Here is a 72,089-nt window from a genome sequence, read left to right on the forward strand (position 1 = left end):
TGGTATCAGGCGCATTAATAGCGCACCCCTTCGTTTGCATATGCGTATCAAAACATTTGAGCTCGTGCTTCATAAATATCAACGCCCGACCTAAGCCCAGCCCAATATTTATATTGGATGTTAACACCTTTCGCGTCACATATGCCGTAACCAAACAGCAGGGTAGAAGAATGAAGGTCTTTATTGGTCCAAAGGTCCGCTTTAAAGTTCGCCTAAACCGCCGGAAGGGCTAAAAATAATGTATTTTAAATGCACCTTTTTCACAGGACAAAAGCACATTACCGTTTGGCACTATATAGAGATGACATAGTTAGGGAAATCACACAACATAGTTATAACCGTATTAGGACAGTGTTTGTCAATCTTTTGGCCTGATGTAACGAACTTGATTTTACGAAGTAAGACCATTAAAAACAAGAAATGTTTAACACTAGAACGGCTAGAAAAGAAGTTTATCTCCAACAGCCGGTGGTGTCGAAATCGACACCTTCCTCACATATCCACTTTTTCACTAAGTGTTTTCAAAAAAACTCAAAAAGAAATGTTTTCGGAGAGAATTCAGGATGTATTTTGCGTGTACAGCCGCCAACAAAGGTAGCAGGACTACAACAAGCTTACTTTATTTTTTTGGATTATTAGCGACAAGAATGAAAAATCAAGATCAATATGGTAGGTTTTCCACAAAATACGAAGAGAGATCATATACTTCCTATAAAAAATATTATATGTTTTAAACGTTTATAGGAGGACCCACGCTGATCATTTTATTGCAGTTTTGGCATTCTGTAAGCTTCCAATCGGCTTTACCACACACGCAACAAGTTCTCTTAATGCAGTGACTGCAAAGTATTACGGTATTGTTTTTGCAACCCTTTCCCGCCCTTTCCTTTGCTTTCCTGACGGCCCTCTTTGCACTGGGTCAACTTCTCTCTGGACTATAGGCCTACCTGTTTTCACTGCGTAATTATCTCTCAACACCTCGGTAAGCTGGTGTATGGAGCTTCGTCTGCTGATATTGCTACCGGAACATTTTCTGTACAGCATCTAGGAGTTTAGTGCTGCTATGTACAACAGGTTTTAGGTTTGTCCAAACAGCCAAAAGCCATCGTCTGCCGGCTGCTAGGTTCTATATGTTCTCGTTATTAGGTCGAAAACGTCCCTACGCCTACCTTGTTATGGTTGTAGAATTGCATAACAGTAGGTTTCTTTTTTTCTGTTTCACCTGTGCTTGGTCTGTTGTGCATTGTCGATAAAAGCCAGACATTTTTCTTTTGTTTGCACTAGTAATTCACAAGCATACAGTTATTCGCAGGGCGCCAAGGTGTGGCAAGATATTACAAACGTATTTGGAGCTCACCTCAGCTAGTAGGCTACCCAAAACTTCGTTGGCATAAAAACAATGTAAGGACACCTGTTTCTCATCGGAAACAACTGTTCATCCACTGTCACGCTTCAATCCGGCCTGTAGTTTCTTAGGTAATTAAGACCAATTCTTCCAAAAACTCACGAAGTGACTATATCACAAGCTTTGTCGCGAACACTAGGATTGACACCTGATCTAACCCGCACTAAGTTTGAATGATGGGAACGCACTGCTCTTGTACACAGTAAAGTGGTCCACTCCTCTCTATTTCTGGCTATGTATTGTATTGAATTAAAAATGTACTCTCACCATTGTGATCCTTGGAAGACCTGCCAGAATCATCATCATCAGTGGCAATATCATGCAAATCCTCATCACTTGAAGAGTCACTATTACGTGCTTGAAGCTCTTCTCCGGCATATGTTCTTGATCATTAGACAGACTCAATGTCGGAATCTTTTGGAGTGATTTTTATGGCTTCAGCCGCAGTCTATCTACAAATAAACCTGTGTGATGACATATTCCACTCTAACACCGAAATATAAATCTGCATACAAAATGGTACAATATTATCGTAAACTAGTTTTCTGCCTGCAGAATCCGCTGTGTTGACTACAGCCTTACATACGTTAATACCGTATGAAGCAACAAAAAGCTAATACTTGGTGTTGTTATTTTTTCAAATCGTTTACATGGCAAAGTATAAGATGTAACCTCCTCTTAGACTCTTAGTCTTATAACGTACAAACTACAAATTGTACACAAGCTGCTGTGAGAAGTTCAGAAGTTAGTCTCATCTGTCAACATAACTAATGTACAAAAAATACCTCTAATACGCCATCACTTAAAAGGATAAAGGCCTCAGGATAATCAATATGTAGGCTGATATTGCAAGCGTATGGTTATACTTCCAAAACCGTCTGGTGTCGATTTCGACACCTCGGCCGTTGGAGGTATAACAGGTTATAAAAAATCAATTAAAAAATATATTTGTTCAAATATAATTTATTCATACTCTTTAAAGAAAGTTAAGAAGCTATTGAAAATTTGATATCGTAGCAACCTCATTTAGTATAAAAAAATATACATAAAAATTGTTAAAAAAGCATGATGCCATTATTACTCTAAGCTTAAAATCAGCACTCGTACAAACTGATTACTGTGTAAATTGCCAAATGATTTATAACAGCTCTACCCAGTTATTCCATATATATTTTTTTTGTGGAACTGTCCAAACTACAATCAAACGCTTATGACGAACACCCAAATATTAATGGAAAAGAGTTCAAATAAACATAAAAAACGTTTGATAAATAACATATTATTACCTTAAATACGCTTTGGAACATAATGATTGGAGGTTGTAGTAAAACGTAACAAGAATATCAAAACCCACATAGAAGAAGGTGGCATTTTGAACGTTGCCAATAATTCTTTATTCATTTTTGACAGTGATATATGTATTATTTATTTTCTCCTTCTAAATGTAAACATCATTCAATTTGGTCTCAACACACGAATATGCTCCTGCTGCTAACATTAAAATCAGTACATTAGATCAGTGTTTCACAATCACAGAGCAAGAGGTTTCGTCCAATCACACATCGCTTCGGTCTTTAAAAGTTGCGGCGTTTTGGACCTTACTGTTTGCTTGACCTCACAGTCTGCTTGCAAAATGATGTTGCAGTCTTTTCAGCTTTGGAATTTGATTCGTTGCGAAAAACATTCTGAGAAAGATAATTTACTTGTTTTAACCTAAAAACGAAGAGAAAAACGTTGTAGCGAGAGGTTCGGTGCGACCTGAACAATATATAAATAGTGAATTATTAGCAGATCAACAGTTATGACCTAGCAAACTCAAGAAAAGAATACAATTTTAATGACAGTAACTATCCTAGTTAAGAGCCTTGTATTGAAGGGAATATCACCCATTTTCGTCACATTTTAGCTCAAAAATGAAAGTCGATAACACTTCAACTACAATCATATTTGGTCGTATATTGCCTTATCCAAAAACGCTACATTCGACAGCTTATTTAGGCTAAAGTTAAAATGTTCAACATTTGGCAGGTAAATCATGTTAGTTAGGGGGATTCAGTAATGTTACAAAGCGTCAAATATCTAATATTAACATAAATATATTTTCAGTTGCTACATATAGGTCATAATTTCAGCGCACTCAGCATGAACAACTTTTGGTTAATGGTGTGCTTCCTCTCTGTTCTAAACACATTTATAGCAGCTGACAAAGACGAAGGTAATTGTTTTATTTTATACAATAAAATGTCTGTGAGTCAACGCCAGATTTTTAATTACTGATTCAACAAATAAATAAATGTTTTAGTCTCTTTGAATGTAGTAGAACTTCAATTCAAGAAAAACTTTCAGGTAAGCACTTGCGTAATATTAAATGGAGAGGATGTATCTCTTCGAAACCAAAGTTATCTATAAACACATGTAGACGTGATCACCACCTGTGTGATATTCGTTCTGTTGAATGAATAAGACTAAGTATAGGTGGCTAGTAGGGTAGCCCGATAGTCGATACTTGTTATTTCATTCCAATACCTCTAAACGATAGTGGACAAAAAAGTTTGCGATCCTATTAGATACCAAATTAAAATTTATTATGCGCAAATAAGCACAATACCAGAAATTTATATGTTAACAGCTATTATTTACATGGTTAATAGGCCAACATTTGCTGTAGCAGTAAGGAACTAAATTTCGCCGTCAGTCAACTTAAATTATTTGATAAATTAAATTTATTGTGGTTGAAATGCCAATCATGTTTGAAATTTCTATATTAAACTACTATCGGATCGGCACCGATACCATTCTAGTATCAGACGGGTACCTAGACTACCACTTAACAATGGGCATCGGATCTTAAGCGATATTATAAAACATCCCCATAGTGGCTAATGCAGGGGAAAATATTTTGCCGTATATAAAATAGAAATTAAAACAGTGACATTCCCCATAACCTATATAAGTTCGTATTTAGTAAAATGTAGTTTGAATATGAAATAACTGTCTAAATATTTCATTTATCTGGCAGTGTATGATCATTAGCTATTACCTGCTAGAATGCACACAAGCAAAACGACTCTGAAGGTTGAAAATTTCCAAATATGTAGAAACCGAATTGATATATAATTATTATATGTGCTTTATGATAAATGTTTGATAAGACATTAGCTCAAAACACTTATCGTTTAGCGTGACATGATTCAACTTTTCGTAACCACTTTTTTATCAATTTTAATAGACTGGTTCGCCAGCAAACGTGTTGCTGCTTCCCGGTTTCTTACTCGCCAAAAGAGATTCATTAATGGCGTTGACCAGAGAAACGCTTTCGATTCAGAATGCGAGGAAGAGAATTGCTCGTTTGAGGAGGTTCGCGAAATCTATCCCCGTGATGGTTTTTTAGTGGTACGTTGGCTTGACTTTTGCAAACCTATTATCCATATAAAAACTCTTAGCGGAAAAAATGGAATAGTGTGGCACGTAAGTTGAAAAACGTCCTTTAACCCGTTTTACTGTTGAGTATGTCATATAACATTTATCACAAGTCGTAACAACATTACAATGTCATAAAATTTGAAATCATTTAGAAGACACTTGAAGTCACATTTTAAAGCATTATTTATTTAACAGGTCTCTGCGAAACAAACCATTGCAACGTGAATGGGACCGAAACCAACTGGAAAAATGAAATATTATGCCGCGAAGATCTTTGAAAAAATTTACTGTATGTAAATAGCTTAGTACGATTATATGTGCGTTAAAGATGTTAGTCAAATCCTTTTCACTAGATAACATTGGGTGAACCTATAGGCGAATTTTGATTTACACTTCGAAATCCATTTTGGCTTAATTATTGATTCGCTCATAGCAGGGTCTTAAACTTTTTGTACGTTTTACCCTTTTAACAAGGATGAATATCATATTTGCCCCAAAATATAAAGTGGTGCTCATTTATTGAAAAACGAAGGCAACAAATTACATCAGTTATATTCAATGCGAGGCCTGGCTTTTTGCGCAACAAGTTTCAAATGTCTGCTAAAGTAGTAGATCATGCACAACTAATATCAGATTCAACATGAAGTCGGTTTTGTGCTTCAAATTCGATATAAGCAATGCAGAGAAGCCGCTTCGCATAGGATATTCAGAGCTTAAATACCAATCCTTGGATCTACCTCCTAGAACGAGGAAATTTACCTCCTGGGATAAATTTACCAAAGGTTAAGAAAGGCTGCTCTATAGTAAATCATCTAAAAAGTTTTAGCGTGTACACTTATAGGATATTGGATAAAATCTGTGTTTTTCAGAGCTTCCAGGCACGGTATTTTGTTGCCCCTTGACGGGTTTACATCCATGCCCTTATGGCAGGGGTTCTTAAACTTTTTTTACCGCTGACCCCTAAATTTTTTTTTGCCTTGCGTGGACCACTGTCGGCAAAAAAAATTCCAAAATGACGTCACAAATTGACGTCACAACACAAATATACTTCATAAATCTGCTAATTTCAGTCTGAAAATGTGAAAGTGAAATGGAGTCTAAATAGGATTCAGTGCAAAGTTAATTAAAAATTAAACGATTTTCAAGATTACTTCTTAAATATACACTAATATTTCAGGTAGGCCACCACGGATCCCCTAAAACTAGTTCGCGGATCCCCAAGGGGTCCATGGACCCCAGTTTAAGAACCCCTGCCTTATGGCCAGAAAAATTGCCGGGACAAGGGCGGGATTGCTTGACATCTAGCGATGGAACATCAAGATGCGAGTGTAGAGAAGATTATTCCGGCGACTACTGCGAAAATTGTAAACTACTGCGAAAATTGTAAACAAAAAAAAATCGGCTACGCGTCGCTCGCCAGTTGCGCCCTTACTTGAAAACACGAACAAATACTGAACTATTAACTAAAAGGTTATCGCTTTTCCACAAAGTAGTTTTATCGCAGTGCAGATGGCGACGTGCGAAATCAAATTTTAAACCAAATAAATGCTTTTTTCGCGCTTTGCGCCAACACTTTACTGCCACCTTAATTGTAATTAAACGCGTTTTTAAGTGCCAAAAAAGATCCGAGGCCCGGCTGACTCACAGAACAGTTGTTAATACATTGTAATAACGCAATTCGTTTAAATTATCTTTGAGTTTGGTTTTTGACCGCGACTATAAAAAGGTTCTTGGGTTCTAATTTAAAGTATTGGCGCATAAAGTCGAATTTTTCCTGGTAATAACATAATCTTGTGAAACAATGTATGATATTACGAAATATTATTTTATGTTGGGCTAACGACAAAACTGGAGTGCTATGAAACTATATGTTGAATCGTGAGCGATTTTAACTGCAGTAACGCAAAGTAGTTTGAATCAGTGTGTTTAAATCTTAGCGCAATTACTCAATTTGTAATCATGTTACCTACATGCGTCAATTTTAAAAGTTATGGAACTACGTCATTAATTTAGTTCAATTTAGACACATGCTCATGTAAATTTCTTCTGAAAGTATGTTAGACAACCTAAAACATGACAGACAGCTCATTGAAATGAAAGTATAATAATGCTAGACAACGATTAACAGAAAATTTTACGGTAAAGCATGATAATGGGGGCGATATGAAATAATTTTGGAAAAAGGAAGGGGGCACTAGCGTAAAAACGATTGGGAAATACTGGGCTAAATAAACAAAACAGATAATCCTTAAAGCGTTCACGGACCAAGTTAGCCATTCCTACAAACTCTTATAATTTAAAAAGCGGTCAAACATAGTTAATGCTTATTATTTAATTTTTGATAGTTTGCAAACTCAAAACATAGCTGAAATAGAAATTTTTGAATGGGTTTGGTGTGCGCTATCGGTGGCCTATTATACTAGCGTAGATTAACTTTGTTTTTAAATATTAGGTGAAAGTAAACCCATTTTAGAATATTTAAAAATTTTCGAAGATTAACTTCTGTCAAATTGTTTTCAGGGGCTGGAGACTTATCACAAGAAGCAGAAGAAGAAATGGAAGAAAGTTATTCATATTTTAATTATTAAATTCAATCTTACCGACCTCTTTCACTGTATTGTGCTCATTAATATCTATAGACAGAATGTTGGAATTCATGACTTTATAAAATTACTAATGTCTGTGCTATTTATTGTAAATGATTGATTGGGTGTTTAATTGCTGTATGGTCGCTACGATGTGTGTGCTTTCCGTGAACATTTTCTGACGCCTGAAGTGAGGCCGAGATGCCATTTTAAGCAAGAAAACCACCTTGATTTACTGCGATATAGCCCAACCTTAAATTGCGTATAAAAAATGCTATTTGTATTAGTTCGAAAATCTTTCTTTAAATTGTCATGAGTATGTTTATTATCGTGTTAAAACAACTTCATATCATAACCTGTGATTTTACAAGCCTTTTGTTGGATTTAGTGCAACTCTATTACATTTGCTTGTTCGTAACATAAACTCACGTTTTGGAAAACTATAAGGAGAGTTTTAATCGGTAATTATACCTTCAGTTAAACCAACATTTCTGTTTACATAATCTCCACTGTCTGGATGGCCTTACAATTTTCTGACATGTGACCGCAAATTATTTCATACCTCATCGCCACCAAGCTACTAAATTACATGAAAACGTATAATTTTATTTAAAGAAATGTTCATGCGCTTTTAGCTTTTTGTTGGACATTTTAAACCACAACAAAACTCGCCTGGACCGTGTTTATTCGCGTATTTATCTTGTGTGCTTGCTTTGTGTTTTCGTTCCTGTAATGGACATTGCATCTCTATCGTTCATAGTTTGATCCCGCTTCGTGTAATCCCTCATTGCCTTTAATCTACATAATAAAAGAGACAGTTTGTGAAATATGTGGGTGTGTGTGTGTGGCAACTTGTTCACCCAGTCATTTTACAATATTTGTGTTACATCCAATGGAAATGTTACGTCACACTCAATGCGATTTACAACATGGCATAATGTTACCAAGATTGTGTTTAAGCATGTATCCCAAGCCCAAGCGTTAGTTAATTTAATATAGGTATATTTAGAAGTTTTTGTGGACCCCCGGTTGAGAACCACTGTTATAAACTATGCTAACAAACGTATGCAACGTTCCAAGTAAAGACTTAAGTTTAACAATGCCAAATTTAGGCAGAGTTCGCAAAATATCGCGTTTGTTGTCGCAGTAAGTAAAAGATAATCCAAGTTTAATTTACCTGCCGGGAAATAAAAAAATAACACTAAGTACATTTCCTTCATCAAGTCAAATTTTAATGTTTCCAACTAAGACTATTATGTTTAGGAACTTATTGACGCCTGTTTACGCATAAAATTTAGGTGGAGTTCGCAAATTTACGAAGAATTGAATTTTTATTTTTAAGCCGTTTGTTAGCAATAGTGATTGAGGCCAAAGCCTAATGACTTCTTACAATGTGTTTACCCACGCAATACTTAGCAGAGTTCGCGAAATATTGCGTTTATTGCAGTAGTTAACAGTATAAGCATTTGTTTTTTTCAATGGGGATTTTTATCACGTTTGACGCAGTTTAGCACCGGAATTACGTATTTGCTTAAAAATCAAGCAAGTCTAAGCAATTGCTGCTGCATCCTAAAGTAAGTTTTGTGCGCTATAGTTAACCGACTTCACATCACATGATTTGAAATTTCTATTTAGTGACACTTAGTTCAAACGTTTAGGCATAAGCAAATTTGTTATGACAATTAAAAAAATATGTTTGCATTATTTATGTCATTTACGAAGATCAATAAAACAAATCACGAATAATCGGTAAATATTCTATTTAACCTGGGCAACGCCGGGTATTTCGTCTAATCATCAATAATACAAAGGTGGTTTAACCTACTTACGACTTCTACTTTTCGTCATGTTAGATAGCAAGCAACATTGAAAAGGAATGTGGTATTAACCAGGTCCCCAACTTTAGTTTCAAGATTATTCACCATAATGAGTCAACCCTCCACCAATTTCCCGCTGAATCGGTATTGTCTTGTTGGCTAAACGTAAATTAAACACAGATCAAGGCCGAATTCTTTCTCAGCAAAATTCAGCTGAGTGCAACGTATAAGAAGAAAGTGCAGTTTAGATTTAGACAATGTAAAGTGTTGCCACGCGTCAACCAGTTTCCATCTTATTTAAAGAAACCAGTTTATTAATTTACTTGACTTTATATAACTAATAAAGCAAAATACCTCTTGACTGAATATTGACATTCCAGCCTCCTAACTAAAAATACAATGCCATCGAAATCGAAGTTTGTATAACTTAGGTGCATTTCACTATCACGAGAAATACTGCGCGGTGAAAATACCTAGAATTACCGCGAGAGGTCAAAATGAGCGTTTGTATATGATAACGTAAAAAGAGATTTATTTCATTCTATAAGTTTCCTTTACATTGAGCAACCAAAACCTTTGTAGGTGTGAGATTAATACGCTCTAGTCTCGATTATAATATCATGTTCTAAAATATAATTTGGAAGTCATATCTACGAATTGATGCATTGTTGACTTTCAACCTGCTTTTTAACTGCGTAAGGAGAATTGTTTTGTTTGTTTTCTTAAGAACTAACATGAACATTGAAATTGATTGAAAAACAATTAGTTTTTAAATCAGCAAAAATATTAAACAGGCATTTTTATTTAGCTGCTTGTCACAAGGACCACCTATAGCTATCCAAAGGCACACAAGAACCAAAAAATTAACAGCGCTCAGCGCAATCCATACATTCAAGTTTCACACAACTTGTACATTTTCCGCAACTTAATTTACAGCATCCACAACACATTTTTGCATTTTATTTTGTTGAAAATTCACATTAGTTTGGAATTACTTTCGCTTTCTGCTCTGTCAACCATCGAATTTGGATAAGCATTGTTGAGTGAAAATTATGAACTCGCATGTGACTATCTGTTACCAGCTACTGCAGCAATTGTCCCATGGTTGTTTCAAAATAATAGCACAACAAATAGCTATCGTTTAAGCAGTGGTTCTCAAACTTTTGCTAAAAAATTACGCAACGGTCCCCCAGCAATTTTTTAATTGCTCACGGTCCTTAAAAATATACACAAATAAACTCAAAATAACACGTTGTTTTTAATTGTATCAATGGGACGAGTGCACTTACTTCTTTGCTAGTTATGTTAACCTCTAATTAACGAATCACTTTATGTTAGTCTAGCAATCACGAACAGTTTTAAAACGTGCCCACAGTGGCAGCGCAGCAAGCTGTAAAAACGTAATTCTCACTAGCACAACGCAACACTATGACGTCACAATGGAAAATTAAACTTCAAGCGTGGAATTACGTTAATAACTAACTAATGAACTTGGTTTGAAAAAGTAAGTTGCCTGAAAATTTTATTGCGCAAAAAATTATCTTCTTTAGGAGCGTCGTGTTGATTTCTTGTTAGGTGCTTCGCGGTCCCAGAAAATTGTCTCGCGGACCCCAGTTTGAGAACCACTGGTTTAAGTCGATTGTATTTGTGGAGGAATAAGAATTTCCTTTTACAGTCAAAATGACCGTTGGCGGTAATTTAAGGTAAATCAATTTCTACCTCATGCTGTGGTTATTCTAATAGACTAAATATTTACATACCAAAAAGTGACCTAGACTTGGAAAAAAGTCGGGAAGTTTCAATATTTTAGCAGCTATACCTAAGCTGAGATATAAATGATTAAAAATGAAAAACAGTCAAAATGACAGCACTGGTAATTCTAGTGATATAACCTTTACCCTATAATGAGGAATTGTTGGTCCCTTCGTCTAGTTCAGGGGTCGGCAACCTTTTTCTAGTCGCGGGCCAAAACCAACCCCAGAAAGGTCTCTGCGGGCCGCACAAAATGTTAGCTAAGAATTGTGTTATTTCAATGTTGGAGAACAACTGTGAATCAGGCGGGCCTCGCATCTTTTTTTGCACGTTAAAACGTGTATAATTACATTCAGGAAGGCAGTAAACTATTAGCGCGAAAAAAAGCGTTTGTTTGATTTAAAGTCCGAGTCCACGCCGTACTATTAATTTATATTACTAATGGAAAGTGTAAAAAAACTACTTTGAGGGAAAGCGTTAAAGTAGTTCAGTGTTAGTTTGCGATTTTTTGTGGTATACCGGCATTTCTTTTAAATTTCTTGCATGTTTTTATTACATTGCCGAAAAGACAAAAAAGTATATATATATAAAAAATAATATTATGTCCAATATGTTTGAATATGTTTTCCGTTTGTCCGCGACGCACTTGGCTGCCTTCCACGGCGCAACGGTAAAGAAGCGCTGATCTAGTTCAAAAGACAGCATCAAAACGTAAACAAACCGGATGTAGAAGGTTTAATCGCGCCAACCGCGAAAGTTTTTCGCACTTACGCAGTTAAAATAGTCAAAAAGTATTTCAAATGGACTCATGCTTAGTTTGTCAAAGAGGCGGCGGGCCGGATGAATTACATTGGCGGGGTTGCCGACCCCTGGTCTAGTTGTTGATAAGCACTTGCATTATCGTTATTTGACTGTATGCACTTCGGAATGTTTAGCAAATATCGCGGGTGCTGACATTGTTTGCCAAGTCGCATGACACTACTTTGACAATAGGAAGGATTAAGACACTATCCAGTTGCTTGATTTCATCCATAATATATAGACATGTCCATAAAATGTTTCATTCCACGTTAACAAGTTTCTTTGGATGTAAACTTGTTTAATTTTAGAAACAAATTATGCGAAAATTTTTAAACATTAAGTTTGACGCCTTTCGATTGCCGTTTGACGGAACATTAGAAAATAGAAAGGACCGTTGGTTTGAATTTGTTATAAGACAAGGATTTTGCAGTATGTTTGCCCCCACGCAAAATACTTTGAAGGAGTCTAATTGTGATTCAAAAGCATATGTAGGGAATATTATTTTGCATTAATCCGGTAAGCAAATTATATAATTCATGGTCGATAGTCTTGGGTCTTTACCGAATATCTTGTATAGTTGCCACCGTACAAGCTTATCGTACACATGTGGTCAAAGTAGGGCGTCCAAACGTCGACACCAAAAGGGCCGATGCAATACGCATGGCCCCTGATCGCACCATACCCTTTAACCTCATTTTTAGGCGTTATTCTGGCCGTTTAGGCTTTATTCCGATAAACTTAGAACGTATTCCGGCAGATTTAAGTCTTATTCAGACGATTTCGATCTTATACTGTACTTTTTGATATTACTGCGTATTTACTATGGTTTTATAGACTTTTCTGCTTATAAGGAATGTTTCATTTTAGGTCTTATTGTGTGTTTCCGTCCTGTAGCGCTACATTTGCTATGCATATTCCAAAATCAAAAAAAAAGTAATTTTAGGTACAAGTGGGAGCTCTGGGTCTCACCCTCTTAAAATGACTTATCTAATGAAGGTAGTAGTATAACTTGGAGAAACATAGGCCTAGTCCAGTGGTTTCCAGCCTTTTTGTTGTCATGGACCCCTTTAGACAAATTATTAATTCTGTGGACCACTACCTAAATTTTGCCTGAAACTCAATTAACATAATGTTGACTGTAATCGACATGCATTGTGGTAAATGTAGTATTAACTCAATGTACACACTGTAGGCAGAAGCATAGATTTATTTGAATGCATACCGGTACAGTTTATTCTCGCAGGCCTGAGCTTGACACAAAGTAAAAAGATCGCTTTTCGTTTTTTTTCCTAAAATTCATCAAGGTAATCACGGACCCCAAATGCTTTCTTACGGGCCCCTTGGGGGTCCGTGAACCCCAGGTTGGGAACCACTGGTCTAGTCAAAGAAGAAGGTCTTTAAATGCTCTTGTCAGATTTCATTTTTATTTACAACACATAACACAAATTAGTTTATATACGCAACTTAAATGATTCGCTTAACATTTGTCTAACATGTTTTTGCCAGTCGAGGTCAACATGAAACAATCAATCAAATACCAACAATTCCGAACAAAATTTTGCATGATAAGCACAGCACTATATTTTTTAATATTTTGATGTATATTCCTAAAAATACAATACAGTTTGAATTAACCCACAAGTTGCGACGGAAATAAAATTTAAATCCTATTGAATGAAACATCAAGTAGTTTTATAACGTCATATTGTAAGACTATTTTGCGAGGTTAATCTGAAAATTTTAGAGACATCCAGACATCGAAACCAGTTGATAAGATTAATTCCAGGAATTGAAATCCTTAGGAAACTGAAAAACATTTTTACAGAAGATTAATTCTCTAGTTTAATTTGTTGTTTAGATTTCTCTGATATTTGAAAACTGTCATGGAGTTCGATTATTGTACTGATTTCCGACCCTATATAAAAAAAAGTTGTGAAAAAAAAAAACATCAATACCGATGCTCGTATTGTACAGTTCTAAATTATTTTTGCTAGTTGTAACCAATTAAACGACGTTTTTCCCGCCTTTTCCGTACATTTATACTAAGCTTTCAACGGTTCTCGTCAAATAGCATGTTGATTTGTGCTTTTCTTCCAAGTTTTGCTTTAGAAACCTTATATTATTATTATTCGATCTTGTGCGCAAATATGCAACTGAAAGATTTGGATAAATGCTATAAAGAGAGTGACTAAAACGAATTGGCACGATACGAATATTCGTTTATTGGATTTATACTGGCAAAAACAACATTAACAACAAAATATTCGCAAGTTGCATTGGTAATCTTTTAAAACGACATAAGTGCATTATACATTAAATTAAAAGTATTTCAATAAAACCTCGTTCATGACCTACAGTCCTACACTAATGAAAGGTTTGATATTCTTGGTATCGTGTAACAAAAAAGGAAACATTGTTTTTATATCTATATTGAAAGTTACCGTCGCTTAGAATTAATTTTGCCTTCCTGTCAGTATCTCGCAAACGTCCGGCGCGGATTCGCCGTTGCAGAGCTAAATTCTTACATTTTCGCAGTAGTCCCCCGAAAACTTTTCGTCACACTCGCATTGCGTTGTCATATCTGTTGATTGAACACAGGATCCGTGTGCGCAATGATCTCGGCCTTTAGGACATGGCTGTAGTGAATCAAAATCCGTCGACTTTTTACAGCAAAATACTGTACCTGGAAGCACTGTAAAACATAACGCCATGTCTAGTAAACGCCGTGTACATTCTGAAACCTTACATTATGTTATGACGTTAACTAACACTCTGGTATGGAGTGAATTTTCAATTTGAAATAGACTAAATATATTTTGTTATGGAGTAAATTTACTCATTATTCTTAAGTAAACTTGCATTTTATTATGGAGTGTATTTACACTCTCTTATGGAGTAAACTTACACTTTATTATGGAGTAAAGTTGCCCTTCGTTATGGAGTAAACGTACACTTTGTTATGGAGTCAACTATACTTCGTTATGAAGTGAACTTAACCTTTGTTATGAAGTGAATTTATACTTTGTTATGGAGTGAATTGCACTTCGTTATCGAGTAAATTTTACACTTTGTTATGGAGTAAACTTACAACAAAATTATTCCTAATTAAAATCTACATTGGTTAAAACACGGCATGTTCTCGTGAAATGAGTTTGACCAGCTTGTTGACAGAGCACAGCTTACCATTGTTACAGTCTTCACCGAAATATCCCAGTTTGCATTCGCAGTCGTAATTGTCCCAGGCGTCTTGTAGGCATATCATGTTTCCGTTATAGTCGGTTTTGGTTCCATTCGCGTTGCACTTCGGTCGCACGCACGGAACTATATGAAAATAAAGGGTATAAAGCAAACAAGTTTAGTTCAAACGGTGTCTGTCTTTGACATAAGCTTTTCTCCAGTGCTAAATGAATCCATGTTGTTCTGTAAAGCAGACTTTCATTCTGTATCTACGTATTACCTCTGAAATAATACCGACACTGTTGGCAATCAAGAATACGCATTTTCTATTACATTTGAACTGAAAGGTAAAAAGTCAAATTAATTTATTTTTTATTTTAAACAAATTTTAATAGTATCTAGGCATGGGGCTTTTACGCGCCTTAACTACAATATTTTAAATATTAATCGGAAACAGATTCTCTGGTGAGTGTAATTCTTAACCAACATTTCGGCAACCCATGCAAGTCGCCTTCGTAAGCAGGTTACCGTTGGTAAAGAATTACAATTACTGGAATGAATGTTTTTGATTAATATTACTATGCCTGGTAGTAACAGTTTACATACAATAGCAAATTTGTTTTTATTATTTCAAATTTCATAACGCAATCCTGTGTCGAATTGCCTCTAATGCTTGGCGACCCTCTAAAAAATCGAAATCACTAAATTTACAATTCAACTCACGTGCCACCTGTTCCCACATTGCATTCTGCAACACAAAACAAGAATTCGTTAAAGTCCATTTTCGGTAGCCGCTCAAACTAAAATTATACGAACAAACTGTTTCTAAAATCACAAAACCTCACCACTTTATAGCCGTTCATTGGCCAGATTTCGCGAATTTCTTCCTTTGTACAACTTTCTTCTATGCATTCGGACACGAAATAGTTCAGGGCTGAACCTCTCTTTGTGCGCGAAAGAAACTCAGACGCGTAGCGCTTGCTGAGAAAAACGTCTGAAAGTGTCCACAAAATTAATAAGTTAAATTGAAAACAGTAAATTTGAATGCGGTCTCGTTAAAAAGAAAATACATTTTAACTAAATATGATTGAATTTGAAAAGATGAAACCCATTCACACAATTATTCAGTTGTTGGAAGTTTGCGGTTGTGTCAGCATAACACATAAAACACAAATTGCTTCAATTGTACACTTCTAAAACACAGGATTAAATATTCATTATACAGTGAGATTAAAAGTCCTCAGTTAATCATTAACGCACGATATTAACAAAGCGCCGTCAGTTTTCACGTCAAACGCGAAAAAAAAATCTTGAAAAGATAAACTCACAAGGCGGTTATGTTAGTTTGGTACCGGTATTATAAAAATTCAGTTCGTAAAAAAACACCAAATATTTACTACCGTGTTTGCCTGCTTCAATTTGAGTACTGATAACAAAGATGAGACACACGATTGACAAAAAACTGTTCATGTTGATTACCCTAAATTGACCTGTTAAAACAAGAAAACACGGGTATTATTGCATTGGAGAACCGGTACTCGATAAAATTCGTAATCACTCTAGAAGTCAACCTAAACAGAATTTTCTTTTTACAACGATTCAATATTAATTTATCTGTAGAAATGTGCTATTTAAAGCCAACATTTCTTACAAATTGTCATTATTTGAAGAAACACAAAGACAAGAGTTTAATTTTACTTGCGCCTATTTAAAATCTTTTTACACTTCTATATTGTGAGTAGAATATCGCCCTTTCCTTAAATTAAGAATTGTTTAATGTAGTTGATCTTGTCGTACGCATAGATGGACGGGGTAATAGAAAACGATTTACATATTGTTCTAAGTCAGTGGTTCTTAACCTGTCTTCTACCGCGCCCTTTTTTGGCAATTGTCCTGAGCCTTGCGCGTCCTCAGATAACACACAAATATGATCCTACAATAAGTCGATATTTTCGATTGAATATCAACGCAACTGCATAAAAATACAAAACTTGACTGCTAATGAAAAAGTGGATTATCTCGAAAAAAATGCTTTTATTTAGTGGGAATTGTTAAAACCTTAATGAAGGAGGCAGGACGCATTGGTCTCTTATAAACGCAATGGCCACTCATAAAGATTTCGATATATTGATTTTTATCAAGTTGATTTTGACACATGTTCTGAAGCCATCGACTCCACAGTTGTAAGTCTGTACAAAACCACGTCAAAATGTCGCCCAATGCACAAAAATTAAACATTGTGTTAATCGTGTTTCAAAAGGTGTGAGAAAATAACATTACAAACTCGTGCAAAACTTCTGGGTTTCATCATATTTAATATAATAGGAATTAGGAGTGGCAGGTTCGCGCGACCGGCAAAATTTTTGTTGTGTTTTGTTGTTACAATTGGCAAAAGCACCTTGTGGAGTAAATCGCATGCCGCCCGAAACCTGTGCACAACTCAGATCTCCTTAAGAAATGTCAATCTGTTCTGACTAAACGTAGCCCAAATCGGCCGTAATGATTATCAAATACTGTTCGCAAAAACTATCAACACATATTTGCCCAAAAGTTCACAAATCGCAAAAGCATGAACCAATTTTCTTCAGTTGCTGATATACACATGTACAATTTTGATGTAAATCATTACAACATAAAAGCAAATTCAACAACTAACGCAACATAAAACCTATAAAATCATGATAAAAAGTTAAATTTTGGAGTATAGAGCTTAAACCCCCTGAGAATTTCTTGCCCCTCACCGGTTAAGAACACCACTGTGTTAAGTTAAAGATCGAACATTTCACAAGCGAATAGCCATGTGACGACCAATGCTGATATCTACCTCATCACAGTCCCCCTGTAGATCACATCTGCCTTATATAACTCATCAACCCTGATAAATATTCTCAAACCAATTCCAAGAAAGACCTCGCTCGACGAAACTAGAATGGGCTTCCTCTGTTCAATTCTAGTTCAAACCAGGAAATTTGTTTTCGTCAGCATGTTATCAGCTAAGCTGGCGACAATAAATCAATGTGAGATTTTTCAAGAGGCTGTGTCAGCGTTTTGACAACAGGCTGTGAAGTCTACAATTGTGTCAACATTATCGAGTCGATGCGAAAATGCGATCTTGCAAAAAGTCAAATAACTTGCAACGGAGAATCTGTACAAGTAAACAGTCGCCTGCTCAAGGCGAACTGGAGACAACTGCGGAATATGACCGATAGATCTCCCTAATCAACAGTCATCTCAGGTTAAATACCCTTAAACGAAATAGACATCTACTTCAATTGAAAGCATTGAGTCGCATCTATAGCGTAACTAAAGGACTTGACAAGATGTGCTTCAGCCAGTCTGGAAGAATATACCACTCGGCAAAAACCAAATTGACATTCTTTTATAACACCAGGACATCTGTGTTTGCCAGTACGGTACTGACGTCAACAAATCAAAGTACAAACCTAAAAAGGCCTCATGCGTACTTAGCGGCAGACTCTTCAGTCAAAAACGCACTGTCAGCAACATTGCAATATAAACATTCCAAAGGTCCGGCGTCGGTCAGATATGTTAACAAAACTATTCATGAGTGGACAGTCCTCGAACTTCGGTCCAAAGTTCACAAGTCCAATTTTCTTGACTCTACCTAAATCAGCAATAATAGAAAGGTTTAAACTTCTTTCTGTTTCGTGAAAATTGGATATTGTTTTGCAGTATAATGGGGACATTGTGGTCGAAATAAAGTGAAAAATAGCTCATTGAAACCTCTAAACAGTGTTTTGTGATTTATCTAATTTGTGTTTAAATTTCCTTGTTTCTTTTAGCTATACTTAGGGTTGCTATACCGTGCTTATTTCTAAGATTCGTGCTTATTCTAGAATTGTGTCCTTGGTTTGTTTTATTTTGGTTTCTAAAAGTGTTCTTTATCAATTCTTTTACATTGACGGAAGAGTGAGAGGCTTCATTAATTTATACTTACCAAGTTCTTTGACCCAGATTATATCAAAAAGGCATTAAATTACTTAATAACAATGGATTATGGATTAGGATTGAGCTCATTGAAACCTCTAAACCAGGGGTGTCCAACAAGTGGCACGCGTGCCAAATGTGGCACACGACCAGATAAAAAATGGCTCGCAAGCGTTCTTTGACCCAGATTATAACAAAAATGCATTTAATTTACTTAATAACAATGGATTATGGATTAGGATTGTTTTTTAAAGTACATTGTAGCGGACGGGTTTGCGGTTGTGGTATAATTAGTCAAAGGGTGGTTTTCAGGGTCTTATTTTCAAGTGTGGTTCAATAATTGGGTCATTATAAATACGATAATTTACCAGGTTCATTTTGGTAATATCATATATTACGACAGGGGTCGGCAACTTTTCGTAAGCAGTGTACCAGTTTATGAATAATGTCAAAATATTAACAACTCGCGTGCCAAACATTTTTCTATGTTTTGTTTCGCACTGGCAATCAGGGCTGCAGAGCTGGTTAAAAATACCGCGAGTCCGACTCGGGCCGAATATGAAGTTTCATCGCGTTCATCGCGTCTCAGCCTCTGTATTTCACCATTTATGTAACTAAATTATGGTGGATATTCCGCAATCCACTCATAGGATCATGGAAAATTTTCCACGAGCATATTCTATTCCACCTTAACAATTTACAGTTTGCTGCCTTTCGAAATTTGGTACTGCGCATGCGCACACGTCGGACTCGGGTAGTTTTACCTGGTCTTACTCGAGTCCCGAGTCCGACTCAGCAGCCCTGCTGTGATCTGACATCTAATTTATGTATCTTTTTCGAAATATACTTCGATGATTTTAAGCCGATACCTAAAAGTGTTAACTATCAGTTTCGTTTTTGTTGGTTTCTCAGTCGCACAAAAACACACCTGCTTACTTTTAATGTAGAACAGTGGTTCTCAACCTTTTTGCGGACCGGTGGCCTTCAAAAATTAAAATGAGGCCAAAATTTAATTATGACAAAAGTAGGCTATGCAACTTAAAAGCAAATAACGAAAACTTCAATGTAATGAGAAATTTTCTGCTGTCTGATATCATACCTGCTATACGTGGTTCTATGGAAGTTTTCACATCCAACTGGTCCTAAATTTAACGAGTTGTAGCCTACTTTTGAACAGTTGGGCACAACACTAGCATTGTACGTACGATAAAGTCCAAATTAGACCATTTACTTTTACTCTATGTTACGTCACAATGCAGCAAACTACGGAACTCGCTAAGTTCTAAATTTAATGGACAAGCCGCCTTCAACATCTTGCTGTTTGCAATTGAGATATAAATTTGTAATAAATTTGGCGGAGGACCGGCTGTTGAGAACCACTGATGAAAAATGCCCTGCTTTAACGCTTTAAACGTTAGGCCAAATTTGGGGCATTGTGACGTAATAGGAACGGTTAGTGGTTAACAACAAGTATAACGCCCACAAAAAATAATATTAAATGCAACAATCAGATGCATTAGAAGACACTTATTTGTGACATGAACTGGCAATGTGTGCAATCATTTAGTTCACGCTAGTGTTAGTGATGCTCGAAATCCAACATATCAACACCAGGCCTACACAACTTAAAACTGTGTGCTGATTTTTATTTATTGTGTGAAACAGGTGCAAATAGCAAATATTGTCCAAATTACATTTTTTATAAATATTCTACAAACCGTATTTCATCGCATTGTCGCGATAATACACAAAGAGGTAAGGCTGTGAATAAACTTTCACCCACCGTACAATTAACGCAAAGCATTGCGAGTAGGGATGTTCAAAGCAAAATATCGGCGACTCATTTATAATTCTTGTTTTAAATGCGACGTCAGCGTTTTTTCAGGCAACCAATTACTTCGCGATAAGCTTTGCCTAATAATCAAGTGTCAATAGGGTGTATTTACCGACGCAATTTTAAATGCGAAATCTTAAGGCAGTTTACGCCTCTCTGTTAGCACCTGTCGTGCATGTTGCTCCAACCAACATACCAACATCAGGCCTAAACAACTAGCAAAACTTTCGATTTAATAGTTTGCGTATTAGGCACATAATAGTGTGTTTCATATTGTTTGAAACTACAGATTTGAAATCTGTTTCAACAGTGATTGCTCGGACCAAGCCATGGCAAAAATTTACCGAGTAAAAGTTTGCAAAAGTATTGCAAACCATAGGCGTTAAACCATTTTAAGTCTTAAGGGGAACGATAATATTTGCTTTTCAAACACGTAAGCTGGCCAAAATGTAATAAAATGGCCATACACATTATCTACGTAAATTCTATTTATCAAATATATGTTTCGATCATTCCCCAAAATCTACGCCATATTTGAACCCCTTTCGCATCAAAGGCATAAGTTAAGTGGGAAAATTTTTGGCCCATATTTGTTTTTGCTTGCAGAAACAAGTTAAGAAAAATAAAAAAATAAATATAAAGTATATAATGTAAAATACACAATACAAAATATAGAATAAACAAAAAAAATATATAAAAATAAAAATTGAAAAAATAATAAAAAATAAAAATTGAAAATAAACACTAAGCCCTGAAAATATACCCCCTGACAAAATATACAACAACCGCACCCCCGTATAGTTACACTATGGTTTATTCGTTTTACGATTTATATTAAGTTGTACTTTCTCTTGATTTGTTTCTTCAAGCAAAACAGATATGGAGCGAAAACATTCTAGCCTTTCCTATGACTATACAGATGCAAAATAAATTTTGATGGATTTTTAATATACACATCCCAAAACTATTCCTTGCTTTGTTTCCGCAAGCAAAAACAGATATGGGCCGAACATTTTCTGTCTTAACCTATGACGTAGATGCAAATTTTTTTTAACGTTTATTGTCTTAATCCCCCCCAACTTCCCCTTATACTAAATAAAACAAACAATTTATTCCCCCCTACTTAATAAAAAAATATGTTTGATGCCAACGAAACCAAAGATAAACCATAAACAAAAAATAATTTCACCGGAACAATATTTTTAATTATTTTTTTATTCCCCTTCAAAAAAATGAAGCCCCAACCCTTGGAAATATTGCGTTTTTTTTATTATTGTCGCTATAGGTTGGCGTAGAGATATTCAAACAAACTAACGTCACACTATTTTATAGCGAAAAAATAGGATTCACTCATAAGTTTGAACCTATAAGCCGAATTAACATAATAAACATAACTTTTAAAGATGAAGGCCGAATATGTTAGGTTTTAATACTTAGCTTTATGAGTACCAGATAATACACTCTCAAAACTATTTGAGGCGCAAATAACAACATCCGATTTTTTAAATACGGTCAATGAAAATGGTATAAATAATTAAAAAACATTTTTTTTAAATACTTAAAAGAACAAAAATGGTTTTACTTAGGCTGCTTATTTGCGCACTGTTTCGCGTGACCACAGCAAGTTTCTTAAAAATGTAAAAACGTTGTGACGTTTCCGGACTTTTTATGCCCCTTAAACCATTATATTGTTTATCAGAGATTATGTAAAAAATATGGCCACCCTAGTAAATAGTATTCCAGATTTTGGTTTGTTTACTTGTGAATATAAAATCATCTTCATTGTATATAAATAGATGATTGCTTTTAACAATAGAGTCAAAATATTTTGCGGAGTTTAGATAAATACATTTCCTTCTTAAAACTGTGAGATCTTAGTCTAGAATTCATTAGTCTGTTTCTTACTGTATTCCGTATATGTTTTATCAGATAAATACTTAAATTATGCAACAATTTCAAGGTGAAATTATACATTTCGATGAACTGGTTATACTGCGAAATCTAAAGGCTTGTGGAAAAATGTTAAACGGTTTTCATAACTGCATATAACATCCGATGCCCAGGTCAACAAATCAAAGTACAAACCTAAATAGGCTTCATCCTTACCTAATTAGCGGCAGACTCTTCAGTCATAAACGCACTGTCAGCAACATTGCAATGTAACCATTCCAAAGGTCCGGCGTCGGTCAGATATGCTATCAAATTGTTTCATCATTCATGAGTGGACATTTCTCGAACTTCGGTCCGAAGTTCATAAGTCCAATTTTCTTGACGATTTTTGTAGTTTCTGCCTAACGGTTTGGGGTGCATTTTTTGGCAAATGTGTTGAAAAATAATTTTTTTAAATATTGTTTTGGTAATGAAATATTTACTCCCGGGTGGAGCATGTTTCTTTGTTTATCGTTTATCTATGGTTTCGGGATATCAAACATATAGGGCCTATATTTTTATGGTTTCGGGGCATCAGACATATATATTTTTTAATTGATTGTAGTTTTTTTATTAATAGGGGGGAAATAAATTGTTTTTTATTTGTTTTGAGATGGAGTGTGACAGGGGTTTAAAACAATGAGCGTTTTTTTTGTGGAAAAATATTTTCATCTACGCCAGAAGTGAAGGCAGAAAATTTACGGCCCATATCTGTTTCTGCTTGCAGAAACAAGTCAAGGAAAAGTTTTGAGATGTGTATATGTCCATCAAAAGTTTATTTGCATCTATAAAGTCATAGGTATAGGCTATAAAGTCATAGGTATTTTTTGGTTTGCTATGGTTTCCTATGGCGTGTTTAGACCGATTTTTGTCCGAAGCTTTATAGAAAAAGTATAGATCGTAGAACCTTTAAATTTTCAGACATTAGATAGAGTGGAATGTAGGTGCTTTGTAGAAGTTTATGAGGCGGCACCCCCAGGGGCCTTTGCTTGGGGGCAAAAACCTGAAATATTGCGTTTTAGCTCTTTGTAGCTAACGACTGCCCTCTAACAGCAGAAAAACTTTCATACAGAATTCGTTCATATTCACTTGCTTTGTCGAGCTTGTGAAGTGACAAAGCGACTGGTCGCCTGCTACGCTTTATTGTCCCGCGCGTGAGATTTTCATTGTGCGAAGTGGCTCGTCCAAACCTGGGCTCGTGCGACTTTCACACTGCCACAAATTTAAATGCGAAATCTGGTGGCAACTACAATCCAACATATCAACACCAGGCCTACACAACTTAAAATTGTGTGTTGATATGTTGGATTGGAGTAACATACAAAACAGGTGCAAATAGCAAAAATTCTCCAAATACGATTTTTTCAAATATTCTCCAAATCGTATTTCATTTTATTGTCGCGGTAATACACAAAGAGGTGAGGCCGTGAATAAACTTTCACCCACCGTACAATTAACGTAGGGAAGCATTGCGAGTAGGGATGTATAAAGCAGAATATCGGCGACTCATTTATAATTCTTGCTTTAAATGCGGCGTCAGCATTTTTTCGGGCCACCAACCTCGCGATAAGCTTCGCCTAAATAATCAAGTGTCAATAGGGTGTTATTAGGCGAGCGAGCGTCTAGCGCAGGCTTTGGCACGCAGTTTCTTTGTCGTATTTTAATTCATTATCGAGGTATAACATGAGGAGGCAAGGCCAGTATAAAATAAAGTTTCACCCATCGTAAAGCAGGGAGGCATTGCTAGAAGCTTCATTTATATGACGTTCGTTAACTCGGTCGCCAGATTGAATCATAAGTTAGAAAAGCCTAAAAATTTTCTTGAAAGTAAAGTTTTCAGGCGTCAAGTGCCAGTTTGTCACTGTCTCTGCAAATGGAATTTTTTGAGGCGGCAAAAATAAAAAAAATAAATGAATAAAATATTTTGATGGCAAAACGATTCTAAAACTAATTTTGCATAGTCTTTACCAAACTAACGTATAAGAAAATTAAACCCTGGCAACTACCCCTTTCGTATCTAAGACATAAGTTAAGGCTGGTGATTTTCGGGCCATATCTGTTTTTGCTTGCAGAAACAAGTTAACTTAATAAAAGAACAGGCAACGTTTGTACTACACCACAGACCAAAGTCAAATTAATAATATTTAAAAGCAACCCTGACAAGTAACGCCTATTTATAACGCTCCATAATCCCCCCCCCCCCCTGAAAGAAACAATTAAAAAAAAATTAAATTTGTTAAAATATACGCTAAACCCTGAAAATATACCCCACGATAAAATATACAACAACCGCACCCCCTTCTAGTTACTTTTGCTTTCTGCTCCGTCAACCATCGAATTTGGTTAAGAATTGTAATTGTTACCAGCTACTGCAGCAATTGACCCACGGTTGTTTCAAAATAATAGCACAACAAATAGCTATCGTTTAGGGCAGTGGTTCTCAAACTTTTGCTAAAAAATTACGCAACGGTCCCCCAGCAATGTTTTAATTGCTTACGGTCCTTAAAAATATACACAAATAAACTTAAAATAACACGTTGTTTTTAATTGTATCAATGGAACGGGTGCACTTGCTTCTTTGCTACCATTTATGTTAACCTCTAATTAACGAATCACTTTATTTACCTTAGTCTAGCAGTCACGAACAGTTTTAAAACCGTGCCCACAGTGGCAGCGCAGCAAGCTGTAAAAACGTAATTCTCACTAGCACAACGCAACCCTATGTCGTCACAATGGACAATTCAACTTCAAGCGTGCAAAGTCGTTAATAAACAACTAGTGAGATTGGTTTGAAAAAGTAAGTTGCCTGAAAATTTTATTGCGCAAAAATATTATCTTCTTTAGGAGAGTCGTTTTAATGTTTTTGTTAGGTGCTTCGCGGGCCCAGAAAATTGTCGCGCGGACCCCAGTTTGAGAACCACTGGTTTAAGGCGATTGTATTTGTGGAGGAATTAGAATTTCCTTTACGGTCAAAATGACCGTTGGCGATAATTTAAGGTAAATCAATTTCTACCTCATGCTGTGGTTATTTTAATAGACTAAAAATTTTCATACCAAAAGGGACCTAGCCTAGGAAAAAGTCGGGAAGTTTCAATATTTTAGCAGCTACCTAAGCTGAGATATAAACGATTGAAAATCAAAAACTGTCAAAATGACAGCACTGGTAATTCTACAGATATAACGTTTACCCTACAAAGAGGAACGGTCGGTCCGTTTGTTTAGTTGTTGATAAGCACTTGCATTATCGTTATTCGACCATATGCACTTCTGAATGTTAAGCAAATAGCGGGTGTTGACATTGTTTGCCAAGTCGCATGGCAGTACTTTGACAATAGGAAGGATTAAGACACTATCCAGTTGCTTGATTTCATCCATAATATATAGACATGTCCATAAAATGTTTCATTCCACGTTAACAAGTTTCTTTGGATGTCAACTTGTTCAATTTTAGAACAAATCATGCGAAAATATTTAAAAATTAGGTTTGACGCTATCAATTGCCGTTTGACGGAATATTAAAAAATAGAATAGACCGTTGGTATGAATTTGTTATGAAACCAGGATTTTGCAGTAAGTTTGCACCCACGCAAAATACTTTGCAGGAATCTAATTGTGATTTAAAAGCATATGTAGGGAATATTATTTTGCTTTAATCCGGTAAGCAATTAGAAAATTCAAGGTCGATAGTCTTGGGTCTTTACCGAATATCTTGTATAGTTGCCAGCGTACAAGCTTATCGTACACATGTGGTCAAAGTAGGGCGTCCAAACGTCGACACCAAAATGGTCGATGCAATACCCATGGCCCCTGATCGTCCCATACCCTTTACCAGTGACGTGCGGTGAGGTTCCTAGATGGTAAGGCACACATTTCGTCGATTCGAGTTTTTCTTTAACAACAAAAACGGTATCGTACTAATAAAAATAAAAAAGTTTGAACTTTTTTTGTTTAGCTTTCGCCATTGTATGAACTGCGTAAACCGTTTCGAGCAGCAACTGACTGAGTTTTAGCCCAATAAAAATGACTTAAAAAGTAGTAAAACTACATTAATATAGAAAACGTAATAATGACTACATCGTTTATGACGTAACAGTGCATGACAATTAAAGGGGTGACATATCTGTTATCGACTGTTGTGGTAGGCTACTGCTCATAAAAGCTACAAAACAAATTATTATTAAGAGTATAATATTTATAAATTTTTGGGTGGCCATGGCCCCCTGGCTACGCCTATGACCACAAATCCATTCCGTTTTTCCAATCTCTTTAAAAGTTGGGTGTTATTTTTTTTTGTCCAGTTGTCTGATGCAAAACTGTTGAATTTGCAACAGTTCTGCCTTTATTTATGACTTTAACTTTAGAGTTTTACACTACAAGAAGTCAATGTACACGCAATATGCGGGCATTTAAGCTGGACAAAGAAATGTTTCATAGCGTGGAAGTCTAAGGAAGCTATGAGTGGTTCAGGCTGCAGACCACAGAAATGTTCTTTGGTGAAAGTACCATATGAACATGATGGTGAATACAATGTGCTGCTTATAAATTTTAAATAATTGGCACCAGCTTGTGGCTTCTTAACAAGCAAGTCTTGTACTTCCTTATTTTTGACTTTTTTACCCCTGGGAATACTCCATTGTTGTTGCAAACTGGTACAAGAAAGGTTGTCGGGCATATTGTTTAAGTTCAGTTGTTTACAGTGAGCCATGTAAAAAAATAAACCTACAACATGGTTGCAAAAGCCACTCATTCCAGCAACACATGAACATTTTCCAGACATCGATGTGGTTACAAGTGTTACAGACGCTTGTAGGTTATGCGGTGGCTCATTTTTTTTCATTGACCTGTAACATTTTGCAAATACAGTTGCCTCCTCTTCTGTGTAGCTCACTGCAACATACACATAAACATATTAAATCATTTTCTTGTTAGGCTACTTCAATTTCGTAGGACGTGATTAGCAACTTATAATTTAAAATGTTTCTGTTCTTATAACCTGTATGTTAAACAAATTATAAAAGCAACCTACTTTAAAATATAAACTAACCATTCTGTGAAAGGTTTTGTAGTAAAGCAATAAAATATGGTTTGCGTATATAACATTAGGTCCACTTACACTTCATATCATGTAGATACCCTGGCTCAGCAAAAAATTTATATGCCTTATGGGTGTTCTCGCAACCTGACTTGACCTGTGCATATTGTTCCACTTCTGCGAATGTAATTGGCGGAAACAAGGTCAAGTCTGTCCTCCCAACAGCTGGAACATACACATTTTATATATATATTGCTCTAAATTTGTCATACGAAAAGAAAGGAAAAAATAATCTTACCATTAGAACTCATTTTACTGCAAAGTTCTTTCTTCGAAAACTTCACCAATCAGAATCCCAAAATCAGTTTGTATTATAAATCTGTTTGGTAATGTTCCTAACATTTAAAGTTGGAAGGAAGAGTACTATTAATAATATGGTTTTGCTCATGAAAATACAATCGATTTCGTATATATTTTTTGTTCTATTTTGCCGCTAGGACGCCGTAAAACTTGAAGGTTTAGATAACTAGAGCATAAATAGTTGGAAAGGGTTGATTATGGTGATTATCTGCAGTAAGATCGAACTGTAGGATAGACCGCCCCCGCTTTACAGAATTATAAATAGGATTTCCATTCCAGAACAACATCAACGCTAACTGTCGGTAACGCGTATCTGCTAGCAGTAGCTACTGGATTAGCTTGCTCTCCAGTAACGCGTTGCTATGCGGTAACTAGTCACGTGACCGCAAGCTGCAAGTGGCCTATTGAGGCATGCCTCAAATCATGGCTAAAACGTTCATTATGTTTTGCGAGAAAATTTACCAAAGAAAAAGGCACGCATAATGCAGTGTATGGCACTTTTGTGATCTGAAGAGAGGCACGGCTTGGCACTGCCGCACTTCGCGTATCCAATGATTTTTACCAGAATTAGAAGAAAAAAATTAAGCACGCTTTAGGTAGAGAAACGTAAAATTTGCGATAGAGATTAACTGATATAGCTTTTGCTTGATATATCTTCTGCTTTGCTAGATGTTGGTAGGTGGGGCAGTGCCTCACCTGCCTCCCCTGACTGCACGTCCCTGCCCTTTACCCTCATTTTCAGGCGTTATTATGGCCGTTTAGGCTTTATTCCGAGGAACTTAGAGCGTATTCCGGCAGATTTAAGTCTTATTCAGACGATTTTGATCTTATACTGTACTTTTTTGATATTACTGCGTATTTACTGTGGTTTTATAGATTTTTCTGCTTTTAAGGATTGTTTCTTTTCAGGTCTTATTGTGTGTTCCCGTCCTGTAGCGCTACATTTGCTATGCATATTCTAAAATCAAAAAAATCATTTTAGGTACAAGTGGGAGCTCTGGGTTACACCCTCTTAAAATGACTTATCTAATGAAGCTAATATTATAACTTGGAGATACATAGGTCTAGTCCAGTGGTTCCCAACCTTTTTGTTGTCATGGACCCCTTTAGACAAATTATTATTAATTCTGTGGAACCCTACATAAATTTTGCCTAAACTCAATTAACATAATGTTGACTGTAATCGACACGCATTGTGGTAGATGTAGTATTAACTCAATGTACACACTGTAGGCAGCAGCATAGATTTATTTGAATGCATACCGGTACAGTTTATTCTCGCAGGCCTGAGCTTGACACATGTGCATTTAAAGAGAGAAATTAAAGTAAAAAGATCGCTTTTCTTTTTTTTCTTTCTTAAAATTCATCAAGGTAATCACGGACCCCCAAAGGGGTCCGTGGACCCCAGGCTGGGAACCACTGGTCTAGTCAAAGAAGAAGGTCTTTAAATGCTCTTTTCAGATTAAATTTTATTTACAACATATAGCACAAATTAGTGTATATATACGCAACTTAAATGATTCGTTTAACATTTGTCTAACATATTTTTGCCAATCAAGGTCAACATGAAACATTCATTCAAATACGAACAATTCCGAACAAAATTTTGCATGGTTAGCACAACACTATATTACTTTATATTTTGGTATATATTTCTCAAAATACACGGAAGTTTGAATTAACCCACAAATTGCGACTGGAACAATAATTGAATACCTATAAGCAGAATGACCGATTTAGATAATCGTAAATATTAGGCCGAGGGAATTACAACGAGACCTAAATATCTAAATGTAGGTTGAATGAAACATCAAGTAGTTTTATAACGTCATAATGTAAGACTGGTTTGCGAGGTTAATGTGAAAATTTTAGAGACATCCAGACATCGAAACCAGTTGATAAAATTAATACCAGGAATGAAATCAGGTAGAAGCTGAAAAACATTTTTACACAAGATTAATTCTCTAGTTTAATTTGTTGTTTAGATTTCTCTGATATTTGAAAACGGTCATGGAGTTCGATTATTGTACTGATTTCCGACCCTATATAAAAAAAGTTGTGAAAAAATAAAACATCAATATCGATACTCGTATTGTACATTACTAAATTTTTTTTGACAGTTGTAACCAATTAAACGAAGTTTTTCCCACCTTTTCGCTACATTTATACTATCTTTTAAAACGACATAAGCGCATTATACATTAAATTAAAAGTATATTAATAATATCTCGTTCAAGACCTACAGTCCTACACTAATGAAAGATTTGATATTCTTGGTATCGTGTAACAAAAAAGGAAACATTGTTTTTATATCTATATTGAAAGTTACCGTCGCTTAGAATTAATTTTGCCTTCCTGTCAGTATCTCGCAAACGTCCGGCGCGGATTCGCCGTTGCAGAGCTAAATTCTTACATTTTCGCAGTAGTCTCCCGAATGATTAGGTAAACACTTGCATTCCGTTGTCTTATCTGTTGATTGAACGCAGGATCCGTATAGGCAATGATCTCGGCCTTCAAGACATGGCTGTATTGAATTACCTTCCCACGACTTTGGACAGCAAAATACTGTACCTGGAAGCTCTGTAAAACATAACGCCTTGTCTAGTAATCGACGTATACATTCTGAAAACTTCCATTATGTTATGGCGTAAACTAACACTCTGGTATGGAGTGAATTTACACTTTGCAATGGACTAAACTTACATTTTGTTATGGAATGAATTTACTCTTTATACTGAAGTAAACTTGCATTTTATTATGGAGTGTATTTACACTCCCTTATGGAGTAAACTTACACTTTATTATGGAGCAAAGTTACCCTTCGTTATGGAGTAAACGTACACTTTGTTATCGAGTCAATTAAACTTCGTTATGGAGTGAACTTAACCTTTGTTATGAAGTGAATTTACACTTCGTTATCGAGTAAACTTATACACTTTGTTATGGAGTTAACTTACAACAAAATTATTCCTAAGTAAAATCTACTTAGGTTCAAACACGGCATGTTCTCGTTAAATGAGTTTGGCCAGCTTGTCGACAGCGCGCAGCTTACCATTGTTACCGTCTTCACCGAAATATCCTAGTTTGCATTCGCAGTCGTAATTGCTCCAGGCGTCTTGTAGGCATATCATGTTTCCGTTATCGTCGGTTTTGGTCCCAGTCGCGTTGCACTGCGGTCGCACGCACGGAACTATGTCAAAATAAAGGGTATAAAGCAAACAATTTTAGTTCAAACGGTGTCTGACTTTGATTTAAGCTTTTCTCTAGTTCTAAATGAATCCATGTTGTCGTGTAAAGCAGACTTTCATTTTGTATCTACGTATTACCTCTGAAGATACCGACACTGTTGGCAATCAAGAATACGAATTTTGTATTATGTTTGAACTGAAAGGTAAAAAGTCAAATGAAGTTATTTTTTTATTTTAAACAAATTTTAATAGTATCTAGACATGGGGCTTTTACGCGCCTTAACTACAATATTTTAAATATTAATCGAAAACAGATTCTCTGGTGAGTGTAATTCTTAACCAACATTTCGGCAACTCATGCAAGTCGCCTTCGTAAGCAGGTTACCGTTGGTTACGAATTAAAATTACTGGAATGAATGTTTTTGATTAATATTACTATGCCTGGTAGTAACAGTTGACTAACAATAGCAAAAGTTGTTTTATTATTTTAAATTTCATAACGCAATCCTGTTTCGAATTGCCTCTAATTCTTGGCGACCCCTAAAAAATCTAAGTCACTAAATTTACAATTCAACTCACGTGCCACCTGTGCCCACATTGCCATCTGCAACACAAAACAAGAATTCGTTGAAGTCCATTTTCGGTAGCCGCTCAAGTTAAAACTAAACGAATAACATGTTTCTGAAATCACAAAACCTCACCACTTTATAGCCGTCCATTGGCCAGATTTCGCGAACTTCTTCCTTTGTACAACTTTCTTCTATGCATTCGGACACGAAATCGGCCTCGGCTATACCTCTCTTTGTGCGCGAAAGAAACTCAGACGCGTTAACGCTTGCTGAGAAAAACGTCTAAAAGTGTCCACAAAATTAATAAGTTAAATTGAAAACACTAAATTTGAATGCGTTCACGCTAAAAAGGAAATACATTTCAACTAAATATGATTCAATTTGAAAAGATGAAACCCATTCACACAATTATTCAGTTGTTGGAAGTTTGCGCTTGTGTCAGCATAACACATGTAACACAAATTGCTCCAATTGTACACTTCTAGAACACAGGATTAAATATTTGTTAAAGAGTGAGACCAAAAGTCCTCAGTTAATCATTAACGCACGATATTAATAATAGCGCCGTCGGTTTTCACGACAAACGCGAAAAAAAGATGAAAAGAAAAATCTTGAAAAGATGAACTCACAAGGCGGTTATGTTTGTTTGGTACCGGTATTATAAAAATTCATTTCATAAAAAAACACCAAATATTTACTACCGTGTTTGTTTGCTTCAATTTGAGTACTGATAACAAAGATGACACACACGATTGACAAAAAACTGTTCATGATGATTAGCCTAAATTGACCTATTAAAACAAGAAAACACGGGTGTGATTGCATTGAAAAACCGGTGCTCAATAAAATTCGTAATCACTTTAAAGTCAACCTCAACAAAAAAAAGTTTGAACCTATAAGCCCAATTAACATATTAAACATAACTTTTAAAGATGAAGGCCGAATATGTTACAGTATAGAGGCTGCTGGCTGCTCTGTTTAATTTTTTTTTTACTTTTTGCAATAATAGTACGGTACAAGCGTTATAAACCGCCTTTTGTATAACAACTTTAATTGGCGTACATCATTGTGCTATACTGTAGGCTACATATTTAGAAAGTTCGGCAGCAACGAAAAGCACTTCTACGAAATACTTATAACAGGGTCGACGGGTAGCAATTAGAAACGGTTGTTTAGCAATTAGACGAAAATTATTCATTCTCTTCTTCTACATCACTATACGATTCCTCGAGTATAAGTCGTAAGAGTTCATCTACGTTGGAATTGGTTTCAGCTTCTTCGTCACAAGATGGTACTTCATCTTCGGAATTAGACGGAGCTAAAAAAGGATTAAAAGTGGCAGAAGTTCTGCTACGGTCATCTCCATCTTTTGCTGTATAGTGGCAAAAAATGGGGCGTAAAATGGCAATTTTTTACGCCCTTCGGTAAGCAAAACAACCTGCCCGCGATCAAATTTTACCGCGCTCGCCATATCTTTTCGCACAAAATCCAATTCTTCCTTAGCGCGCAGAATTAAACAATAGGTGGCAACAATTTGATGGTTTTTCGCCAAATTATTGCCTTGGCGAAAACCGTTCCAAATTTGTGATTCCGGATTCAACACGTCGCTTTACGCAATCAAATTATTATATCGTTTTGACGGAATTTGTTGAAGCTGGTTGTATTGCTCCAGCTTTTTTTTATTGAGGCTACAACCCTTCTGATATTTCGAAAAACTCTGTCACAGATGGCCTGACCGCCTAGAAATAAAAGATTTATCATTAGTAGCTGGTTACTTAGCTGTTAGAATATATAGTTTTAATAAGTTAAATAACTACTCTTACATGGGTACTTTTTTATTAATGTTGATAGAAAACACCGTTCAACATTTTCCTTTTGCACTTTGCAAAGAAAGTTTTTTCTTGCTTTGTCGGCAGCAATAATCAATTCAGTAAGCCCAGGTGAATTCTTTATGTCCGGCCGTTTTATTCCTTCCCTTTTTTGCCTGAACTGCAGTTGCCTATCCAGGCTTAAAATAGGAACACAAGAGTAAAATTACGTCTGTAATGTAAAGTAAATTTGGTCGTTCCATACCGTGTTATTTGGGAAGCAATCTCACTGCACTCTTTGAATTCATTTTCCAACATGATTAGTTTGCTTCTAATTAGAAAAATAAACACACGTCATAAATATTGTTGTTGAATATATATTTTTTCAAAGCGTATTAGTAAAAATTGAGCAAAGGAGAATATAATACTTCAATCATAGGCCATGAAACCTTAACTCGTGGCTTTTAATTTGAGGGACGTGCGACAAAGTATGTTGCTGTGACGTGAGCAGGGGGGTCGTTAAAGTGTATTGAAAGGGGTCACAACCATACGATTGATTAAAATAATATAATTTGTAATACTAAAACAATAAAATGTTTAAATAAAATTGAAAATATAATAACTATACTTTTATACTATGAATGTTAGGTTTAAACAGATTTACAGGCTGAATGGTAGTTTTTAGATATTTTCCAGCAATCATATTACAGTTATACAAATGTTTTTTTAACCTTTTGGACTGAAGCTCATGAAGTTTCAGAATATAACTTTCATGCTTATTTATGCTGTATTGAACTAATTCATTAGGAGTTGCCATCTCCACTTCAAGTAAGTTTTGAAGTTTTGCTTGAGTTAGATGACCTAAAAATAGTACCAAATTAAGATAAAAAGAGATAAGCATCTTTAATGTGTAATACAACCAGGGTACAACTGCATCATTTGGTTGAGTTGGGATTCTGCATTTTCCAGTGTTGCCTTGGATTTTAAAAACTTTGATTTTAAATGATCACCTAAAGTACAGTAAATTAAAGGTGGAACAGCTGTACTATAAAAATAATGGTAATACCCAGTTTTATTTTCAGCTTTTGTCCATAATGGATCAAGCCATCAGACAACAAGTCATGGCGATGTTCTGGCTTCATTTCTTTGCATATTTTACTAAAAGGCCGTAGAAAGGACCACAGTCGTTCCACAGTTTCACCTTCTGTTAACCCAAAACCATCCTTTTGGCGTGGATTGTATTGCATCTAGTATTATATATAAATGCATTAACTTTTTACATAGAAAATACAAAAACTGCCCTCCCCCCACCCTAACAAAATTTACGGTGAAATTGAACAAATTTTTTACTGACTTGACATGACATATTATGGCCATAACCATGAAATATTGGCACAGCAAATTGACATCTGGAAACAATGTCCGTGTTTTTCTTCTGAGCAGGTAACTGAATAAAAAATAAACAAGTCAGGTAAAGTAGATCTTTGTAAAACCAATAAAATTTAATTTTTTTTTATATTACCATTAAATGTCGGTTCAGTTGACATGCAATATCATAAAATATTTTCAAATCTTTGTTTTTGTTTTGCTCCAAAAGTTTTTTCAAGATAAACACAGGATAACCAAGGCTAGAAATAAAAATGGTTTGGCGTTATTTGTTTCAATTTAATATTGCATAGCTCGCAAGAAGGTAAATGCTAAAATACCGTTCACCATGCTTCATGTTTACAAATATTTTGGGAAACTCATGCCTACAGCATGCCCCAAATACACCTTTAACATCAAGTTTTTTCAATTTATTTCTTGATCGTATTGCAGATCCAGCCTAAAAATCACTGCAGTGCTGTAAAAAATATGTTTTTATCTATAAAATTAAATTGAAAAAATAAATAAATAAAAAGTCTACCACATAGTTTATCTGATTCTATTGTATCAGAATACGGATTAATGAAAGACATTGCCTCTGTTTAGTTAACAAAAAAACAATTTTTGTGGTGTGGCGAATAACTAGCGTCCCCAGCTTTTTGTCTTCTTACCAAACCAACATTTCCGTCCAAACAAAACATGTTTTCGCATGACGGGTCCTTCAAGGCAGGAAAACGATTTAATTCAAAAAAATAAGACTGTTTTTAAAAAAATAATTACATTTTAAACCTAAAAGAATGGTTGAACGTTTATGCTACAAAAATCAGCTTTTCCTATTATTTTTTTGTGATAAAACTCAAAGGTGGAAGTATACTTACACCCTTGCAAGTAGGACAAAATGTGCCATCATCAAATAATTTTAGTTTATTTGGAAGTCCATGCTGGAGTTCATAAACATGGTGACGGTAGGACTCCACAACTTCGCTGAGCAACTTATTTGAAAGTTGTTTAGTCTAAAAAAAATAAATAAAATCGGCCTTCTTTGCAAGGTATCAAAACATTAGTTCACTTACCTTTCCAATATTGCGAGGGATGAACTGAAATCGCAAATTTAAGGCATTACAAAATCCTTCAGTTGAAACCTGTTGATCTAAACTAAATACACAAAGCCACTCCATCAGTTCTAGACTGATTGCCAGCCTTGGTGTGACTGGTGAACAAGACCACAGTAGATGCCGATAAAGTGTTTCGCATTCAGTCTCACACCCACAGTATTCAACAGTAATGTTGTGTTCATATCCTGTGAGAAACAAACATTGTTACGACAACATTATAACAAAGATACACCAAAGAATAACTGAACCTTTCGAGTCAATAACTATTATATTCTTTCTGTATTTTCTGCTGCACTTTTCGGAATGCTCATTATTTCTTTGCAAAAGTCTGATTTCTTCTTCAAATTTAACAAATTTATCTCCCTGTAAATTATAAAAGTTACTCTGTACTCTAACGCTAAGTTTAATATTTGCTCTATTTTTCATTATTTGTTTTGGTAATATTTGTTTGCTATAAAATTGCTTTTTTTGTAAATCAATGTATTTATATAAAACACATCAAAGTGTAAAAGCTAAACACCTTCCAAATATCTGGCTTGTGATAAAAAATATTTTTATGCGATGTCTGCCAGCATGGTTTGCAATATATTGTGTTGCTTCCGCAGTCAGTACATCTTATGATATCCTCGTACACTTTATCCTTGCAAACACTGCACTGGTTGCTTTGCAAAGAATATGACTGGATGCCAACCATAATTAATTTTCTTTCTACAGCTCGCCACCTCTCACTTAATTTTTCCCTAACCTCCTTGTACAATGGTTTGGTAGCAGGGGTGGAAACCAATGATGTTTGTTTCAAACATCCTGGATCTATAACTGATAAAGAGGGTTTTTCCAAACACTTAAAGGCTTCTAAAAACAAACCTTTGGAAGACCCTTTTTTCCCTTGAACTTTCACTTTAAAAAGGCCTCCAATTTTTTTTTCTGAAAAGATTTAATTTAACAGTTATCCATATAAAAATTATATACTTTATTGTGAGAAATAAAAAAACAAATTTACTAATTGAACAAGAATAAATTAATTGATATACTTACTTTGGCAGGCATGCTGATTAGTTAGCGCAGACTATTAACAAGACAAAACTTGATTAAGAAATCTTGTTTTAAAACTAAAATTTTCACAGAAACTAGAGGAGAAAAGGCATAAAAAGATAAATAAATATACAGAAAATGTGGAATTGTACTCAAGATATCTTGCTATGGAATATTTACCCTATATAATCGGGCATTAAATTAGTAGTTTAGTTTAACTAACATAAGCAATATCATAAATAAAGTCACAATATAACTTTCCAGTTGTTACATTTAGTCCAGTTCTTTTGAGGTATCTGTAACTCAACATAAGAACAGTGTTACTTCAGTCGACTTTAAAAGTTGCATAAGATATTACACTAAACTAGTTATGTTTTTGTATTAGTTTTCCTTTGAGTAATAAATCCATATAGGCTTTAATGAATATAAACAAATGTCATGGTATAATAAAAATACAATAAAGGGTCATATGCCAGAGTTGCTGTTCAAAGAGTATGGCAAATCTTGCCAGTGAACGACTAAAAAAAATTGGGTGACAGGGCGCATCAAAGGTTGAAAGTCCGTCCCTTTGTAATGTATGTCTAAATCTGGGCCCATGTTTAATATTTGAAGGTGAAGGTTTGATCTATTGAAAAATCCTGGTGCTAAACTTGCCATACTTAAGTTCATGACTTGTATATGAATTGAAAAAGTTAAGAATGCAAAAATGTTAAAAAGTAAGGTCAGTTAAGGTAGTGAAACATGAAATTTAAATTTATGGGGCTCTATTCGCTACAACTTCGCAAACTTATGCAGCAGCTATTTTTTATCAACTTGAGATCACTACAACACTTTTACAGCTAATAATATTCATGAGTTTTTATTAGTTTGGTTGTATGCCTTTAGACCACCGGGGCATTCCATGTCAAATCATCAAGCCCTTGTAACCACCCATCTCAGATTTTCATGATATTTATGTTGTGCAAAATATAGCTCGAAAAAATGGGTTTGCACAAAAAATTTTGAAAAAATACCAATCGTTTAGTAAGTTATGGTATTTTGAAATTTGGCCACTAGAGGGGGTTTTCGAACACCCCCAAAATGGAAATGTACATTTAAACGCTGCAATTTAAGTAAATATGGAAGTAAAAGTATGTTTCCTACCATTTTGGGGGCCAAGGAATCCATTTTTGGAGTCAAAATTGCATTTGGATAAAGTTTAGAGGGCTTAAGGGGCACTTGAAAAGAAAAAAATGTTTATGTTCCAAGCAAAATGGTGAAAGACTGCAAATATTTAGAAACCCTATTTTTTATTTGTTTAACCTTTATAGCAAGATCTGTCAAATAAGCTTAAAATGAATCTTTAGACTTATTGGAAAAAGGTTTTATAGCCAAAATGGAACTCATACTATTTTAGTTACAATTCCCCTAATAAATGTATTCATTATCTGCGCTTTTGTACAAGCTTTGTATATATTTTGTATGATTTTTTAGAAAGGATTAACAGAATACAGCTCTTCAGGAGACACTAAGATGACTTGCAGGAAATTTGTTTGAGCAATATGATTCAGCTGAACAAAATATTTCTTCTAAAACTATTATATTGTCCAACATTGTTAGAGCTGTTCAATCCTTAAGACTAACCACCGTTTTTGTCCTAGATTTTTATTTACTTTATTGAGACTATCTGTCTATTGCTTAAATGTTTTTTTAAAATTGTTACTTGGTTACTTGCTGCAGCCTATATACTGATTTGTGAACAATCGAAGATGGAACCTGCTTCATTGATTTGCTGCATCTGAAAAGCTACCAGGGATGACTGTCACAAGTTAACATACACTAAGTTTAAGTCACTGTTGCACATTTTGGACATTGATGAAGAAAAAGGGAAGTGATTTTGTGGAGAGCTGGGTTAAGAGGAAAAAAGAACTCTGCTAGGCCTGTATGTAAGCATCACCATGGGATGTTTTACGAGTGTTTTAAAAGAAAAACAGCGAAGTGCTGCAACCCATATTCATTGCATAAGGGGAAAAGAAAAGCGAAGGGCACTGTTAAGATTGATTTGATTCTTGCTAAAAATATGCCTGGAATTCATGTCCCACATCCACATGCTATTAGCAGCTTTTAAGCTTTAAGCGACACCTGTAGTTCTGGTTGCGTTAAGTTCTAAAAATTCATCTTCACTGTTTTTTGGTGTCACAGTTACGGAAGTAAAAACACATTAAATAACAGTTTAAATGCAACTGGTGTTTCCTTTTAAACACATAGCTTGCCAAAATACGCAAGACTAAGTAATGCGAAAATAAAACTTCATGCAACCAAACATAGCTTGCAAAGTTTGCTTGCTAATGTTCTTTGAATAGATGCTTGTGATTGACAACACTATTTCTCAGCATGAAAAACAAATGCTGTTTGAAGGAGAAACTATCCACAGTGACATATCACGAAAGAATACAGGTGCTAACATTAACCCTACAATCTTGGTAAATATAAAAAGCTAAAGATATTTTGGTGTACCTGAATATTTGATACGTTTCGGAGATGAATTCAATTGAAACTAAGAAACAAGTATAAACATTTTATAAAAATGAGGTACAGCAGACAAAACGCAATTTTTAAACTTTAGCAACTAGAAGAACTACAGGTGTCACTTAAAAGCTGCTTGTAGCATGTGGAACAGAATTTCCATGCCGGTTTTGTTTTTAAATTCTTCCTTTCCATATTTTAGCAAGAATTTTTTTTTCTTTTAAAACACTCGTAAATCATTACACGGTGAACCTTACACACAGTCTTAGCAGAGTTCTTATTTCCTCTTAACCCAGCTCTCCACAAAATCACTTCACTTTTTCTTTATCAATATCCAAAATGTTCAACAGTGACTTAGACTTAGTGTATGTTAACTTGTGACAGTCATCCCTGGTAGCTTTTCCGATGCAGCAAATCACTGAAGCAGGTTTCATCTCTAATTGTTAACAAATCAGTATATAGGCTGCAGCAGGTAACCAAGTAACAATTTGAAAAAAACATTTAAGCAATAGACAGATAGTATTAATGAAGTAAGTAAAAATCTAGCACAAAAACGGTGGTTAGTCTTAAGGATTGAACAGCTCTAACAATGTGGGACAAAATAATAGTTTTAGAAGAAATATTTTGTTCAGCTGAATCATATTGTTCAAACAAATTTCCTACAAGTCATCTTAGTGCCTCCTGAAGAGCCATATTCTGTTAATCCTTTCTAAACAATCATACAAAATATATACAAAGAGCTTTCATAAGTACAAAAGTGCAGATAATGAATACATTTATTAGGGGAATTGTAACCAAAATAGTATGAGTTCTATTTTGGCTATAAAACCTTTTTCCAATAAGTCTAAAGATTCTTTTTAAGCTTATTTGACAGATCTTGCTATAAATGATAAACGCACATAAAATAATAGGGTTTCTAAATATTTGCAGTCTTTCACCATTTCGCTCGGAACATAAACATTTTTTTTTCTTTTCAAGTGCCCCTTAAGGCCTCTAAACTTTATCCAAATGCAAATTTGACTCCAAAAATGGATTCCTTGACCCCACAAATAGTAGGAAACATACTTTTACTTCCATATTTACTTAAATTGCAGCGTTTAAATGTACATTTTTATTTTGGGGGTGTCCGAAAACCCCCTCTAGTGGCCAAATTTCAAAGTCCCATAACTTTCTAACGGATTGGAATTTTTTCGAATTTTTTCTTGCAAACTTATTTTTTTGAGCTATATTTTGCACAACATAAATATCATGAAAATCTGAGACGGGTGGTTACAAAATTTCAATTTTTGTGATGATTTGATATGGAATACCCCCACCATGAACAGAAGGAAGTAACATATTTTCAGACCTTAAGATTTTGATGACACAAATTTGACAATTACACTAAAATGTGATTCAAAGAATGTGCGATGCACAGATATCTGACATACATCACCAACTTTCCAGATGTGCAGACATATTTTGGCATAATTAAAGTTTGAAATCCTACGGCAACACAACCTTTTCTGAAGTGTGCAATTTAGTTATTGAGGTGTGCACACAAATTGCTTTATAAATATTTGGTATGCATCTGCCACAGAATGCAAACTAGATGCAATATGCACCATAACAATAGCCAATTGTTAGAGTTAAATTTAACACCAAGATATTGGCTTCAATTTATAATGTTTGAAACATGTATACTACCTAGGACTTACTTTACATCATAATGATGACCAAATTTTACAAAATAAGTTGCAAAACAAAGGTGTTCTTATCTAATTTAATATTCCTTGGCATATATTTTGCTAACTAATCTTTGTATATGGCCGTATTTGTCTAATTCTAAATAGAGGAATCAGGTGGCACTGTATAAAGACAAATTGTATATCATTTTGACCTGATAAAGCACGGTTGTGCGAAAGCTTGTTGAGAATCAATTTGACCTGATGAAGCACGGTTGTGCGAAAGCTTGTCCAGAGTCAAATACAATTTGTCTTTATACAGTACCACCTGATTCCTCTATATGCTAACTAAGTTTATTATAATGAAGTAAATTAGTTACAACTAATATTTTCTAGCATTGTAAGTGTAAATAATATTGTCTTTTAACTAATAAAACTTCGGAATGAAAGTCAATAGCCAGAAACAGCATTATTAGCTTTAGCAACAATAAAAATATTGGCGCTTGACTGTTTGGGTGGGGGCCACTGTGGAAAGTATGGCAAGTGCACCCAGAAAAAAATCTAAAATGCTCCCTAAACATGTAAAACGTTTGTGCACCCTATTATGTTTGCAGTGCAATGTATACAATACAGAGTGCATGAGAAAATCATAACGTGGAAGTCTGAAAATTTAAAAGCAGACCAGAGATGTACTTTTTTCGTGCTGGTCTAAAGTCCTACCACAACGCACATTATTTTGGTTAGGGTTAAAAATAAATATAAGAATACTTGACCCACCCACACCCAAACACTAACTCTCGCCGCCCCTAACCCTAATATTGTGCGTTGATTTAAAATGTGGTAGGATTCTAGACCAGCGCCGTTTTTTACCTTTGTTGCACCCAGTCACCCGAATTTTTTCGGCATTGTACCCGCGTGTTCTGTTATACTTTCCAGGCTGGGGTAAGGGTGGTTCAAGTATTATTATTAATAGTATTGCTTAACCTATACCCAAACCCGCACCCTAACCCAAATAATGTTCGCTAATAAGGCAAGCTTTAGCAACAATAAAAGCTTTTAACCTTCTATTTACTGGGTAAAATTATAAACATCGCATTAACTTGGTACAGCTATAAACATTTCTGCATTTCTAATATCCAAAACTGTACAAGATAAAAAATTCTGTAGTCTGCATCGCTTGGCAACGTTTCGTTATGCATGATTAGTCTGCGCATTCGCTGTTCGCCTGTATCCTGTTCTTATACGGTCCGCTTAAAGCGTCCAATTTCTAACACATGTTCTAACACAGACGCTTCAAAGCCCGGAATTATCCTAATACGAACGCTACAAGCGTTGAAAACAAATCGAATCGGGTGAATTTACAGTTTACTGCCTTATCAGTTTCGAAATTTGGTACTGCGCATGCGCACACGTCGCACTCGGGTAGTTTTACCTGGTCTTACTCGGTCCCGATTCCGACTCAGCAGCCCTGCTGTGATCTGACATCTAATTTACGTATCTTTTTCGAAATATACTTTGATCCTTTTAAGCCGATACTTAGAAGTGTTAACTATCAGTTTCGTTTTTGTTGGTTTCTCAGTCGCACAAAAACATACCTGCTTACTTTTAATCTAGAACAGTGGTTCTCAACCTTTTTACGGACCGGTGGCCTTCAAAAATTAAAACGAGCCAAAAATGTAATTATGACAAAAGTATGCAACTCTAAAGCAAAGAACGAAAACTTCATTGTAATGATAAATTTCCTGCTGTCTTTTTGATATCATACCTGTTTTACGTGGTTCTATTGAAGTTTATCACATACAACTGGTCCTAAAGTTTAACGAGTTGTAGCCTACTTATAAACAGTTGGGCACAACATTTGTAGCATTGTACGTACGATAAAGTCCAAAGTAGACCATTACCTCCATGTTACCTCACGTCACAATGCAGCAAACTACGGAACTCGCAAAGTTCTAAATTTGATGGACAAGCCGCCTTCAACATCTTGCTTTTTGCAATTGAGATATAAATTTGTAATATATTTGGCGAACCAGCAGGAAAGTCGACGCGGACCGGTGGTTGAGAACCACTTATATAAAATGCCCTGCTTTAACGCGGTAAACGTTAACCCAAATTTGGGGCATTGTGACGTAATAGGAACAGTTAGTGGCAAACAACAAGTATCACGCCCACAAAAATAATATTAAATACAACAATAATATTAGATACAACAGAAGATTCTTATTTGTAACACGAACTGGCAATACCATTTAGTTAACGCTAGTGTTAGTGATGTAATAATAATGATAATTGTGTGGAAGTCATGTAATAGCTGCACTTTCTTAAGGTGATATAACGTGTGCGTTAAATCAATTGGCGTGTCATGCAATATCATCATGCCAGGGTTTGCCGACCCCCGTCTAGTTACGCTATGGTTTATTCGTTTTACGGTTTATATTAAGTTGTACTTTCTCTTGATTTGTTTCTTCAAGCAAAACAGATATGGAGCGAAAATATTCTAGCCTTTCCTATGACTATACAGATGCAAAATAAATTTTGATGGATTTTTAATATACACATCCCAAAACTATTCCTTGCCTTGTTTCTGCAAGCAAAAACAGATATGTGCCGAAAATTTTTGTGTTAACCTACGACGTAGATGTAAATATTTTTTCCACAAAAGAACGCTAATTGTCTTAACACCCTCAAAACTATTTGAGGCGCAAATAAAAACATCCGTTTTTTAAATACGATCAATGAATATGGTATAAACCAGGGTTTCTCAACCATGGCCCTCGCCCCCCCAACCCCCCTCCCACCGGGGAGGCAACGGAGCGGTCATTGGGGGGACACGGGCATAACTCTCTAGCTAGGTATGGCAAAACCAAAGTGCCACTATTTTTAAAATTTACCAGAGTTTGTGTTTTTTTTATTATGACTGTAAACTTTCCTTGTAACGTTTTGTAACACATTTTTCCGACACCTGCTTTGACTCGTCAGTAGGGGTATTTAAAGTGGTATATTGGATTATTATGTGGCCCGAAAAAAAAAATTTTTTTTTGGACACATGTTGTTTTTGTCCGAATTATTACGTGGCCCGAAAAAAAAAATTTTTTTTTGGACACATGTTGTTTTTATCCGAATTATTTTTTTTTTTTTTTTTTTTTTTTTTTTTTTTTTTTTTTTTTTCAGTCAATTATTTATGGCTCACTTTTGACAAGGAAAAAAACATAGTTGGAACATGAAATTTTCACAACTGTTAAATACCCTCCCAAAGTTGTTTATAATATAAAAAAAAATTGCTTAGGTTCTAAGGGGTGGTTTTTAGGGGGGTAAAACTGTCATTTTTTGTTAATTTTGGTTTTCGGCACTTTTCAGAGATGAAAAAATTAAAAAAAAATCTGATATATTTATGGATGATGGATACATGACATATACAATGCTAAGTAACAAAATTTTAAACATTAGCCCTGAACTGTTTATCCGGGGGGTCAAAATGCACAACACTTTAGGAAATTTCAATGATATATTTACACTAGAAGGAAATGACATAAACATCTGAAAATTTCACAAATGTTAGAGAACCATTTAAAGCTGATGTTAAAATAAACATTTTACCTCTTGAAAATAGGGGAGTATTTTAGGGGGGCAAAATTAAAATTCGGCCATTTTTGTGTTTAGAGGTATCTTAAAAACTAAAGAAAACATTGTTAAATAGTTTTAAATTATAAAGACAAATTAAAAGTTGCTTCACAGCAAAATTTTGAACTTCAATTTAAAATAATTAACCTATGAGGGAAAATAACTAAACAAACATATAAAAATTAAAGTGATTTCATTCATAGCATCAAAACTGGAAACAGAGTGGTGTACAATGCCTGGCAGATTTTTTCATTTAAACTTGCGGCGGTAAAATATGTTGTTTTGTAAAAGCAATAAGTTAATTTACTAAGAAAAGCCTCTTTTTAAAAGGCAAGTCGCACGCGCTTAGTTTAACTGAGACAAGCCACTTCGCACAATGAATGTTGCACGCGCTGGACAAAAAAGCACAGCAGGGAGCTAGCCTCTTCGCGGCCAGGATAAAGCAAGCGATATGAACGGATTCTGTATCGAAGGTTTTCTGCCGCTAGATTGGAGTTGATAGCTGTAAATAACTAAATCGAATACATCACACTATTGACTTTTGTCCCCAATTAGAGGCGTATAGGGGTGCAGGAAAAAATTTTCAAATATTTTTTAATTATAAAGACAATTAATAGGTTTGCTTCGCCGCAAATTTTGACTTTTAACTCAAAGTAATTAACTTTTGGTGGCAAAAAAATAGAAATTGATGTAAATTTTATTAATAGAATAAAAATCCCTTGATAAATGGGTAAACTTTGCAAAGAAAAATATATTACAATGCATGCACAACAGGACATTATTAAAAAAAAATTAGAATGCACAACTGGACGTTAATATATTTCATAAGCAACAGTTATCCAATGGTCACCACCCAGTTCATCAGAGAAGCTAGCTCGCCGTGTAGTATTAATAATCGCGACGCGTTTGATTGGTAAGTTGTTTTTCAAATCATCTCGAATTGCGATTTCGGCCTGTATAATTGAATAAGGTCCAGATATCCAATCGACTCCTTTGTTGGATCGGTTCAGTTTATGCAAAATCAATAATATTTCCTCATCGGTCAATTCCTGCCCCAACTGTGAATTGATTTCTAACCAGTCGTTGTACGTTGGTATGAGATTGTCAGCTGTTAACAATGGTAGGATATCACCATAACACCAGTCATGTGATTCGTGCATAAACATTGCTGCCCTAGCTGCAATATATCCGCATGCGTTCGCCGATTGTAAATATTGATGAATGGTGCATTCCACTTCAAAACCTTGTTTGAGCAGGAGGTTCTTTAACTGATTAGTAACTAAATTCCCTGCCCAAAGATCTACAATTCTTGCAATTCCACCTGAAGGTTGATATGGTGAAGTTTTAACAGATGTAGTGTCTGTTGGGCACAGCTTTGAATATTTATTATACGGTATTCTATTTAGTAAAATATCACATTATTACGTTTCTCAATAATTGGTTGAGCTACGACATTCGTATTACTTGAACCTAAAATATACATTAAAAATGATAGGTTGGCGTTTGAATATTCATAATTTGCCAGTCTATTTAGTGAAATATTACATAACTTACGTTTCTCAATACCTGGTTGGGCTGCGGCCTTCAGGGCACTTTCATTCATGGAACCTATAATATACATTACAAATTTACACATTTATAAATTTGTACTTTAACAATAAATTCTGCTTGATGTAAACATGCTATCGTCAAAAACATTTACCCTAGGGTCAAAAAACAATTATACCTTTCTGCATACAGTTTTCCTCGCAAACTGTCAGATATACTGGATCATGATAACTGTAGAAAGAGGATAATACCCCACTGTGTAACCCTTCAACGTTGTAGGTGTAAATGTGATCAAGCAAGCTGCCATTCGTTGTTGTTGGTCCGTTTATGCGTTGCTTGAATCCATAATCAATAAATGATTTATATAATTGACGTGAATCTGATCTATGCAAAAGATTTTCATTGAAGTCGCCCAAAACTAATATTTTCGTTGAAGTTGTGTCCATCTGAAAAAGCAAATTTTGCGGGAGTTGCTTGTTGGTGAGGCTAATTGGAGTCCCTGGACAATAAACAGCACAAACAATGTAAGAGTTAACCCTAATACAAACCACTTCCATATCTGGGTCCATTACTGTGAACAAAACATTGGACAAAAGACAGTCTTTCACGTACATAGTTACTCCGCCGCCTCTGGTCGGCCTTGATACCGAATGCTGTCGATAGCCTAACAACGATTCTTGCTTTTCGCAAGGCATCCATGTTTCTGTCAAACATATTATATCACACGCAAAAAAATTGCTATTTGTAAATGCCTCGAAGTGTTTTACAAGTGATTGGGTGTTGTGATGGACCACCTTTAAATGCTTACCTTTATCATCACTGAAAGGGTTTTTAATATCTAGAACAGGCATGCGTGATATTCCATCACAGGTTTCACTGCTTGTGTAAATGGATGAAGGTTGGAAATGTTTTATGTACAAACCGCCAATGTTTGTTACTCTACTGAGCGCCACATAACCCATGCCTTCACGAAATATGTTTCTCATGTCTACAACAATTTCACTTACCGTACCCCCTTGGATTTTATGTACAGTACAAGCCCATGCCAATTTGAGGGGAAATTGGTGCCGAACAAAGGTTTTAGTGCCTTTTGTAATTGGATGGGTTGCAAAGGGCTCAATTCGTACGACATCAGATGCTACCCCCGTTAGTCTGCGTTTTCGCAGTAACCCAACTTTTATGTTATCAAATTTAACACCAACATATTTTGGCAAGCCTAATTCGTTCTTCGATTTAGAAATGTCAGTTACTTCGCCCATGACGCCGTTAACAAGACCATCTTCAATGTCAATGTTACACACTACCATAACACGAGCGCCAACAGCAAGACTTAAACTGTTTAAAAGTGGTGGCTTTTCATTTTTGTAAAATTTAACGGGCTGCTTGCTCTTGTAGTGTTGGCCTTTGTTATTTTTTACAATGTCTACAGCTGTTATTGTAATAGCTGGTTGATCTAACCTCTCCAACATTTTCTGATTGTGGAAATCAACACTTGCGTTTCTGCTGAAAACATGAAGGCAATGTTTTGGGAATGTTGGATGGTGTGCTATCAACCGTTGCTCTAAAATACACTGGTCATCAGTAGACAACCTATCGTCTTTTTGTTTAATGCGCAATCTGTTTAAAAGCTGAGCAAACGGTTGGTCATCCTTTTGCCTCATGATTTCAGTCAACTCAATCATAGAAAACTCAGACCATAAATCAGGGGCCAATGTTGCAGCATCTAAAATAAGGAGTGATTTGCCAAACACTGGGGGAATTTGATGGAAGTCACCAACGGCGATGATGGTTAGTCCACCAAATGTCGCGTCCGGATTCGATGGTCTCAATATTTGATTAAGACGTTGGCTTACAAACATCATCAAATTTTTATCAACCATGGATATCTGCAAATAAAAGTATGTATGTCAATATACAAACCCACAAAAATGGTATGTTGATGTTATTAAACACACCTAATTAGCAACATTTAATTACGATTTTCTTTGTTTTTTTTTTTTTCAGTAGAAAAATACCTCATCAATGATCATAATTTGCAGTGACGACAATTTGCTTCTCAATGTTGTTAACATGTTTTCTCCCAGGCTTCGGTACTGTGGACCGTACCTGACGATCTTCAATGCCGAATGTATTGTGGTTCCACCTAGGTTTAAATCATATAATATATATATAAATCACTAATTTCAACGATTTAAAACAAATTAGAACATAAACGATGTAGAGGGGCTTTAACAAACCTATATTGAATGCTGCAGTTCCTGTGAAGGCAGACAAAAGAACAGTAATTTTCTCTGTCGAGTCCGAAGTATCTTCAAGCAACAGATTACATTCGTGGTAAATACACCTAATGAGTTGACTTTTTCCAGAACCTGTGCAAGTGTTGTCTATTTTATCTGATGTATTTTTGTCTAGAACATTTCTAAAAATATGTGCCAGCCAAGTGGTCTATTTATTTAGATAACCAGCTTACCGTATTTGATATTTCATTAACTATTTACTTTACTATTGGCTTTTTTACCTAGAACAATCTAAAAATACAAACAAAAATTATAAAAATGGATTACGAAATTATAAATGGATTACGAACAAACCTGCTCCACCAGTAATAAATAGCTTCAACGGCTTTGGAGAGTGTCCATGACGTTTTTGCATTGCCCAGGATCTCACAAATTCGAATATTTCTCTTTGTTTCTTATTGAGATTTGACTTTAAAGTATACGCGTCATGGGAAGACAAAACATGTTTCGACGGTTGAATGGAAAATGCAGGAGATTCGCCATCTTGATTGAAGTCGTTTGCGGCATGAAGCTCGGGGATGTCGACCGCTTCCAGCTCCAGCTCTTCTGGATCAATCTCCTCAACCAACTTTGACTCTTCGTCCCGCTGCTCCTCACTAACCGGTGCCATTTGCGCCCAAGCATCTTCCAATGTTCCGTCGTCTGGCATGTCTTCCCAAACTTCCTCCACGTCTGCAATAAGGTTGTATTTTTTAATTTCTTCATGAATATAACTTAAGATGGCCATTTTGTGAAGACCAACTACTACATAACCAGTCTGGTAATAACTTTCAAAAGAATTAAAATCGCTCGGCAATGAAAGGCCACGGTGAGGAAGATAAAGGCGCAACAGATTTTCAAAGTACCGTTCCGCGTCTTTATCGCGCTGGAACTTTGGAAATCTGATTACTGCAGGAGTTTTTCTTTTTCTCACTGTGCCCTTATTGTTTTGGAGCTTAAACTTTTTTGCCTCCCAGTTTTCGTTGTTTTCTTCTATTAAGTCGGTTGATCCAATTGGGGTAAAATTAGCAGCGAAGAAAGCCAGGTTCATTTCTTCGAATTGGTTGGTTTTCGGTCGGCTCTCATAACGTTCGACGATGTTCGTCATCCAGATTTGAGAGCCGGGTTTATTTTGTAGGACCGAAATTGGGATACTCATCCTTAAATAAATCAAATCAAGAAATAATTAGAGTTTATTTAAATTAATATATCTTCAGTTTGACAATTTTTACCTTGTGCATTTGGGATCCGTAGGTACAAAGACCACAACGCGGGAAGATCGCTTTAGTTGCAAACCGATACCTCGATATACAGCTTCCATAATGCTCACTTCCCGGTGGTTCAAATATTTGTTTCCCAAAGTTCGAAGTTCCGAAATTGCATCAAGGTTTTCTTCCCTGGCTTCCTTCTGCGCATGTTTGATTAATTGCCCAAGCTCCCTCTCAGACTTAGTAATGTATGATACAATGTACATCACGCAGCTGAAAGGGTCCGTTATGTACTGAATATCCATATTGGCATTCCAAGCTCGGAGCAGCTGAGGGTTGTATGCGTTCACCCAACATTCGTCTGGTTTACGTTCCAAAATAACGGTTTCCTTTTTAGCCAAAACGTTCATGGCATCAACAAAATCGCAAAATGCGACGCCTGCCTTCTGTACAAGTATAAAGGAAAATTAGCATTTTTTAACAGTTTTCAACTATATCAACTTACCGATAATATATCATCAGAAGTTGCAAACTGCTTTTGCAAATTTAAACTTTCGTATGCATCCAAAGCATTGCGGACCGCCAACAAAACTTCCTTTGACTTCTGTATTTCGTTTTTCTCCGGTTTTTCAGCGGGTGGTGTGCAAATAAAGGTTTTTGAACTGACAGGACGAGGGAAGTTGAATCTAAACAAAATAAACCATTTACATTACATAACATTTCTGGATAAATTGTTCACTTACCTGCAAACTTTTCCACCCTTTCTGCAAGAAGCGGAATGTCGCTTGCTGTGCATTTGTAAGGATGTCACCATTTCGTGCAGCTCTGGGTCCTCTTCGCTGTCTGGAATTTGGCAGGTTATGTACTTGTTTATAAAGTTGCTGACAACCTCATTAGGCACAACTTTATGGTTTGGAGCACCTTCCACCCAAAGCAAACAATGTATATGGGGCCAACCTTAAAATAGATTAGTTTGGACCGAGCTAGGTATAACATGAAAAAAAAATTTAAAACGCTGTTTACCTCTCATTTGAAATTCCGTGCGATAGAAAAAATCCACAACTTTTCCGATAGGTTCTGATTGAGATTTTAGAATATTATTAAAAAAGTGCCTAAACCGTTGGTCGAACATCCTCGCTGCGGTCACTGGATTGCTTGCAATTAATTTACAATATGATTCCCAGTTCAAATCTTTAGGGACTTCTTTTCCTTGTTGCTTGCAAATAGCCTCTGCAAACTCTGGCCATCGACGATCTGCTGCAGAAAAACTAGCAAAAAAAGTTGGTATTCCTAGCTGTCTAATCATGGCGAACAGGTCACGCAAGGTTTTCTCCCAATAGGGAGGGCTTCCCCTTACGTTTTGGAGTGACCTGTAGGCCTCGTTTCGCAATGTAAGATTTTTAATAAATGACTCATTAAGTAACAATTCCCTCGTAATCGAGTTATCAGACCCCCCATGTTTTCGCATAGTGATTGAAACCGATGATGCTACCGCCAAAATCTCCTTTCCGCATTGTGCCCAGAAGACGTATTCCGGCGTGGAAGCAAACCGAGGGTCAGCAGACATCAGACGGTTATTAACGTAATGTCCGAATGTCAGTCTCGCGTTCCTATCTTCTGAAAATGTGTTGTTGCCATCTGGAAAAAGAGTGGGAAAGCACTCTCCCTCATTTTCTACTATTTTTGTCGGCCGATTGTGTTCGCCCGGCGCTAAACATAAAATTTGGTCGTCCGTGTCCAGCAAATGCTGAGCAGGATCGACCGGTTGCAAACACGTTACCAAGGGAGCTGTTGTTTGCGGAATATAATCTGAAAATTGAAACAAAGTTTACACGAGCATAGGGTAAGAAACATTACTAATAAATATGACAACATCAGTAACAAAAATTACCATTATTGTTTTCGGTCGTACCAATGTCTTGACAATCATCAATTTCAATATGATTATCACCTAAACAGAATTTAAACAAAAATGTTTTTTGAGAAACTTAATTTAGTAATCACCTAGCATTACGTACCTGAATCTGATAGAGGTGTTTCATTGTCATCAAACAGAAAATTATCAGATGAATTTCGATCTGTTTTTTCATAACATATTTCTATATCTGAAAAAAATCATATCATTGTTTGAAAACTTATTAAAATGCCTTAACAAAACAAATGACTTACCCGAATATTTTTTATTGTTTTGCTTAAGATATTCCACTGCCGATAGAACTTTCAGTGTTGATATCTTTTGGTAGAGGTGATGACCTTTGTATCCAATTTTTCTTTTCAACTTTACTTGAATGAATTCTTCGCCAAATGAACGAGGCAATATCGAAGATGTTTTATTTATGTCAGATTTTACGCAAATTACTGGCCCGTGTATTCCTTTTTGGGATCCTTTTGGTAGCGCTACAATCTTCATAAAAGGCAGGACTTTTGCTATTAAATGTCGTTCAAGTGTATTCATGTTTTGCAGGTGTGATGGAACGTCTTGCGGTTTTAAGTTATTGTTGTAATTGTGCGGCGGTACTTTACCCAGCTTAAGATGTCTACAGCATGTGTGGCAAATCCATTGGGCATCCACCCCGGATACAATTGAAGCCTTTACCACTGACTGTTGCTTGTATTTTAAAGGGTCGAATTTTTTGATTTGTCCTTTAAATAAAATTCGAAAACAAACACAGCAAATGTATTCCGGGTACAGCATGCAGTTAGCTCGAAATAGTTGCAGACTTGCCTCGAATTTTCGAAATGCTATTTTGCGCCGACGTGATTGTGTGATGCTGGATTTTTTAGCCCGTTCTTTAAACGTTGCGTTATTTCGATATAATCGTTTAACGCGATCTTTCGAGGCTGACATCATTTTACGACGTTGCAGAGGTTCATCGTGGTAAGCGTCAAGCGTTCGTTTCGATGAGGAGGCTATAAGGTTTTGGCGAAATTCAGGGTTTTCATGATACTCCGAAAGTACTCGTTTCGATGATGAGTCTATAAGGTTTTGGCGAAATTCAGGGTTTTCATGATACTCCGAAAGTACTCGTTTCGATGATGAGTCTATAAGGTTTTGGCGAAATTCAGGGTTTTCATGATACTCCGAAAGTACTCGTTTCGATGATGAGTCTATAAGGTTTTGGCGAAATTCAGGGTTTTCATGATACTCCGAAAGTACTCGTTTCGATGATGAGTCTATAAGGTTTTGGCGAAATTCAGGGTTTTCATGATACTCCGAAAGTACTCGTTTCGATGATAAGTCTATAAGGTTTTGGCGAAATTCAGGGTTTTCATGATACTCCGAAAGTACTCGTTTCGATGATGAGTCTATAAGGTTTTGGCGAAATTCAGGGTTTTCATGATACTCCGAAAGTACTCGTTTCGATGATGAGTCTATAAGGTTTTGGCGAAATTCAGGGTTTCCATGATACTCCGAAAGTACTCGTTTTGATGAGGAGTCTATAACGTTTTGGCGAAATTTAGGGTTTATATGATACTCCGATTGTACGCGTTTTGATGAGGACGCTATAATTTTTTATTTATTTTTTCTGTAGTATTTTGCGTTGGCAGTTTTCTTTTTCAGTTTTCGTATTACTTGTTTTTCTAACTGTAGTTGAGATAACGTTGTGATATCTTCTGTCGAAGGTTTAGGTTCTGCTAACTGAAAACAGAAAAAATGAGTAACTAACGAGAATAATATAATACGATTTTAAGACGGTGCCTACCTTGTTTTCCCTCGCGACGCGCATACGCAGCTTTTTCTCCGCGCGAAGTTTGGCAAGGTTTTTTCGTTTTTTGGCCATTGATATTATCACTATTGACTGAAAAAAATATAACAATAAAATTATCGTTAATAAGAGGTTTGCATAATACTGATTTACGCTGAGGTGCATTCGTTATCCAAATTTTGGCGAACGATTATAAACCTACAAAATACCTCAACTTTCTGTTCTGTTCCAGTTATAAACGTCAATTGTTGACAGTGCTGCAAAAGAGAATCATATAAAAACATTTAAACTCGCACAAACATTTAGATTTTGAAATTGGAGCTCGCCATAGTGCGATGAAATATATTTGTTTTTACATAAAAGCAAATTACAGCAGCCTGTGGTTTTCGAGAATTATTAATCGCCGCACAAATATAATACGTTTTCATCAATAAGAACGATACTTCACAAAACCAATTATTTCAACTAAGTTTTTACGAAGTTTACATATAGCAAGAATAATATTGTTTTTGCTGATACATAATTCTGCTAACAGTATTACACTTACCGTTTGTCGGATATTCAGATATGCACTTCTGTCATAAAACTTCAACTTTTTGCTCTTTGATCTTAGTTTTATTATTTGGTCTTGTGACTTTAGTTCGTTTGCTTTATAGGGCTTTTGGCAAAGCAGTTTTGAGCGCATTTTTACGCTTTCAATGAATGTTGCCGATTCCTTGTCTGCGACGATAACCGGGTTCCAGTTTCCGCTGTGGCATTGTCCTAACGCATTGTCGGAGGTGTCAGTCTCCGCGAGATTAACAGCCCTATTTCGCAACTTGACACTATTCAAACTGATCTTAAATGATGCGCGGGTCTAAAAACTTCAGTTGATATTCCTTATATCCTTAAATTAACCCTTCAGACACTATTTATATCAGAATGAAGTTGTTTGACAAAGACCACTGGCATGTTGTAAAAGTCAACCACGCCCAACTAATAACGCGCAACTTCGGGCCACATCCGCTTTTGCCTGCTAAAGCACCGAAACTGGAAGCACAACAATGGGTGTATATGGACACTGACAAATAAGACCCGTTGAAAGAATATAGAATAACTAAGGAATAACACCCTGGTAAAGTATAGTGGAACTGCGCTATACCCCCCCCCCCCTGGTATAATATAGTAGAACCGCGCTATAACCCCCTAGCAAAATATACAAAAACCGCACACCCTGTCTAGTTATTTTTTTTTTTTTTTTTTTTTTTCAGTCAATTTTTTATGCCTCACTTTTGACAAGGAAAAAAACATAGTTGGAACATGAAATTTTCACAACTGTTAAATACCCTCACAAAGTTGTTTCTAATATAAAAAAAAATTGCCTAGGTTCTAAGGGGTGGTTTTTAGGGGGGCAAAACTGTCATTTTTTGTTAATTTTGGTTTTAAGCACTTTTCAGAGATAAAAAAATGTAAAAAAAATCTGATATATTTATGGATGATGGTTACATGACATATACAATGCTAAGTAACAAAATTTTAAACCTTACCCCTGAACTTTTCATCCGGGGGGTCAAAATGCACAACACTTTAGGAAATTTCAATGATATATTTACACTAGAAGGAAATGACATAAAACTCTGAAAATTTCACAAATGTTAGAGAATAATTTAAAGCTGATGTTAAAATAAACATTTTACCTCTTGAAAATAGGGGAGTATTTTAGGGGGGCAAAATTAAAATTCGGTCATTTTTGTGTTTAGAGGTGTCTGAAAAACTAAAGAAAACATTGTTAAATAGTTTTCAATTATAAAGACAAATTATAGGTTGCTTCACAGCAAAATTTTGACCTTCAACTCAAAATAATTAACCCATGGGGGAAAACAATTAACCCAAAATATAGAAATTAAAGTGATTTTTTAATAGAAATTGCAAACAAAGTGGTGTACACTGCCTGGCAGATTTTTTATTTAGACTTGCGGCGGTAAAATATGTTGTTTTGTAAGAGCAATAAGTTAATTCACTAAGACGAGACACTTTGCACAATGGATGTTGCACGCGCTGGACAAAAAAAGCACAGCAGGGAGCCAGCCGCTTCGCGGCCAGAATAAGGCAAGCGATATGAAGAAATTCTGTATTGAAGGTTTTCTGCCGCTAGATTAGAGTAGATAGCAGTAAAGAACTAAATCGAACACATCACACTATTGATTTTTGTCCCCAATTAGAGGCGTATAGGGGTGCAAGAAAAAATTGTCAAATATTTTTCAATTATAAAGACAAGTTATAGGTTTGCTTCGCAGCCAAATTTATATTAAGACCACTGGCAATCAATTTTGTAAAAGTGTACCATGTCCAACCTATAACACGCAACTTCGGGCCACATCCGCTTTTGCCTGCTAAAGCACCGAAACTGGAAGCACAACATTGGGAGTATATGGTCACTGACAAATAAGACCCGTTGAAAGAATATAGAATAACCAAGGAATAATACCCTGGTAAAGTATAGTGAAACTGCGCTATACCCCCCCTGGTATAATATAGTAGAACCGCGCTATAACCCCCTAGCAAAATATACAAAAACCGCACACCCTGTCTAGTTTTTATTCGTTTTATCGCGGTTGCGCTTAATTGAACGTCCGCGATCGGCAAGTTTGGTTAAAGGCCTGTCGATTACTGTGCTGCTTTATAGGCTTCGTAGCCATGCAGTGCGGTGTCAGTGCTTTTTCGGGCGGCCAATTATTACCTGCCGATAATCCTTGCCTAATCATTAAGTGGCAAACAAATGCTGTTGGGCAAGCAACTGACGTGTAATGCAAGGTGCAACGATTTCGCAATATACTTTCTGTTACAAAAGAAATATTTTATAGTAAAACGCATGAAGTACGCTACAGGGTTACTCAAGGTGAATTTTAGGCCAACATTCGGAGAGGTTATACAGCTTATTTGTCCAGTAGGCTAATAGTAACGCATTAATACTAAAAATCAACAAAATCTTCTTGACGAATGCAGTGCATGGCATCGCTTGGCGCAGTACAAAACAGAGCCAAATATCAAAAACCTCGGTGGGGTGGACAAACAAGCTTTGTAATGACTAACTAATTTAATTTAATTTAAAATGAGTTAGGCCTATTTGTTAATTCTTAGAAAGTAAATGCATTTATTCGTTGAATAATGGCTGTATTTGTTATTAACATGGAGAAATAAAACAAGTGAAAACACGGTAAACACAATACAAGGTATTTGTTTATACGCATGGGGCCACGAGCGTTAGGAGCCTTTTAAAGGGGGCCACGAAGCATAAAAGGTTGAAAACCACTGGCAAAGCATGAAAATGATACTATGAATCCCTTGTTTGTTTTTCAGGGTGAACAACCCAACAATCGGGTTATTTTATAGCAAATTATTACCCACAAAACCTGATTTATAAGAAAACTGTTGGGTGTACTTAATCTAAATTTAAATAAAAAAATAACCAAGAAGGTTGTAGATTTTTGTGGTTTGGGCCCAAGGGTTGGGGGTTCATATTTTTGAAGGGGGTTAAAAAAATAATTAAAAATATTATTTTGGTTGTGACATATTTACTCCCGGGAGGAGAATTACTTTTTTGTTTATCGTTTATCTATGGTTTCGGGGGATCAAACATATATTTTAATAATTTATAGGTTTTTTAAGTATGGGGGAATAAATTGTTTATTTTAGTAAGTATATGGGGAAGCGGGGGTTAAGACAGTAAGCGTTTTTTTTGTGGAAAAAATATTTTCATTTACGTCATAGGTTAAGACAGAAAATGTTCGGCCCATAACTGTTTTTGCTTGCAGAAACAAGGCAAGGAATAGTTTTGGAATGTGTATATGAAAAATCCATTAAAATTTATTTTGCATCTGTATAGTCATAGGGGAAGGCAAGAATGTTTTTCCTCATATATGTTTTGCTTGAAGAAACAAATCAAGAGAAAGTACAACTTAATATAAGCCATAAAACGAATAAACCATAGTGTAATTCAAGGGTCGACAACCCCTGGCATGCGTGCCACTTGTGCCACGCCATGGCATGGCACGCCAATTGATTTAACGCGCGCGTTATATCACCTTAAGAAAGTGCAACCATTTCATCACTACCAAATAATTATCATTATTATTACATCACTAACACTAGCGTTAACTAAATGGTTGCACACGTTGCCAGTTCGTGTCACAAATAAGCGTCTTCTGTTGTATCTAATATTATTGTTGCATTTAATATTATTTTTTGTGGGCGTTATACTTGTTGTTTGCCACTAACCGTTCCTATTTCGTCACAATGCCCCAAATTTGGCGTAACGTTTACCGCGTTAAAGCAGGGCATTTTACATCAGTGGTTCTCAACCGCCGGTCCGCGTCGACTTTGCTGCTGGTCCGCCAAATATATTAAATTTATATCTCAATTGCAAAAAGCAAGATGTTGAAGGCGGCTTGTCCATCAAATTTAGAACTTAGCGACTTCCGTAGTTTGCTGCATTGCGACATAACATAGAGTTAATGGTCTACTTTGGACTTTATCGTACGTACAATGCTACAAGTGGTGTGCCCAACTGTTTAAAAGAAGTCTACAACTCGTTAAACTTGAAGACCAGTCGTATGTGAAAAACTTTCATAGAACCAATTATAATAGGCATGATATCAAAAAGACAGCAGGAAATTTCTCATTACATTGAAGTTTTCGTTCTTTGCTTTAGAGCTGCATACTTTGTCATAATTACATTTTGGGCTCATTTCAATTTTTGAAGGCCACCGGTCCGCAAAAAGGTTGAGAACCACTATTAAATGTAAGCAGGTGTGTTGAGTGGATTGCGGAATATCCACCTTAATTTAGTGACGTTAATGGTGAAATACAGAAGCCGAGACGCGATGAAACGCGATGAAACTTCATATTCGGCCCGAGTCGGACTCGGGTTGTTTTCAACCAACTCTGCAGCCCTGATTGCCAGTGCGAAACAAATCATAGAAAAATGTTTGGCCGCGAGTAGTCAATATTTTGATGTTATTGATAAACTGGCACACCGCGTACGAAAGGTCGCCTACCCCTGTTGTAATATATGATATTACAAAAATGAACCTGGTAAATTATCCTATTAATGACCCAATTGTTGAACCACCCATGAAAATCAAACCCTGAAAACCACCCCCTGACAAATTATACAACAACCGCAACCCCGTCCACTACAATGTACTTTAAGAAACAATCCTAATCCATAATCCATTGTTATTAAGTAAATTAAATGCATTTTTGTTATAATCTGGGTCAAAGAACGCTTGCGTGCCATTTTTTATCTGGTCGTGTGCCACATTTGGCACGCGTGCCACTTGTTGGACACCCCTGGTTTAGAGGTTTCAATGAGCTATTTTTACTTTATTTCGACCACAATTTCCTAAGTAAACTGCAAACCAATATCCAATTTTAACGAAACAGAAAGAAGTTCAAACCTTTCTATTATTGCTGATTTAGGTAGAGTCAAGAAAATTGGACCTATGAACTTTGGACCGTAGTTCGAGGACTGTCCACTCATGAATGGTGAAACAATTTGTTAGCATATCTGACCGACGCCGCACCTTAGGAATGTTTACATTGCAATGTTGCTGACTGCGCGTTTATGACTGAAGAGTCTGCCGCTAATTAGGTAAGGATGAAGCCTATTTAGGTTTGTACTTTGACTTGTTGACGTCAGTACCGTACTGGCAAACACAGATGTCCCGGTGTTATAAAAGAATGTCAATTTGATTTTGGCCGAGTGGTATATTCTTCCAGACTGGTGGAGCACATCTTGTCAAGTCCGTTAGTTACGCTATAGATGTGACTCAATGCTTTCAATTGGAGTAGATTTCCATTTCGTATTTAACCTGAAATGACTGTTGATTAGGGAGATCTATCGGTCATATTCCGCTGTTGTCACCAGTTCGCCTTGAGCAGACGACTGTTTATTGTTCAGATTCTCCGTTGCAAGTTATTTGACTTTTTGCAAGATCGCATTTTCGCATCGACCCGATAATGTTGACACAATTATAGACTTCACAGCGTGTTGTCGAAACGCTGACACAGCCTCTTGACAAATTTTACATTGATTTATTGTCGCCAGCTTAGCTGATAACATGCTAACGAAAACAAATTTCCTGGTTTGAACTAGAAATGAACAGAGGAAGCCCATTCCTAGTTTCGTTTTCTGAGTTTTATAAGGCAGATGTGATCTCCAGGGAGACTGTGCTAAGCTAGATATCGTCATTGGTCGTCACATGCCTATTCGCTTGTGAAATGTTCGATCTTTAACTTAACACGGTGGTGTTCTTAACCGGTGAGGGGCAATAAATTCCCAGGGGGCTCGAGCTCTGTACTCCAAAATTTAACTTTTTATAATGATTTTATTGGTTTTATGTTGCATTAGTTGTTGATTTTACTTTTATGTTGTAATGCTTTACATCAAAATTGGACATGTGTATATCAGTAACTGAAGAAAATTCGTTCATGTTGTTGCGATTTGCGAACTTTGGGCAACTATGTGTTGATATTTTTTGCGGACAGTATTTGATTATCATTACGGCCGATTTGGGCTACGTTTAGTCAGAACAGGTTGACATTTCTTAAGTAATTCTGAGTTGTGCACAGGTTTGGGGTGGCATGCAATTCACTTCACAAGGTGCTTTTGCCAATTTTAACAACAAAGCTGCAACAAAATTTTGCGGGTCGCGCGAACCTGCCACTCCTAATTCCTATTATATTAAATATGATGAAACCCAGAAGTTTTGCACGAATTTGTAATGTTATTTTCTCACACCTTTTGAAACACGATTAACACAATGTTTAATTTTTGTGCATTGGGCGACATTTTGACGTGGTTTCTGTACAGACTTACAACTGTGGAGTCAATGGCTTCAGAACATGTGTCAAAATAAACTTGATAAAAATCAATATATCGAAATCTTTATGAGTGGCCATTGCGTTTATAAGAGACCAATGCGCCCTGCCTCCTTTATTAAGGTTTTTTCAATTTCCACTAAATAAACGCATTTTTTTGCGAGATAATGCACTTTTTCATTAGCAGTCAAGTTTTGTATTTTTATGCAGTTGCACTGATATGTAATCGAAAATATCGACGTTTTGTAGCATCATATTTGTGTGATACCTGAGGACGCGCAAAGCTCAGGACAATGGCAAAGGGCGCGGTAGAAAACAGGTTAAGAACCACTGACTTTGAACAACATGTAAGGTAGCTATCCATGATTACCACTAGATCAAATACATTAAACAATTCTTAAGTTTAAGGAAAGGGTGATATTCTACTCACAGTATAAAACATTTAAGTGTAATAATATTTTACATAGGCGCAAGTAAAATTAAACTATTGGCTTTGTGCTTCTTCAAATAATGACAATTTGTAAGAAATGTTGGCTTTAAATAGCACATTTCTACAGATAAATTAATATTGAATCGTAGTAAAAAGAAAATTCTGTTTAGGTTTACTTCTAGAGTGATTACAAATTTTATCGAGCACCGGTTCTCCAACGCAATAATACCCGTGTTTTCTTGTTTTAACAGGTCAATTTAGGGTAATCAACATGAACAGTTTTTTGTCAATCGTGTGTCTCATCTTTGTTATCAGTACTCAAATTGAAGCAGGCAAACACGGTAGTAAATATTTGGTGTTTTTTTACGAACTGAATTTTTGTAACACCGGTACCAAACTAACATAACCGCCTTGTGAGTTCATCTTTTCAAGATTTTTTTTTCGCGTTTGACTTGAAAACTGACGGCGCTATTGTTAATATCGTGCGTTAATGATTATCTGAGGACTTTTAATCTCACTGTATAATGAATATTTAATTCTGTGTTTTAGAAGTGTACAATTGAAGCAATTTGTGTTTTCTGGTTATGCTGACACAAGCGCAAACTTCCAACAACTGAATAATTGTGTGAATGGGTTTCATGATTTCAAATTGAATCACATTTAGTTAAAATGTATTTCCTTTTTAGCGTGACCGCATTCAAATTTACTGTTTTCAATTTAACTTATTAATTTTGTGGGCACTTTTAGACGTTTTTCTCAGCAAGCGCTACGCGTCTGAGTTTCTTTCGCGCACAAAGAGAAGTTTAGCCGAGGACAATTTCGAGTCCGAATGCATAGAAGAAAGTTGTACGAAGGAAGAAGTTCGCGAAATCTGGCCAATGAACGGCTATACAGTGGTGAGATTTTGTGATTTTAGAAACAGTTTATTCATATAGTTTTAATTTGTGCGGCTACCGAAAATGGACTTTAACGAATTTTGTTTTGTGTTGCAGAATGCAATGTGGGAACAGGTGTCACGTGAGTTGAATTGTAAATTTAGTGACTTAGCTTTTTTAGGGGGTCGCCAAGCATTAGAGGCAATTCGACACAGCATTACAATATCAAATTTAAAATAATAAAAAACTTTTACTATTGTATTAAAACTGTTACTATACCAGACATAATAATGTTAATCAAAAACATTCATTTCGGTAATTGTAATTCTTTACCAACGGTAACCTGCTTGCGAAGGCGACTTGCATGGGTTGCCGAAATGTTGGTTAACAATTACACTCGCTAGAGAAGCTGTTTTCGATTAATATTTAAAATATTGTAGTTAAAGTGCGTAAATGCTCTATGCCTAGATACTATTAAAATTTGTTTGAAATAAAAAATAAATTAATTTGACTTTTTACCTTTCAGTTTAAACGTAATACAAAATTAGTATATTCTTGGTTGCCAACAGTGTCGGTATTTATTTCAGAGGTAATACGTAGATACAGAATGAAAGTCTGCTTTACAGGACAACATGGATTCATTTAGAAAAAAATTGTTTCAAAGACAGACACCGTTTGAACTAAAATTGTTTGCTTTATACCCTTTATTTTCATGTAGTTCCGTGCGTGCGACCGAAGTGCAACGCGATCGGGACCAAAACCGACGATAACGGAAACATGATATGCCAACAAGACGCCTGGAGCAATTACGACTGCGAATGCGAACTAGGATATTCCGGTCATGACTGTTACAATGGTAAGCTGCACGCTATCGACAAGCTGTTCAAACTCATTTCACGAGAACATGCCGTGTTTCAACCTATGTAGATTTTAATTAAGAATAATTTTGATGTAAATTTAATCCATAACAAAGAGTATAGGTTAACTCGATAACGAAGTGTAATTCACTCCATCACAAAGTGTAAATTAACTTCTTAACAAAGGTTAAGTTCACTCCATAACAAAGTTTAAGTTTACTCCATAATAAAACGTAAATTTCTTCAGTATAAAGAGTAAATTCATTCCATGACAAAATGTAAGTTTAGTCCATTATAAAGTGTAAATTCACTTCATACCAGAGTGTTAATTCACGCCATAACATGATGTAGGTTTCTAGAATGTATATGTCAATTACTAGACATGGCGTTATGTTTTACAGTGATTCCAGGTACAGTATTTTGCTCGAAAAGAAAGTCGCGGGAAGATAATTCACTACAGCCATGTCCTGAAGGCCGGAAATATTGCATTCATGGATCCTGTGTCCAATTCGCAGATAAGACAACGCAATGCGAGTGTAAAGGAGATTTTTCGGGGGACTACTGCGATAATTGTAAGAATTTAGCTCTGCAACGGCGAATCCGCGTCGGACGTTTGCGTCACAAATATATCTGACAGCTTTCACACAAAAACTGTAGAGTTTCCGACATGCCAAGGTTTTAGTGTCAACATTAATATCAGTAATATTCGTGATGAGATACTGACAGGAAGGCAAAAGTAATTTTAAGCAACGGTAACTTTCAATATAGAAACAATGTTTCGTTTTTTGTTACAATATACCAAAAATGTCAAACCTTTCATTAGTGCAGGACTGTTGGTCATGAACGAGATATTATTAATATACTTTTAATTTAATGTATAATGCGCTTATGTCGTTTTAAAAGATTACGAATGCAATTTGCGAATATTTTGTTGTTTAAGTTGTTTTTGCCAGTATAAACCCAATAAACGAATATTCGCCTTGCGCCAATTCGTTTAAGTCTCTCTCTTTATAACATTTATTCCGATCTTTCAGTTGCATATTTGCGCACAATATCGAATAATAATATAAAGTTTCTAAAGTAAAACTCGCAAAAAAGCACAAACCAATATGCTGTTTGTACGCGAACCGTTAGTCTGCCACAGTGTTTCCCAACCTTTATAGTGGTGTCCCCTGAGCTCCATATTATTTGACACCCTTCCACCCCCAACCCTGCCTTGCAGTACGGGGTTAAATATGTGCCTTTAGCGCAGAACTAGATAGTTGGCTTTAAACGTTATCTGACATTAGAGCATCAAGTCCCCCGTCATTAAAATAACGTACAACTGTTAGAATTGTTAAACTAGTCCATTATGAGGATTATCTGGACTAAAAAATAACCAAAATGCTAATTATTTGAAGAGAAACAAATACATAATAAAAACACTTCATTTCTACCCAGGTCATTTATCCAGAAGATTTAATTAGTTCAAGTTAAATTAAGTCTAGTTAGGTCATTTTGCCTAAAAAAACTTCAGTCAAGGCATTTGAAAACAGTCATTTAAAATCAATGGTCGAACGCCATGACAGTTTTCAAACGAGTGTAAACAATAAATTAAATATTCGAATTAATCTTTTGCAAAAATATTTTTCAGATAATTATTCTCTATGAAGAATGCGATTCCTGAATTCAATCTTACCAACTGGTTTCGATGTCTGGATTTCTCTAAAATTTTCAGATTAACGTCACAAAATAGTCTTACATTATGACGTTATAAAACTACTTGATGATTCATTTAACCTACATTTAGATATTTAGGTCTCGTCGTATTCCCCTTGGCCTAATATTTACGATTATCTAGATGTCATTTTGGTTATAGGATTTAAATTTTATTTCCGTCGCAATTTGTGGGTTAATTCAAACTGTATTGCATTTTTAGGATTATACATCAAAATATAGAAAAATATAGTGTTGTGCTAACCATGCAAAATTTTGTTCGGAATTGTTCGTATTTGAATGATTGTTTCATGTTGACCTCGATTGGAAAAAACAAATTTGACAAATGTTAAGCGAATCATTTAAGTTGCGTATGTAAACTAATTTGTGTTATGTGTTTTAAATAAAGTTTAATCTGAAAAGAGCATTTAAAGACCTTCTTTATTGACTAGACTAGGCCTATGTATCTCCGAGTTATACTAATACTTCTATTAGATATGTTATTTAAAGAAGGTGTAACCCAGGGAACTCCTTTGTACATAAAACAATTTAAAATAAAAATCTTTGCTTTGAAATTATGTAAAAAAAGTGTAGCGCGACAGGACTAATGCGTTGTCAGTCATGCATGATATCCGTCGTTAAACTCAGTAATACTGAACGAGAAATCTCGGAATTTATTTTAGGCGCAATTTTTTTCATAATTATAAACGATGTGTAGTCACACGAAGTAAAACAAGTGAAATATGATCATCAAGGACACGCACTATGACGTGCGGCCCGCCAACGTAAACTATCAAGCCCGCCACCTCTTTTGCAAACTTGAAAGGAGACCGTTTCCGATATATATAGTCTGTTTTATCTAGGTAAATAAAAATTAAAATTAACGTAAAGTATCGGGAATTTAACGGTTCTATTAAAATTACACCATAAAATAGGTCACTGGTTTCCAACGTGTGTACCACGACCTCCAAGAAGGCTGCAAAAGATTGTCAGGTTTTTTAGCGTTCTACATTAAGCATAACCTATACAGTCACGCGTATATAATAAAAAAGGATCAACACGTGCTATTGCCAGAGAAACAACGATTTCAAGTATAATAGATTATAAAACATTTCTTACAAATCTATCTAAACCTAATCTTATAATAAATTGATGTGTGTCGGATAGCTGTTAGTGCGAATTGAACATAAACTATACACAAGATTAAATGTTCATAAGCAATGATCTTCGAAAGTTTTTACTTTATTGTTTCCTAAAATTGAACATTTTCACATTAAAAGAAACTTGGTTACCTGGAAAAAAATCATTTTTTTGACAGGTCTACCCAGTGCTCCGCAACCGGTGTGCCGCGAGACCATGCCACGTGTGCGCAGGAGGTTTTTATAGCTACGTTTTTAATGGTGCTTTTTACAATAGAATTAACACAAAAATGGTACATCAAGGAAGGCATTTTGACCTTATGCAATAATCCAGATGCAACTTTCCTTCAAAGTTTCGCCGAAAATCGAATTTCAAAACATTTTTTTAGCATAAACATACAGCAGGAGTAGGCTATAAATATGTTGTTTTCGAACTTTACACACAGTGCTAAAAGGAAATTATAAAGTGGAAAGGGAGATTATCCACACGCTCGAAACTAGTGAAATATCAGTGTAAATGTATTTTTTTGCATTTCGTGATTGTTTAAACTTAATAATTAATATTCTCTTCCGTTCTAAAATATAAATTAGACAAACAAGTAAAAAAGAACAATTTTCAGGTTATTTTTAAAATATTCTATTAAAAGCCCTAAACATTCTCTGACTCGGTATTGCAACGGGGTGCAATTCACATGACTTTGGCTGGAACCGCACAATAAGGCCTACAAAGCAACACTATCCAAAGCAGGACAATTAACAATACCAGTAGGCCTAGGCCCAGCGACATAGTACAATCAAGGTTTTTCTAAAAAAATGTTTAAACCTGCCGGAACTAGTCCCTAAGTTTATGGGAATAAGACCTGGGGGTGGGGTTTAAGGTTAGGTAAAGAGTTGTTTGGGCTTTTTTCTGGCCATTTAGACATTTTCCTTGTTTAGGACTGTATTGCGATTTTTCTTATTTAGACGCTACTACGACTACTAGTATTAGTCCTATTTGAGTCTTATTCCGACCTTTGTTAATTCCAAACTTGATGTTGTTCTAATTTCGGTTTTATGGCTGCACTCCCTTTGGCCGTCTTATAGATATTTTAGAAAACCGTAAAACCGCAAAATTAGCAGATAAAAGAATGTAAAACATCAAATTTTCGGCGCCTTAAATTATAAATCGGTCCTTCTTTCTGGGCAGCTTAAAATATTCACTTTTGTTGTCTTATGTCGATCGTCATATATTTCGTAGGTGTGCCGGCGAAATCTTTAGCTATTCTTGGTGTGCCGCAGATGAAAAAAGGTTGCGAAGCACTGCCCTAGTCTATGCATTCGTGATGAAATCAAGCGACTGGATAGCGTTTCAATCCTTCGTAGTATAAATATTTTGTCATGCGGCGATATTTACACAATATGCAGAAGAGCATATAGTCGAATAACGATAATGCGATAGCATATCAACAACTAAACAAAGGGACCGACGGTTCCTCGTTTGTAGGAAAAAGCTTATATAAGTCCACTGTTCTTGTGAAATGCACAACAAAAACACAGGATAACTGTGCGACCTAAGTAGTACAAACATCGGTTTTGATGGCATTAAAAATTTCGTTTTGGATGTCTTGAACGTCAATTTCCAGTCAGGAGTTATTTATTTCGATAAATTATTCACAATCAATTGAACGGCCGAAATAGTTTCTTTCAATGGGAAAGGAACTTTGCTGTATGACTTTACATTTTATAAACTGCTCTTTCTTTCACGTTTTGTTACATTGTCTAAACTGCACTTTCCTTTCCAATCTAACCTGTAGTAACCCCCATTTTTCATTATAACCTGTAAAAAACCCCTTTTTTTCGTTTTCACCTGTAGTAACCTCCTTTTTTTCGTTTTAACCTGTAGTAAACCTTTTTTTTTCGAATTAACCTGTAGTAACCCTCTTTTTTTCATTTTAACAGGTAGCAACATCATTTTTTTCATTTTAACCTGTAGAAACCCCCTTTTTTCGTTTTAACCTGTAGTAATCCCCTTTTTTTCATTTTAACCTGTAGTAAACCCACTTAGTACATTTTAAACTGTGGTAAACCCCTTTATCATTTTACCCTGCAGTAACCCCACTTAATACATTTTAAACTGCAGTAACCTCCTTTTTTCGTTTTAACCTGTAATAAACCTATTTTTTTTCGATTTGAAAATGAAAAAAAGAGGGTTACTTCAGTTTAACATGAAAAAATGGGGTTTGCTACAGGTTAAAATGAAAAAAATGAGGTTACCACAATTTAAAATATATAAAGTGGGGTTACTGCAGGTTGAAACGAAAAAAAGGAGGTTACTGAAGTCAAAAATGTCTTACGTGGGGTTGCTATAGTTTAAATGAAAAAAAGAAGGTTATTTCAGGTTAAAATGAAAAAAGGTGGTTACTACAGGTTAAAATGAAAAAAAGGAGGTTACAACAGGTTAAAATAAAAGAAGCGGGGTTACTATAAAATGAAAAAAAGGGGTTTACTAGAGTTTCTGCAGTTTAAAATGTATTAAGTGGGATTGCTATAGGTTAAAATGAAAAAGGTGTTGGTTACTACAGGTTGAAATGAATAAAGTGCGGTTACTATAGGTTAAAATCTAAAATAGGGGGTTACTCCAAGTAAAAACGAAAAAATGGGGTTACTACAGGTTAAAATGAAAAAAGGGAGGTTACTGCAGGTTAAAATGTATTAAGTGGGGTTACCACAGTTTGAAATGAAAGATGTGGGGTTACTACACAATAAAACGAAAAAAAGGAGGTTACTTCAGGTTAAAATGAAAAAAAGGGTTTACTACAGTTTAAAATTAAAAAATGGGGGGTTACTATAGGTTAAAATCAAAAATAGGGGGTTACTCCAAGTTAAAACGAAAAAATGGGGTTACTACAGGTTAAAATGGAAAAAAAGGAGGTTACGACAGGTTAAAATGAAAGAAGTGGGGATACTACAGGTTAAAATGAAAAAAGGGGTTTACTTCAGTTTCTGCAGTTTAAAATTATTAAGTGGGGTTACTACAGGTTAAAACGAAAAAGGGGGTGGTTACTACAGGTTAAAAAGAAAAAGGGGGTTGTTACTACAGGTTAAAATGAATAAAGTGGGGTTACTACAGGTTAAAATGAAAAAAGGGAGGTTACTAGAAGTGGGTTTACTGCAAAAGAGATTTTCTACAGGTTAAAACGAAAAAAGGAGATTAGTACAGTTTGAAATGTATTAAGTTAAGTTACCAGAGGTTGAAATGAAAGAATTGGGGTTACTTCAGGTTAAAATTAAAAAAAGTGCGTAACTACAGGTTAAAACGAAAAGAAGGGGGTGTCTACAGGTTTAAAGAAAAAAAGGGGTTTACTACACTTTAAAATGTATAAAATGGGGTTAGTACAGCGCAAAATGAAAATATAGGTTTTCTACAGGTTAAAATGTATTAAGTTGGGTAAGTACAGGGTAAAATGAAAAGGAGGTTTACTAAAGGTTAAAACGAAAAAAAGGAGGTTAGTACAGGTTAAAACGAAAAAAAGGAGGTTAATGCAGGTTGAAATGATAGAAGTGCGGTTACTACAGTTTAAAATGAAAAAAAAAGAGATTACTGGAGTTTAAAAAATATTAAGTGTGGTTACTATAGATTAAAATGAAAAAAGGGGATTACTACAGGTTAAAATTCAAAAAAAGAACGTTTACTACAGGTTAAAACGAAAAAAAGAGGTTTACTCAAGGTTAAAACAAAAAAGGGGTCACTACAGGTGAAAACAAAAAAATGTATCAAGTTGTGTAAGTGCAGGATAAAATGAACAAAGAGGTTTACTATAGGTTGAAACGAAAAAAAGAGGTTAGTACAGGTTAAAATGAAAAAAGAGGGTTACTTCAGGTTAATATGAAAAAAACTGGGGTTTACTACAGGTTAAAATGAAAAAAAAAGAGGTTACAACAGTTTGAAATGTATAAAGTTGTGTTATTACAGGTTAAAACGAAAAAAAGGAGGTTACTGCAGTTTAAAATGAAAGAACTGGGGTTACTACAGGTTAAAACGGAAAAAAGGAGGTCAATTCAGGTTAAAATGAAAAAAAGAGGTTACTACAGGTTAAAATGAAAAAAAGGGGGGTTACTATAGGCTAAAATGAAAAAAGGGGGTTACTCCAGGTTAAAATGACAAAAGGGGCTTACTACACGTTAAAATGTATTCAGTGGGCTAAGTACAGGGTAAAATGTAAAAAGAGGTTTACTAAAGGTTAAAACGAAAAAAGGAAGTTAGTACAGGTTAAAACGAAAAAAAGGAGGTTAATGCAGGTTAAAATGATAGAAGTGCGGTTACTACAGGTTAAAATGAAAAAAAAAAGAGATTACTGGAGTTTAAAAAATATTAAGTGTGGTTAATATGGATTAAAATGAAAAAAGGGGGGTTACTACAGGTTAAAATGCGAAAAAAGGACGTTTACTACAGGTTAAAACGAAAAAAAGAATGTTTCTTCAAGGTTAAAACAAAAAAAGGGTCACTACAGGTGAAAACAAAAAAAGGGGGTTACTACAGGTTATAATAAAAAATGGGTGTTTACAGGTTTGAATGGAAAAAGTGGGTTACTACAGGGTAAAAAGAAAAAAAGGGGTTTAATACACATTAAAATGTATTAAGTTGTGTAAGTGCAGGGTAAAATGAAAATAGAGGTTCACTACAGGTTGAAACGAAAAAAAGAGGTTAGTACAGGTTAAAATAAAAAAGAGGGTTTCTTCAGGTTAATATGAAAAAAAATGGGGTTTACTACAGGTTAAAAGGAAAAAATGAGGTTACTGCAGTTTAAAATGAAAGAAGTGGGGTTACTACAGGTTAAAACGGAAAAAAGGAGGTCAATTCAGGTTAAAATGAAAAAAATAGGTTACTACAGGTTAAAATGAAAAAAAGGGGGGTTACTATAGGCTGAAATGAAAAAAGGGGGGTTACTCCAGGTTAAAATGAAAAAAGGGGTGGTCACTACAGGTTAAAATGAAAAAGGGGGTGGTTACTACAGGTTAAAATGAAAGAAGTGGGGATACTACAGGTTAAAATGAAAAAAGGGGTTTACTTCAGTTTCTGCAGTTAAAAATGTATTAAGTAGGGTAACCACAGGTTAAAAAGAAAAAAAGAGGGTTATTTCAGGTTAAATAGAAAAAATTGGGTTTAATATAGGTTACAATGATAAAAAGTGGTTTACTACAGGTTAAAACGAAAAAAGGGGGTTACTCATGTTAAAATGAAAAAAGGAGGTTACTGCAGTTAAAAATGTATTAAGTGGGGTTACTACAGTTTAAAATGAAAAAAAGAGGGTTATTTCAAGTTAAATTAAAAAAATTGGGTTTACTACTGCTGAAAATGAATTCAGGTTAAAATGAAAAAAAGCGATTAATACAGGTTAAAACGAAAAAAGGGGGTTACTCATGTTAAAATGAAAAAAGGAGGTTACTGCAGTTAAAAATTTATTAAGTGGGGTTACTACAGTTTAAAATGAAAAAAAGAGGGTTATTTCAAGTTAAATTAAAAAAATTGGGTTTACTACTGCTGAAAATGAATTCAGGTTAAAATGAAAAAAAGCGATTAATACAGGTTAAAATGAAAAAAGGGGTTACTATAGCTTGAAATGAAAAAAGGGGGGTTACTACAGGTTAAAATGAAAAAAGGGGTGGTTACTGCAGGTTAAAATGGTTAAAACGGTTAATTACTACAGGTTAAAAGGTTAAAACGAAAAAAGGAGGTTACTACAGGTTAAAACGAAAAAAGGAGGTTAATGCAGGTTAAAATGAAAGAAGTGCGGTTACTACAGGTTAAAATGAAAAAAAATGGGGTTACTATAGGTTAAAACGAAAAAAGGGGGTTACTACAGGTTAAAATGTAAAGAAGGACGGTTACTACAGGTTAAAACGAAAAAAGGGGGTTACTCATGTTAAAATGAAAAAAGGAGTTTACTGCAGTTAAAAATGTATTAAGTGGGGTTACTACAGGTTAAAATGAAAAAAAAGAGGTTACTACAGGTTAAAATGAAAAAAGGGTGGTTACTACAGGTTAAAATGGTTAAAACGGTTAATTACTGCAGGTTAAAAGGTTAAAACGAAAAAAAGCGGTTACTACAGGTTAAAATGAAAAAAGGGGGGTTACTAAAGGTTGAAATGAAAAAAGGGGGGTTACTACAGGTTAAAATGAAAAAAGTGGTTTACTCCAGTTTCTGCAGTTTAAAATTATTAAGTGGGGTTACTACAGGTTAAAATGAAAAAAAAGGGGTGGTTACTACAGGTTAAAATGAAAAAAGGGGGTTACTATAGGTTAAAACGAAAAAAGGGGTTTACTCAGGTTAAATCGAAAAAAATGAGTTTACTGCAGTTAAAATTGTATTAAGTGGAGTTACTACAGGTTAAAATGAAAAAACAAATAGGGTTATTACAGGTTGAATAGAAAAAATAGGGTTTACTCCAGGTTAAAAAGAAAAAAAGGGGTTACTACAGGGAAAACGGAAAAAAGGGGTTACTACAGGTTATAATGAAAAATGGGGGTCACTACAGGTTAAAATGAAAAAATAAAGGTTACTAATGGTTAAAATGAAATAAGT

The 72,089-nt window shown here is 35.5% G+C and overlaps 1 protein-coding gene and 1 pseudogene across 1 annotated transcript; both read right to left on the minus strand.

Moving 5' to 3' along the window:
• Positions 1-14,904: 14,904 nt before the first annotated feature.
• On the minus strand, positions 14,905-28,799 carry LOC146163347 (uncharacterized). The gene is made up of 6 exons (XM_083380457.1): positions 28,760-28,799; positions 27,785-27,928; positions 27,175-27,558; positions 15,806-15,954; positions 15,684-15,708; positions 14,905-15,104 (listed from the first exon to the last, which is right to left on the minus strand). The coding sequence occupies exons 1-6, from the start codon at positions 28,797-28,799 to the stop codon at positions 14,905-14,907; spliced, it is 942 nt and encodes a 313-aa protein (XP_083236583.1).
• Positions 28,800-31,074: 2,275 nt separating this feature from the next.
• On the minus strand, positions 31,075-35,465 carry LOC146163348 (uncharacterized; annotated as a pseudogene).
• Positions 35,466-72,089: the final 36,624 nt, after the last annotated feature.

The sequence above is a fragment of the Ascidiella aspersa genome, chromosome 2, assembly GCF_963924565.1.
Source record: "Ascidiella aspersa chromosome 2, kaAscAspe10.2, whole genome shotgun sequence".
Classification (NCBI taxonomy): Eukaryota; Metazoa; Chordata; class Ascidiacea; order Phlebobranchia; family Ascidiidae; genus Ascidiella; species Ascidiella aspersa.

Excerpts from the sequence above, each read along its gene's own strand:
- LOC146163347 (XM_083380457.1), bottom strand. The coding sequence starts at position 28,799 with ATGAGGGTAAAGGGCAGGGACGTGCAGTCAGGGGAGGCAG. Across the intron at positions 27,929-28,759 it reads CGTGCAGTCAGGGGAGGCAG|CTGTTGGGAGGACAGACTTG; the intron begins GTGAGGCACTGC and ends TGTATGTTCCAG. Across the intron at positions 15,709-15,805 it reads CAATGAACGGCTATAAAGTG|AATGCAATGTGGGAACAGGT; the intron begins GTGAGGTTTTGT and ends TTTGTGTTGCAG.